Here is a 72,089-nt window from a genome sequence, read left to right on the forward strand (position 1 = left end):
TAGGTAGGCGTTACACTCACTAACTGCCCCTTGCGCCGTGTTATCTCATCAACAGCCAAGACCCAGAGACTATAAAACCCAGCTCCCAAAAGCGAACAACACAGAGTCTCCTGCCCCTGTGCCTGGCTGTCCTCTCCTGGGCCCCTTGGAGGGGGCGGGTTGAGTTTCCCTCCCCATCCCGGGCAGAACCCCGGCAGCCAAAGACCTCCAGAACCAGGCACAGCCATGCTTAAGACCACTCTTCACACATTTGGATGAGCCTCACACATGAAGGAACTGGCAGAGGAACCCAAGCATGCAGGACCAGAGCCTGAGATCTCCAAGCCTGCTCAGATCGGGACTGGGCTTCCTCCACACAGATCCCCCATGTTCCAGTAGGTAGGCGTTACACTCACTAACTGCCCCAGCACTGTGTTATTCCATCAGTGGCCAAGACCCAGAGACTATGAAACACAGCTTCCGGAAGCATGCGGCTGCATTCTTGGCCGCACGACCTCTTCTATTATCTAGTTCTTACTCTTGGAGAACCTGGCAGGCTATGTTACTGGTGCCTGCTTGAGGAAATGTTACTGGTGAAGGAGATGTTACTGGTACCTGCTTGAAGATATCGATGAAAAACAGGATAACAGTGAAACAGTGATACAGTGATTGTTTTTTAATGAAAATCTTAAATATTAATGATATCCAGTTTGAAGAGAAAGGTGTTTTTATATATAATATTTGCCTGGGATGACCCAAGAAATTCAAGCATTATCATTGAGTTAAATTTCATAAACATTTATGAAATGCTAAAACAAAGATACCTACTTTGGATACAGAGATGAAAGGTTAATAAGATATAGTTCCTGTTTTTAAGTGCTGTGTGGAATAACTGGGATGTCTGAGACAGTGCTTTGAATAAGAAATACAGGGAAATTAAATATTTACCTGAGTCAACATTTTTACCTAATTTTAGTCATAGTCCTCTCTGGAGCCTCTTAGGTGTCTATCCAGGCTGAATTTAAGTAGGTCATGGGGCTTCTACGTGACTAATCATCCTTATTTTACTTATTCAAAAAAAGAAAGCACTAGTCCCTTGGGATCTTATGACACTCTTGGGAGAGACAGGATAAGTTAAATTGGCCTAGAGTTTTCAGAATTGAGATATAAAGCATTTCATATCCATGTAGGTTAAATTTTTTGTTTATTTTTGGAGCACACCTAGCTATGCTCAGGCCTTCCTTCCGATGGTGCTCATGTTCACTTCTGGCAGTGCTCCGGGGACCATATGGCGTGCTCAGGATTGAACCTGGTCAAGTGTGTGCCAGGCAAGCGCCTTACCTGCTGTCCTGTCTCTCTGGCCCTAGGCAGATATATTTGCCAAGTGTTTTGTATGTTGGAAGAAAGGGCAGTGCTAACTCCACAGTGGGGAGTTTAGAATAGGGGTAGGTGCAGAATGTGAGCTCTGATAACAGATTTTAATAAGGTTTGAAGTAAATCTTTAGAGCCTTAACATCTTCGTGCTTAAGTTTCATCATGTATAAAACAATAATAGTTCCACCAGCCGTGCCATTCTAGGTCACGCTGAAATGAAGTATGTCAGGATACTTATGTTTGGGACAATGCATGGCATTCACTCATAGTGTGTGGCTTATTATCAGATTTTGCTATGATTAATGATGGTGGCACCACGAGGAACTGCTTTTCTCTGTGTTTGCTTTATCCCTAAAATTCTCTCTTTCATTTTCCCTATTTAGCTACCCTTTTGGTACTCTCTATTCTGTTAAATTAAGTTTTATTTGGAAATATGTTAAAACATTAAGTAACATAAAATAACTCTTCGTAAGAAAAGCACAAAATTAAATTTTCAAAGGTGCTGCCATTTATTTGTTGCTTATAAGGCAGGAACTAATCAATTCTGTTTTATTGGTTTTCATCAAATTATGCATGCATACATGTCACTGTCACTGTCCTCCCAGTGTTCATCGATGTGCTTGAGCGGACCCAGTAACGTCTCCATTGGAGACTTTGTTGTTACTGTGTTTGGCATACCGAATACATCATGGGTAGCTTGCCAGGCTCTGCCGTGCCAGCAAGATACTCTCGGTAGCTTGCCGGGCTCTCCGAGAGGGGTGGAGGAATCGAACTCGGGTCGGCCATGTTGGCTGTGTGCAAGGCAAATGCCCTACCATTGTGCTATTGCTGAGGCCCTATAGCTCAGGGGTTAGAGCACTGGTCTTGTAAACCAGGGGTCGTGAGTTCAAATCTCACTGGGGCCTAAGGCAGACATATATGTAAAAATAAAGAATATTTTTGAGATACAGCGATAGCACAGTGGTAGGACGTTTGCCTTGCATGCAGCTGACCCGGGTTTGAGTCCTCCGCCCCTCTCAGAGAGCCCGGTCAGATACCAACAGTATCCCGCCCACACGACAGAGCCTGGCAAGCTCCCCGTGGCGTATTCGATATGCCAAACACAGTAACAACAAGTCTCGCAATGGAGACGTTACTGGCGCCTGCTCAAGAAAATCGATGAACAATGGGAGGACAGTGTTACAGTGCTACAGTGCTATTGTGTTTGCATCTATGAAGTTTCCGAGCTGTATGCATGAATTCATGTATTTTTTTTAAAATGTGAATGAGAGTCTACTGGGTAAAGTATTCTTGGTGTTTGATTATTTAACTGTATCCTACCATAGTCCTAGAACCCAGGGGACTCATTTGGTAGGTCTGCTGCAAATCGCAGGACCCTGGGTTTATACCCACACTCAGCTGTTACCCCTCAGAACAGGGAGCCAGATGGGGATCGGCGGGATGAGTCTCCACACAAGGCCCAGGACACGCTGTGGCCGCACAGCAATCAAGAGGCTTCAGCACTCCAACACTGTTCACTGCACACCACACCCCTCTTTTTGTCTGAAGTGTGAGTGCACATTCTGCTGGGCCCATACATCTGGTGAGAGGCCAGTAGTCTGAGGATGATAGAAAGCAGGGCAGGGAGAGAGAAGGAGAGAAAGGGGAGGGAGAGAGAGAGGGAAGGAGAGGGAGGGAGAGAGGGAGATAGAGTCAGAGAGAGAGGGAGAGAGAAGCAGAGAGAGGGAGGGAGAGAGAAGAAGAGAGAGGGAGAGGGATGGATAGAGGGGGAGAGAGGGAGAGGGATGGAGAGAGGGGGAGAGAGGGAGAGAGAGGGAGGGAGAGGGAGAAAGAGGGAGAGAGGGAGAGAGAGGGAGAGAGGGAGGGAGAGTGAGAAAGAGAGAGGGAGAGAGAGTGAAAGAGAGGGAGAGAGAGGAAGAGAGGGAGAGAGGTGAAAGAGAGGGAGAGAGAGGAAGAGAGGGAGAGAGAGTGAGAGAGAGGGAGGGAGAGAGGGGGAGAGATGGAGAGAGAGAGAGAGATGTAGGGGGAGAGTGTTGCCTACTGACCAAGTAAAAGAATGCTTGATTTTTCATTCCCCCTTTGTCCTGCTCAAAGCTGGGCAATTTCCCAATACAGGAGGTTTCAGTTTGGGGAAAATGCACCCTCGTAAATGATTTGTAAATGTTGTATGAGGAACAGCACAATCTTTGCAGATATGTCAAAGCTATATCAAAGCAGGTCGTTCTGACCAATAGCATTATGTCGAAAGGGTCACCAGGTGGCTGACCAACGGTGCATGGCTCTGCTCATTGTCCCATCCACTTTCCTTTCTTTTGGGTGGGCTGTGGAAACATACTTAAGTCTGTACCTATGCTCTGAATAAACGCACGCATTCATGCCATCTCCTGAATGACGGAACCCTGTGTGACTCGAGTGCTGATTTCACCCTGACGGTCCTCCCCTGGCTCGGCCCCGCAGCGCCGGATGCGGCAGGAGAGAGTAGAAGGGGGGAGCAGCCGGTACCTGATGCAGGAGCCCTGGAAGGTTCTGGAATCACTGATCCCCGCTGCTGGGCCTGTGGAGCTGATTCTGGTTCAGGGGGCAAAGGTCCCGCAACCCTGCCCTGCCCCTCCCATTCCTACTGACTGATCTGGGCCTGGTGCCCTCAGACAGCCTGAGTCGGGCATGGCCGCTGGATGGGTCAGCCAGAACCGGTGTCCGCTGAGGCCTGTCCCGGGGCTCCCTGTATCCACGCAGGGCCGCGGGGCTGCGTGGGCAGCGCTGCCCATGGCCTCCTCCTGACCGGTCAAACCGGACTTGGACCCGTGTCTGTATCAGGCTGAGATGTGTCCAGTCAAGGGGATGCTGCCCGGTCACTGCTCTACTGACCGCGTCCCCGTCATCAGGGGGGTCTATCCCGTCCCCAAACCGGGTCTGGGCTGAGTCCACACACGCACAGAGACGCCGGCGGAGCGGACTAGGATGCCTCAGAGACCCTCTCAGACGACCAGAGTCCCCTCAGCCCACTGGGCACCTGCTGAGCCTGGGGGTGTTCCCCTGTGCGGGGACACAGGGCGTGGGCATCCCCTGAGAGCCTGGTCCCCTCAGCCAGGACAGGAGACCTTCACCGAGGGCCATTCTCTTGGGAGACAATTATATAGGCCCGTCCAGGTGAGGGTTCGTGTAGGAGGTTTGTGGGGAGGGTCTCTGGGGTAGGTAGGGGGGATGTACTGCTGTAACCTGTTCTCAGGGAACACATTTGTCTGTACTAACTCAGTGTACTTTGGTTGATGCTGATATTCATGAGGAGGAATCAGAGCTGAAGACCTGTCCCAATCTGAGGGAGATCAGGTAGGTGATGCAGGGTCCAGTGCTCACCAAATGAGGAGTGTCCAAGTTCATGACGATGCTTATTTGTGAGCTTGACCTCTGCCCTGTCCCTGAATTCTAGGCAGACAGAGCTCCTCCCCTGAGGGACAGTCCCACCAGGCCACTCCCCTCAGGTGACCAACCTTTGAGTAGCACAGAAACCATAAATCCTGACCTAGGGTTTATATCAGAGTTTGGATACCTCCGTGCCCCGGGTTTGAGAGTTAGACTTCCTCGCATTAGTAATCATTCCTATTAATAAATTAATCGCATCACCAAGCTCTGTAAGCTTGTAGAGCCCCAAGCAGTACTTGAAATTGTCTTTGAATTATTATCATTATCTTGTTTGTAGTTCTTAATTCTCCCAGTAATATCAGGTATTTATGAACAGTTCCTCCTGCCATGCACAAGGTCCTTCCCTGGGATAATTTCTTTTGTTTTAATTGAATCAGGGAAAACCAGGACATGAGGTAACACCCACTCACCCCGCTGTGCCTGCTCCTGGGTTGCAGCCTTTATGGGGACCTGAGCGCCCCCTGCTGCTCAGTCTCCTTCCGTTATTTCAGTGACCAATTGCCTTGGAGCATCTGAATTTATGGTGGCTCCTGAAGGGTTGCCACCAGGTCACTGTCTCCACCTCATTCCTCTATGGGCCCCACAGCGCACCTCTGCTCTGAGCACCTGGAAATCATATCCCTCGCTGCTCCTGGGGCTGAACCTGTTTGTAGTTCTGAGTTGGAACGACCCCTCCTGGGGACTCTCTGGAACCTGTAGGGCTGCACACTCTCCCCACACTGCCTTCATCTGCCTTCAGTGCGCCCTATCAGGGGAACAGGGTCCCACTGTCCATCAACTGTCCGTCAGAGAGCCTAACTCGTCCAAGCCCTGAAACACACTCACCATGACCAGGGAAAATAATCCGGATGCGAATATGATGCACTGCCAGGAACAAGTCCAAGTCAGGCCCGGGCACAGTCTGTCTAAGGCTTGTGCAAGTCAGGCTCCCGGAAAACCGTTTCTTCCCAGTCCTCACTCATGGCCCAGACAAGGACTGTCCCAGAGGAAACTGTTCATCTAACACAGAATTTGCATATCCACAAGAAAGACATCAGAAATCCATGAATAGTGGGTAAAAAGTAAAACCAAATAATTGATCTATGAAAGAATTTCATGTGTTTTTTGATGTTTCTACTGGAACAGTACAATTTTCTCAGTCATCTCCCATATGATTTTGAACCTGTAAAAATCCTGAATGTAGGTATCAAGCAGATATATTAGCTGATTACACACAAAACTATCATAATCTCTGATAATTAAGTTTCTTTGATGTATTATGTATTGGAGGGGAGCGGGTTGAGCTTTCCTCCCCACCCCGACCAGGGCTCCGGCAGCCAAAGACCTCCAGGACCAGCCACCACCATGCTGAGACCACTCTCCGCACACATGAAGGTACTGACTGACGGACAAAGTCACGCGGGTTCCGGGGCCGAGATCTCCAAGCCTACTCCAATTTGGGCCGAGCATCCTCCACCCAGATCCTCCAAATTCCAGTAGGCGGGGGTCACACCCACCAACTGGCCCCCTGGCGCCGTGTAATCCCATCAATGGCCAAGACTCAGAGACTATAAAAACCAGCTCCTGGAACCCGGGACATCCCGGAACTCCCGGACATCTTATTATGACACCTTATTATCTCATTCCTACTTTGGACAAACTGGCAGGCTACCGAATGTAGCCTGCCCACACGGCAGAGTCTGGAAAACTCCCCGTGGCTTACCCAATATGCCAAATACCAGTAACAATGATGGGTCTCATTCTCCTAAAGAGCCTTGAATATAATCTCAGGGCTAGGATGAAGGAGATGTTACTGGGGCCTGCTCGAGGCAATCGACGGATAACAGGATGGTTGTTGTTGTATTGTGACAACAGATCACTGATACAACCTCCCTGAGGGGCAGGGTGGTTGTGGTGTTGTTAACGTAGAACCAAATTGTTTGCAGGAATGAGATATCTCATTCCTACTTTGGACAAACTGGCAGGCTACCGAATGTAGCCTTCCCACACGGCAGAGTCTGGAAAACTCCCCGTGGCTTACCCAATATGCCAAATACCAGTAACAATGATGGGTCTCATTCTCCTAAAGAGCCTTGAATATAATCTCAGGGCTAGGATGAAGGAGACGTTACTGGGGCCTGCTCGAGGCAATAGACGAATAACAGGATGATTTGTGATTGTGATTATGTAGATGAGAATTGTACTTTGATCCATGAATTTGATTACCATTATCAACATTGTCATTTGGGTAATTAAGGTGGGATAGTACATTGTTAGCAACATGAAACCTGTATACTAAGGCAATAATAATCCTGAGATATTTTCCCAATTTTGCAAAGAACTCTCCTAGTTGATGGCATCAGTATGAGAAAGATTCCCTTCATGGTATTCAGCCCTTGGCATTCCTCTCTGCGAACAGCTGGGGGTCCTGTCTCTCTCTTGGCCTTACTGAGGTGGGTTTCCACTATGTCATTATGAAAATTCCCACCCAGCATTGTGTTATTAACATAGTGTCTTCCAGGGAAATGTATTTCATGATTAGGAATAAGTAAGAACTTTAAGATGACTAGGGCAATGGTTGTTGCCTTGAGAACTTGGGAAATTCCAAGTGACATCTCAGATTGGCTCCACGTACAGAGAAAGAAATGAGGGTAGACTGAGATACTGCACCATAGTAAACAGCAGCTTAATATCCAGGGACCCACATAGGTGTCTGTTTGGGGGCACAGACAGGAAAAGTGCATCAGAAACCACCACAGAAGCTTCATTTCTGGACTTGACACCCTGTGAAAGTTCCTCTGCTTGTCATAGATTTGTGTTGGCACACATGTTCTCGAAGCTGACCCTCAGGTAGGGCCTTTGTTTTCTTGATCTTCCTTGGCCCCTGCTGGACCAGCTTTGTGCCCGTATTTGGAATAAAATTCCAACAAGGTTGTCTAAGCATCAGTAGAGCTGTGGGTGGGCAATGTCCCCCTTGGGGAGGGAACAAATGGTGTCATTGTGGGTGCTCGAAGCTCAGTGTCTGATTCATAAATTGCTAATTCACCATACTAATGTAATTTGAGGATATTTTAAAGGGAAATATTGAGATGTTGGGACAACATAATAAGTAAAACTAATAATACATCTTCTGTTTCCCCCAGATGTCCAGGAAGACTGTGGGCAAACACACATGTGGCAGCCCATCCCGTGGCCTCTATCATATCTGCATGGAGTCTCCATGGACTAATGGGAGATGTGCTTATTTCTCCAATTACCGATTCTCTAGTTTTGTTGTTGTTGTTGTTGTTGTTTGTTTTTGCTTTTTGGGTCACACCTCGCTATACACTCCTGCCTCATACACTCAGGAATTACTCCTGGTGGTGATTGGGGAACCATATGGGATATTGGGACTCGAACCCGGGTCGGCTGCATTTAAGGCAAATGCTCTACCCTCTGTGCTATCGCTCCACCCCCTGATTCTCTAGTTTTTATTTCTGGGTTTTGTCAAAAACTTTTCCCTAGCTTCTTAAAACCAGGCTCATTTTTAATGTTAAGTGTCCATGCATTTCTCCCTCGGTGTCTGTCCTCCCTGCCAACCGATACCAAGTGGAATTGTTTGGTTATTCATACTGCATCTCAAAATACTTCCAAATCTGGCTCAATAAATGACATTTATTTCCTAGGAATTTTACAGCAGGTGAATTAAAGTGCCACCTCCCCTCAGCTGGAAGCGCTAAGTACTGGCATTGTCAACAGAGTGCCCTGCACCTTGCTCAGGATCCTCTGCTGCTGTCCCTCGGGGATCAGTCCCTCTGCACACATCCCCCTGGTGTCTCTGCCCTCCCCGAGTGAAGCTTCTCCTCAGCACAGACATGACGCTCCCAAGGTCAGAGGTCACAGGGATAGAGGGAGAGGCACGCAGGTTTAGCGCAACTGCATCATGGTCACAGAGGAAAGTCACAGCGAGGTTGGGAAAGGACACAGACAAGCTCTCATTACACAAAACCATGTGGTCCTTGACTTCTGACCGTGGCCACTATCCTAGTGTCATATTCACCACTCCCAGTGTCCAGTGGCAAAATTCCAGCTCCGGGATACAGAGATGCAAATAGCACACGGGACCTCACCCACAGCCTCTCAGTAAGGACTTCTCAACACTTTGATTCCATCTTAGAGAAAAGGATGGCCCATAGCAGGTGAATATGTGCATATTTAGATCTCGGATTATTTCTATTTTACAAATTAGTCCCAGGAATGCCCCTGTCTTTTCAGGCATAAACCATAGAAAGGTGATCAGGAAATGAGGGGTATACAGTAACAGACGCTGATGCCCCTGCGTCACTCCTCTACACCGCTAGTGTCCTGTTTCCCATGTCCCACCGAGTGCCACGTGTGTGATGCTGAGATGTGGAAGTGAAGTTCAGCACCAAATTCTATTTACGATTTCTAAAGAACAACTTTCTTTATCCCTAAAATGTAGAATGATCAAAGATTTTCCTGGAGCTGGAGCTATGCTTCCAAATCTGCAATGGTCCTAGCACACACTGACATCTGTTAGCTCCTGTGACAAGTGTGAAACACAAGGAGCTCAGCCACACATGAAATAGGAGTGGAGTGAAGGACTGTTCTTGAGGAAACAGTTCAAGAACCTGCCAAGCCCCCAGCACATACTTAAAAGTGATTCTTCCACTAGCGTCGGGGAAGGACCAGTGTACAATCCAACAAGAATATAGGAGTAACTGCAGGTGTTCTAGAGAGAAGCCATCTTCCTCTTGGCAGTTGCTGAAGAACAGAGAGAGATCCTGAGCCTTTCCCTCAGATGAAGCCTGGCCCTTTGAGCCCCATTATGTATCTCAGACCCTGACTCTCTGGGGAGAAAGTCAGGAGGATCAGCATCCCTGTTATCTCCTCACTCAGCACAGCTGCCTCCCCCACAGTTTTCTGACATGTTCAGGATGTGTTTGTCACACTGTGTCTCGCACAGTAATACACGGCCGTGTCTTCAGTGCTCAGCCTGCTCAGTTCCATGTAGGTTGTGTCCTTGGACGCGTCTATAGTGAGTTTGAGTCTGCCCTGGAACTTTGGTGCATAGCTTGTACCACCATTGTCAGTTCGTATCCATCCCATCCACTCAAGACCTTGTTCAGGGACCTGCCGCACCCAGTACATTGCGTAGCTGGTGAAGGTGTATCCAGACGCCTTGCAGGAAATCTTCACTGATGTCCCAGGTTTTCCAACCTCAGCCCCCGACTGCACCAGCTGCACCTGGGAGTTCACACCTGTGGACAGCAGACAGGAGTGGTTGGACTCCACTTGACTGACCCCATACTCTCAGCCCAAGGCATGAGGACGCTTACCTGCAGCCACTGCCACCAGAAAGAGAATTCTCCAGGTCCAGTCCATGGTGAGGACTGTGCACTCAGGGGCTTCTGAAGGTGTGGGTGTGTCTGCTGTGTGATGTTGTCAGGACACAGACACATCTGTATTTAACTTAGTGTCCCTCGTGTAATTTGCATATTCATGGTAAAGGTAAAGGTAAAGGCCCTCCCGTTGATCGTCGATTTGCTTGAGCGGGCCCAGTAATGTCTCCATTGGAGACTTTGTTGTTACTGTGTCTGGCATATCGAATACTCTCGGAAGCTTACCGGGCTCTGCGAGAGGGGTGGAGGAATCGAACTCGGGTCGGCCATGTTGGCTGCTTGTAAGGCGAACGCCCTACCCGCTGTTACTTACTCGAGCATATTCATGAGGATGGAGAATTCATAGATGAAGACCTGGTCCAACCTTAAAAGGGGCTGTTGGAAGTCACCGGGTCCATTCTCAAGGGAAGTGGAGAGGTCCACCTTCTGATCCTTGCTTGAGGAGATGAGACTCTGCCCTGTCCCAGGACTCTGTGCACACAGAGCTCCCCCTCCGGAGGACGAAGCCCTTTCAGGACCTTTCCTTCAGGGTCCCCCACATCTGTATGGCCTGGACCCATCTGGACACACCTAGGCTTTGAAATTATTTCTGGGATCCTGTAACTCTTCAAGGGATGCCACAATGAGACTACAAAATCATCCTAATGCCCCCGTGGTTTCAATTGGAGATATTAAGAAGTCCAAAAACACCCCCTCCAGGGGCTGGAGAGATAGCACAGCGGGTAGGGCATTTGCCTTGCACGCGCCCAACCCAGGTTCGATTCCCAGCATTCCATATGGTCCCCTGACCACCGCCAGGAGTAACTTCTGAGTGCAGAGCCAGGAGTAACCCCTGTGCATCGCCGGGTGTGACCCAAAAAGCAAAAAAAAAAAAAAAAAAAACCCTGCATACAATTTTTTACTGCCTTGTCAATATGATAATTGTTCTTCCAAAATGATACGTGGGCACAATTTTATCTTCTCTGTCGTACATGTATTTTAATTTTCGTTTTCTTGAGAAAAAAATTTAGTTTTAGTGAAGAAGGAAATCCATACTGAGGAGATTTTTGCCTCTCTGCACCTATTTCCCCCATCTCTGCACCCTTTTTAGCCTGCAACTCTGTGCTCTTGAGACTTGGCGCCCCCTGCAGCCCGGTCCCCACCCTGCAGGGAGAGCCTCTGGGCTCTCGGGGCTTCAACCTCTTGACATCTCTAATAAGGCAGGGTTGAATCTTGGGACTTCTCTTCAGAAGCCTTGTTCAGGAGTCATATTATTTTATGGGCTTTTTGATTTGGTTCTGAGCCACACCAAGCAATTCTGAGGTCTTGTTCCTGGCTCTGTTTTCAAGAATTGCTCAGGTAGATGCATCCCAGGAAAATATTGACAAATCAAGTAGTTGTATATATAAAAGTTAAAAGGTGACTCTGAACATTCTTAGCTGAGAGTATCTGGAAGTAATAAAATAAATAATTAATTCGCTGAAATAAAAATAGTAAAAACCATCAAACTAAAAGAGGATTTAAGTCTTTAAGTAAAGACTTTAATAGCATTGTCCTCCCGTTGTTCATCGATTTTCTCCAGGTGGCCCAGTAACGTCTCCATTGTAAGACTTGTTGTTACTGTGTTTGGCATATCAAATATGTCACTGGGAGCTTTCCAGGCTTTTCTGTGTGGGTAGAATGCTCTCGGTAGCTTGCCAGGCCCTCCAAGAGGGGCAGAGGAAATGAGCCCAGGTCGGCCGCGCGCAAGGCCAACACCCTACCCGCTATGCTATCGCTCTGGCCCAAAGAATTTAATAGAAACAAAAATATATTAAATTTGTTACATTAATAGTTTTTCAAAAATCAGATGTGAGTCTACCACAGCTGCTAACAAGTTTATTCTATAACTGTATTAGTAGGGCAACTATAAGTAAAAAAAGTAATGAATTTGATCAAATTAATGAAGTTTTATGGAACATATGGATTGAACTCTAACTTTTTCAGTGATGCAGAATAGCATTATTTAAAGAAATTTTCTTAGAGAAATGCAAATTCTCTTAGAGAAAGAGAGATCCGTGTTCAAGAGAGCACATGGGCTTCTCCAAATGGGAAAAATCCTTGAGTTCTAATTTCTGGTCAGACATGTTAGAAGTCTGGAAAACATCTTTCCACCCAGCAGGAGGGAAAACCTGACCAAGTGTAACTCATAGACTCACTACTTTCAGTTTCTCTGTGAATAGTAAGAAAGGGGAGATGGACAGAGCAGTAAATTAGGATTATCTAAAGAAATTTACTTAGAGATATGCAAGGAGAGAGAGAGAGTGGAGGGGAGGCACAGGATTATGACAGGAAGGACAAAGACAGCCCAACTACAGAATCTGGTCATCATCACGTGAAACATCCTTCTCCTTTATTGATCCCTAGGAGCCTGTATGGGTTCTGTGTCTCTCTCTGTCTCTCTGTCTGTCTCCCTCTCAGGTGTATTGATTTCAATACAGACATTGAAATGTTATTGTGTATATTCCTTTTCCACCTGTCTATATTTAGTTCTTATCCAGTGATCAGATCTAACTATTCCTGTCAAATTGATCCTTCTCTGTCCTCCACAAACCACACACTTGTAGCAAGCTTTCAACCATTGATCCGTCCCACTGTCCCCTGTTAACTGACACTGAATATTAATCTCGTACCAATGTTTATATCCCACAGAAGAGTGCATTTATTCTATATCTGTCCCTTTCCTTCTGACTCATTTCACTCAGCCTGATACTCTCTATTTCCCTCCTTTTTTTGGGTCACCCCTGGAAATGCACAGGGGTTACCCCTGCCTCATGCACTCAGGAATTACACCTGGTGGTGCTCGGGAGACCATTATGGGATGCTGGGAATCGAACCCGGGTTGGCTGCGTGCAAGGAAATCGTCCTACCCGCTGTGCTATTGCTCCAGTCCTCCACTTCCCTCCTTTTATAAGCAAATTTCATGATTTCATTTTTTTCTGGTGACTGTATAGCATTTCATTGTGTAGATGTATTGTATTTCATCCAGTCATCTGTTCTCAGATACTTGGGTTGTTTCAGAATAAGCTATTGTAAATATAATCTTGTGATGCAATAAACATAGACATGTCCATTTAGACAATTTGGAAATATATTTCCAATTAGTGTTTTGGGTTCTTTGGGTCAATGACAAGAGTGGAATTTCTGGGTCGCATAGAAGCTAAATTTTTAGCATACTGTGCAGTATCCAAATTTTTCCAAAGAGTTTGATCCCGTTGAAATTTTTACCAGCAGAGAATGAGGATTGGATTTCCCCCACATCTATGCCAACACAGAATGTTTTGGTTCTTTGGTTCTCTGGTGTGAGGTGATATCTCAATAGTGTTTTAATTTGCATTTTTCTGATAAGTGATGTAGACAATTTGTTTATACCATTCTCTGCCTCAAATTCTAATTTAAGGACATATCCATTTAAAACCTCATTTTTAGATAGGGTTTGTTTTTCTCTTAGATTTTTCAAGTGCTTTATATAAGTTTTAATAATCCTACATAAGATAAGTATCTGGGTCTTGCACAGGGACTATAAAACCCAGCTCCAGGAAGAGAACAGCGCAGAGTTTCCTGCCCCTGCGCCTGGCTGTCCTCAGTGGAGACCCTTGGAGGAGGGCGGGTTGGGTCTCCCTCCCCTCCACAAGCAGAGCTCCGGCAGCCAAAGACCTCCAGAACCAGCCACAACCATGCTGAGACCACTCTCCACAACATGAAGGTACCGGCAGAGGAACAAAGGCATGCACATCCCGGGGCTGAGATCTCCAAGCCTGTTCGGATCGGGGATGAGCACCCTCCACCAGATTCTCCATCCTACAGTAGGCAGCGGTCATACCCACCAACTGGCCCCCTGGAGCCATGTAATCCCATCAATGGCCAAGACCCGGAGACTATAAAACCCAGCTCCCAGAAGCGTGTGCCGCGACATCTTATTATCTCATTCTTGCTTTGGACAACTTGGCAGACTTCAAATGTAACCTTCCCACATGGCAGAGTCTGGCAAACTCCCTGTGGCGTACCCTATATGCCAAAACCCATTAACAATGATGGGTCTCATTCTCCTAACCCTGAAAGATCCTTGAATATGGCACTTTTTAAAATCTCAGGGCTAGGACGAAGGAGACGTTACTGGGGCCTGCTCAAGGCAATCGACGAACAACAGGATGATCGTGATTGTGATCGTGACATAAGATAAGTAAAGTAAGTAAAGTAAAGGCCCTCCCGTTGATCATCGATTTGCTCGAGCGGGCCCAGTAACGTCTCCATTGGAGACTTTGTTGTTACTGTGTCTGGCATATCGAATACTCTCGGTAGCTTGCCGGGCTCTCCGAGAGGGGCGGAGGAATCGAACTCGGGTCGGCCATGTTGGCTGCGTGCAAGGCAAACGCCCTACCCGCTGTGCTATCGCTCCATCCCTTATAAGATAAGTAGTGAGTTACATAAGATGAGTAGTGAGCAGATATTTTTCCCCAGTTTGGGGGTTGTCTTTTGATTATGGTCATCATTTCATTTACTATAATTGGGCCATATTAAAAACGTAGCTGACAACTCAAAGTATGAAATGAGTGAAAACTTTGGCTCCACATTGATCCAAAATAGTTTATGTGAGGGAAATTGAAAGAAGAAGACAGTGACCATGTGTTTGTACTCAGGTGAAACACAAAACGTTTGTCATGGGCTGATCACAATCACAAAACCAAATCACCTTCAATGTTGGGTGCAGAAAGAGACTAGTGAGTCATTGACCCCTCAGGTGGAATTGTGACCAATGTGGATGGGTCATTGCAGGTTCAGAGTCAGGACACAACTCACATGTCTTTAGAGCAAAGGGACTCACTCAGCCTCTGTGCACACAACAAGGTCCTAGGATGTGGTTCCTCCTTCCACAAACACAAGGTGAAACAAAATCAACTCTGGACTCACTCCCCACTGCCTTCTCAGAGAGTTACTGGGGCTCAGCACTTCCTCCTCAGACTAAGATGACCTCGGTTACTTTCTTTGTTTCCTGGAACCCCAAATCATTAACTAGTGGAGGTGATCATAGTCGTGTTCACATAGTAACAAATACAGTAGCCATAATGCACACACAACACACAACCGCAATGTTCAGTTCATTTTATTTCCTCATTCAGCCATGGAGTCCATTATTTCTCTCCTTCAAATCTGTTTGAAGGGCAATGAACATTGTTTTCTTCCTTTTCTGAGACTCCTAAGTCTCCTTGTCAGTGTTTTCTTCAGGTCAGAGAGCACTGAGTGGATTGTTTCTCTCCACACACCCACAGAGCATCAGTTGTTCTGGTGTTCTTACCTGGATTCAGTCCACATCCATTAAATAATAGAATTATAGTTTCAATATTCCTGGCATTCATCGACACTACCTCCACTGCCCAGCCGTCACCACACTCCAGGACACTTCCTGGACCCGTGCGGCCGCAAAACATCTGCGCGACACATCATAAGACAATAAATACCCATCTTCCGGAATTGTCGTACCATATTTGATAGGGTTCAAATATGGTAACACCTACAAGGGTGATTAGAGGTCGCCCCAAAAGCCTCTATCCCTCTCGGAGAGACTGGCAAGCTACCGAGAGTACTCCGCCCACACGGAAGAGCCTGGCAAGCTATCCGTTGTGTATTCGGTATGCCAAAACCACAACTGTTATATGCCATAACTACAACTGGTCTCATTCACCTGACCCTGAAGACTTCACGGACATGGCAGCAACGACATGGCAGCACTGAGAAGGATGAGAAAGGAGAGGCCGACAAAATCTCAAGGCCGAACTAGGCTGCCACAACGAAGGAAGACAAAAATGATCGTCTGTACTTTCAATGCACGTACGCTAGCATCAGATGTATCCATCGAGGACCTGATGGTAAAAGCGCGAATGATCAAGTACGACATCATTGGTCTGACCGAGACAAGAAGACACGAATCTCACCATGCCATTTTCGACACTGGAGAAGAATTGTTCCTCGGAACATGCGATAAAAGAGGTGGCGGAGGCGTGGGTGTTCTTGTCAACACAAACTTGGCCATGAGCATTGATTCATTCGAATGCCTAACAACCTGAAACGGATGTTTACATTTGAATAGATGTGGCTCACTGCCTGCAGTTTCTACCTTCGTTGTCTATGCAAAAACATCTCATTATGAGGAAAGAGAAATCGAGAAGTTCTACATGGAGCTGGACAAGTTCTATAAAGAAGACCACACGTTCTACAAGATCATTGTGGGTGATTTTAATGCCAAGATAGGGCCGAGAAGACCAGCTGAAGAACTTCACATCGAGACCCATGGCCTAGAATGGAATGAACAGGGTGAGAGACTGTCTGAGTTCATCATGTCAACCAGGACCATCCATGGTAACTCACAGTTCCAGAAGGCAGAATCTAAAAGTTGGACATGGGAGTCTCCCAGTGGACGATTCCATAACAAAATAGACCACATCATATTCAATTGACGGTTTTGCCTGACCGATGTCGCTGTTGTCCCAAAATTTCGAATGGGATTGGACCACCGTCTCCTTCGTGCAAAATTCTACTTCACAGAGCGGGGAGAAAGGGCTGCAAAGTTCAAAAAGAGAACTCCCAGAAAGACCACCAACTGGGAACTCTTTGGCATTATTGCGGCAACATGGGAAGATGCCATTGTTCACAACATTGACGAGGAATACGATCGACTGGTTCAGCATCTCCATGAATGTGCGAGGAACGCCAAGAGAGAGATAGCCACAAAAAAACACCTGTCTTCGAAAACTCTTGAGCTAATTCGCCAGCGTGGTTTGGCGCATGCCTCAGGCAACCCCAAGCTAACGTCTGAGCTCGCAAAGCAGTGCAGAGATGCGATCAAGGAAGACCTCAAAGAGAGAAGATCAGAAGTACTGGTAGATGCGGCAGAAGCTGGGAAAAGTATTCGTAACGCCCGCCTGTCCTTCGCCAACTACAAGACCAAGATGACTACCCTCCGACGTCCTGATGTATCCATCACATCCTCCAGAATGGAAATGGAGAAGATTATTCATGACTTCTACTCAAATCTCTTCGATAGCCATGTCCACTTGCCGACATACCAAATTCCACAAGATGGATATGTCGTTCCCAAAGTTCTCCCTCCCGAAATCCGACATGCCATTTCATTGGTAAAGAAACAAACAGCACCTGGCCCAGAGAAGGTCAGACCTGAACACCTGAAGAACCTGCCGTCAGTACTCATCAATACACTGGCTCGGCTCTTCACTCACTACCTGTCTGAATGCAAGGATACATCCCAGTGGAAAACCAGCAGGACCGTAGTATTGTTCAAGAAGGAAGACATCCATGATATTGGCAACTATTGCCCGATCTGCCTATTGTATGTCATCTACAAGTTGTTCACTCGAGTCATCCTAAATAGAACTGGCAGAACACTAGATGAAGGACAACCATGCGAGCAAGCCGGGTTCTGCAAAAGATTCAGCACCATTGACCATATCCACACGATAACCAAGCTCATTGAGGTTTCTCGGGAGTTCAAGATGCCGATCTGTTTAACATTCATTGATTTCAAGAAGGTTTTTGATTCTGTTGAGACGGAAGCGGTCATTGAAGCCCTAGCCAATCAGGGCATTCAAGCCCAATACATCAAGATCTTCCATGAGCTGTATTGCGGATTCCCTACCAGGATCTCACCATTCTATAAAGAAGTGATTGTTGATGTCAAGAGGGGGTGCGGCAGGGTGATACCATTTCACCGAAACTCTTCAGTGCCACCCTCAAGAACATCATGCGACGACTGGAATGGGAAGGAATGGGAGTGAAGATAGATGGTCGGCAACTACACCACCTCCGCTTTGCTGATGACATTGTTTTAATAACACCAAACATCAGCTAAGCGGCACAAATGCTGGCTGACTTTGACAGTGAGTGTGGAAAGGTAGGACTACAGCTGAATCTTACGAAGAAAATGTTTATGAGAAACAGCCTCGTTCCTGACGCCCCATTCACTCTCAATGGAACGACCATCTCCGAATGCAACAGCTATGTGTACCTAGGTCGAGAGGTCAACATGACAAATGACCTGGCACCCGAGCTGCGCAGGAGGAAGAGCTGAGCGGCTTGGAACGCCTTCAAGAACGTCGAAGAAATAGCTAAGAGGATGAAGAACCTCCAGCTCTGGGCACATCTCTTTGATTCTACTGTTCTTCCTGCATTAACATATGCCTCAGAGACCTGGGCCCTACGCAAACAGGATGCGAACGCTATTCTGGTCTCCCAAAGAAGAATAGAAAGAGCTATGCTTGGAATATCATGTTTCACTCAAATAAGAGAAAGAATCCGGAGTTTCAACATCCATCGACGATCAAGAATCAAGGACGCTGTCTCATTTGCCTAGGTGTCAAAAATCAGATGGGCTTGTCAAGTAACGAGATTTAAAGATGACCACTGGACTAGAGCTGTTACTGACTGGATTCCACGGGATGTCAAAAGACCGCGTGGCTGCCCAACTACCAGATGGTCAGACTTCTTCGTCAAGATCATGAATGATCTGTTTGAGGCTCTTCACGTTCCCAGAGCGAACAGATGCCAATGGGCTACACTAGCATGCGACAGGGACAAATGGAGACTTTACTGGCGCCTGCTCGAGCAAATCGAGGACTAACGGGAAGTTAAGTGATTAAGTGATTAAGTTCCTGGTGCTCTCTGGAAGCAGAGCATGTAAATGCCTGATGGTCTGGGCATGGATTGGGTGAAGTTCCTCCCAAATAAACAATCTATTTAGTTAGGGCTGTGACTCTAGTGACTTCTGGCAGCCCAATAGTGTGTTGTGTTTTCGCAGTGGAACTGGGAGTACTAGAGGTCAGTTGTCAGGAATAACAGTAGGTTCTGGTGCTGATGGGCTATCACTGAGGCTTGTGACATCCCTGGGGAGACAGGCTTTAAAGAATATCGTGAACTTATAGAAATTATTCCATGAGTCTCAGGAATATAAATTCTCAGTCGAATTGTATAGAATTCAGAGCCCAGAACAAATCCTTGCATCTTTTATGGTGAATCTTTGGGAAAGGATTCCATCTCCTGGAGTGGAGCAAGGAAAATCTCTCCTGTATAATTTCCGAGTGGCTAGGGAAGATCCAGGGTCTCTCCTCTTCACTGGCCAAGTTGGAAGCAGCTTGGGTCTCTCCCCCTCCCCTGGCGGTCCATGTCCTGGGTTGATGGAGGAGGAAATGAGGGCCAACCCGGTTGATTGATCAGATGTCGTTTATTCCATTCTCCCAACGCGCCTGTTCCACTCTCTCTGAGCCCCCCATTCTAGTCTCACACTGGCCCTCATTCCTGTTTCTTCCACTCTTCTCTCCACTCTCCATCTAGCAGCCTGGTCTCTCTTTCTCCAGGAGCCTGCTCCTGTATTCTTCTACATTCTTCTCCCTCTGTCTCCCTTGCTAGTCTCTCTGCCCTCCATCTTGCTGTCCTGCTCTCTGTCTCTCCAACTCTCTCACTTCTCCAGTTTCCCAGCAATGGGGGTAGCCACCACACTCTTTCAGTAGCAAGAGCAACATAAGGAAACCCTTCCTGACCATCCATCAAGCTCAAGGGCTGAAACACCATTTAGGAGTGTTCCTCTTCTCCTTAGTCCAGTAACTTAATTAACACCTTAATTAACATCATAATCCTACTTCTTAATATTAGTTATTTTGTATGGACAGGTTTTCTGGTCTACAATGGCTGAGGGGTGAAGAAGGAATGGGGAACCTTGAATGCCCTTTTAGTGAGTGGACAAGGGACTAGAGGTCAGCCCATCCCTGAGAGCAGGACTCCCAGGGGTGGGGTGACCAGGTAGAGGCTACCTGGGTGCACGTCAGAGGGTAGAGGTAAGTGGGCACAGAGTGTGTGCCTGAGAGCCAAAGGAAGGGTCCAGCACACAGTTGAGTGGACACCAGGATTTCTCTTTCTGATGAAGTGACTCCTGAGCATTGCCAGGTGTGAGCCAAAAATTTAAAAAAAAAATGACCTGGGGGTGGAGCAAGGAAAGTGGATAGAGCCTTGCAGCAAACACCCTCCCCGCTGTGCTATCACTCCAGCCCCAGTCATTCATTCTCGAGTCCCTCTTTGTGCCCCAGACAGGTCGCGGTGGTCCTTCCCCTCTTGCCTTTGCTCTGTCTCAGCGAAGAAAGTGCCGGGAGGGCAAGTTTTGTTTCTCTGTGGGGTTGATGAAGATTGAGCATTTCAGTAAAGCCAGATGCAGTGCGGAGAGGAGGCGGGAGGACCTCACTCTCTGGGCGGCTCCTCTGTGGGGGATGGTGCCTCACTCCTCTACCCAGACCTGGGCCTCAATGACCCTCTAATTCCTATCATCTCTGCAGTCTGCCTCAGCCCCCACATTTTCAGAGGGGCCATGGGTCACGGCACCCAGGCCTGCTTACCTGAAGGTCCATCTGCCCCTTGGGTGCTGGGGCGTCTGCTGATAAAGCCTCTTTCCCTTTCTCAGCCCGTCTTTGGGTGCGCTCCTTTTCTGTTTCTCCGGGAGCCAGTTCAGGCTTTCTCGGGGGATACTCCAGGCCGTGTGTCAGAGTCAGACCCCGGCCTCCTGGCCTACCAGCCTGTGTTCCTGCTGTGGAGCTCTGTGGCCTCTTTGGTTTGCGGAAGCTGTTCTCGAGCAATCGCTGACCAAGCCTTGCTAGGAGGAGCAGTTGGCACCGGAAAACGGGTGGAGGCAAGTGGCGGGTGCTTGCACGATGCGTCTGGCATTTCCCTCGGAGTCCTGAGGGATGACTGTCTTGCTCCTCACTCCCAGAGACCCTGGCAGCGTCCCAGACCCCCTACGCAGGACTCTGGGGTCTGTGGGTGTGTGTTCCGGCTCTCCTGGGTCCTGGGCCAGGCCCCTTTCTCTGGAATCTGGGCTCCTGATGCAGTGGGAAAAAAAGAAAAATCTTGGGACGTTGTTCTTGTTCTGTTCAGTTGCTTGATTTGTGTTTGGGAGCCACACTCTGGGTCCTCAGGGGCTACTTCCAGCTTGGTTATGTGGAGTCGCTCTCTGCAGTGATGGGGAGGTCATGGCATGTGCTGGAAACCGGCGCTGGGCTTCCTGTGTGCGAAGCCTGTGCGATGGTCCTTTGAGCTGTCTCCCTGGCAGTGCGACCCTTGTTCTTCTGGCTACAACCAGCTGTGTGCAGGACTGATTCCTGGCTCTACCCTCTTTGTTGTTGTTTTTTGGGGGAGGGGGACACAACTGGGAGTAGCACTGTCCTCCTGTTGTTTATCGATTTGCTCAAGCGGGCCCAATAATGTCTCCATTTTGAGACTTGTTGTTACTGTATTTGGCATATTGAATATGCCACGGGTAGCTTGCCAGGCTTTGCTGTGCGGGCGAGATACTCTCAGTAGCTTTCCGGGCTCTCTGAGAGGGGAGGAGGAATCGAACCCAGCTCAAGCGGGCTGGCCGCATGCAAGGCAAATGCCCTACCGCTGTGCTATCGCTCCAGCCAGGAGTTATTCCTGGCTCTGCACCTAGAAATTAATCCTGGTGATGTTCAGGGGAAGCCAGGGATTAAACCCCAGGTCAGCCGCATGCAAGGCAAATGTCCTACCCAGTATAATATCTCGATGGCACCTTGGGTCACTCTTGGAGATGCTGGGGGACTGGAGGTGGTGACGGGGATCCAACCTGGGCCAGCTGCATGCAAGGCAAGTGCCTTTCCCACTGTACACTCTCCCTGATCCTAGACCCATTTTATTATTATTATTAATCATTAATTATTATTATTGCTACTACTATTATTATTATTACTACTACTTGATTCCTCTGCCCCTCTCGGAGAGCCTGGCAAGCTACCGAGAATATCTCACCTGCACAGCAAAGCCTGGCAAACTCCCCGGGACGTATTCGGTATGCTAAACAACAGTAACAATAAGTCTCACAATGGAGACTTTACTGGTGCCCACTTGAGAAAATCGATGAACAACAGGAGGACAGTGCTACAGTGTTACAGATGAAGTGACTCCTACCAGGAGACCATGATAATCTCTACAGGGTAATTTTAATTTCTACAAGAGAATAATGTGCCCCTTAAGCCCCAGGGAAGTCATGGTACCATTAGTAAAAACTACAATCATGAGGCAAAGAGTGAGACAAACTCCTTCATACCCACAGTGGGGATGGAGGACTCAGAGCCACAACCCACAGGACAAGGAACCCATGGGCCATCTGAGAGCTGAGAGACAGGCCAGTCTTGATCTCCACAGAAAGATGATTCATCTGGTCATTAGCAAATTTCCTCAGGAGAGAGTCCTCAGAGCACCCTGGAGGTCTGCACCCCTGAAGCTCACCCTGCTTCCTATTGCAGATGGGTTGTGTCTGGGCCCAGAGGGCCTTCCCCTCACTGTGTCTCTTGCACAGTAGTACAGGGCCATGTCCTCCTCCCTCAGTTGGTTCATTTGCAGAGAGAGCGTGTTCTTACTGTTGTCTCTGGAGATGGTGAATTGGCCCTTGACAGAGTCGGCATAGCTTATATAACCACCACTATCACTAATGTATGAAATCCACTCTAGTCCCTTCCCTGGAGACTGGCGAACCCAGTCCATATAATAGCTTCCAAAATTGAATCCAGAGGCTGTACAGGAGAGTGTCAGAGACCCCCTGGGCTTCACCAAGTCTCCCCCAGACTCCACCAGCTGCACCTCACACTGGACCCCTGCAAACACAAAGACATCCTGGTCAGGAAACTCTCCTCACACAGAAGATCTTGCTCTACAATCTTTCCCGTGCTCCGTGTCTCTGTCGCCCTTGAGTTACCTCCTAACACAGCCACCAGGAGAAGCCAGCTGAGCCCACAAGCCATGTTGGTTCTGTGTGAGTCAGGATGGAGCCCCTGGGAACACCTGAACTGACTCCTCTCCTGGAGCTGAGGCTGGGCTGGGCCGTTTTCATCATAGTAGGGAGAGGCTTATTTGCATATCCTCCTCCAATATATAAAACAGTGTATTGGAACCTAAAGAGTAAGTGTAGGTTCTGGGGGTGACTTGTGACCCAGAAAATATTCTGACATAGAATTATTATATGAGAACAAATTTAATTTGTGATATTTTGTCCTTGGGCTGGAGTGATAGCACAGCAGGTAGGGTGTTTGCCTTGCAAGCAGCCGACATGGCCAACCCGAATTTGATTCCTCCACCCCTCTCAGAGAGCCCGGCAAGCTACCGAAAGCATCTCCCCCTCATGGCAAAGCCTGGCAAGCTACCCGTGATGTATTCGATATGCCAAACACAGTAACAAGTTTCACAATGTTACTGGGCTTGCTCAAGCAAACCGATGAACAACGGGAATACAGTGACAGTGACAGTGATATTTTATCCTTATTTTTGATGTCTGTCATGTAATATCTACAGTCATACTTCTGTTTCGTGAACCATTTGTCACATAAAAGCTTAAATACTTTATACAATATTCTCATAACACATTGTAACAGTTGAACCCATTATTAAGACAAAAGTAATCCACTGAATGACACTGAGTTATGAATGAGTTGGAAACAAAGAACTAAAACGGAATCAGGAGTAAGGCAGAATGGCCGACAGCACCTGATATCTGGGAAATCTGAGGCAGGATCCTGTGTCTGCTCTGGTCTCTGCCGTTTCTCTCAGAGGGAAACACAAACAACGAGTATCACCTCACATCTGTGTGAATGACATGTATCTCCCAAAACTGAAATCAACACATGTTAGTGTGAGTATGTCATATAGTTATACTCAGTGGATTTCTATGCAACCAAATGGAAAATAAAGTCATTCTGTTCGTTACACTTTGGATGGGGATGAAGGGCATGATGATGAGCTAAATAAGTCTGTGGACAAAAGGACAAATAGAGGATTATTTCAAATGTTTATGTAAAGAAACAAATAAGCAGGGCAGAAGAGGGTTGGGCATTTGCCTTGCTCTTGGCTGATACGTGTTGGATTCCCAGCACCACAAATGGTTCCCGGAGTCTATTCGGAGTGATCTCTCAGCCTAGAGAGCAAGTGGAAGCCTTGAGCACTGTTGTGTATGGACCTGAAACCAAAACACAAATATGTAAATAAATAATGAAAGAAACAAATCAAGTGAATGAACACTATCAATTGTTAATGCAGCTTCATAAGGAGATACAGTACTGAGAGTGCAGGTTTGGGGTGAGAGGAGGAAAGATGTTAAAGTGACCCAGGAATGATGACAGATGGTCTGGAGCACAGGGGTGGTGCTAAGGGAGGTGATAGTGTGCACTGAAACTGCAGCTGCTAATCAGGGTCGAATAAGGGGATAGAGGGAGGGAAGAGAGTGCAGGTCGCAGGTTCGGCTTGCGGGTTATGGGAACTTGAAAACCATCGTGTGCAGTAACTGTATACTAATACCATAAATTGACATTTAAAAAAATTCTATCACTTATGTTACAATTCACAAATTTTTTTTTAGAATTGCCATAAAGTCTGCACAGCGATCTTGTTTGCAGCACTGGCACTGTGCACCCATTGCCACAGAGCAGGAGTGATCGACTGTATCAGCATATTGAGCTTGTTTCTCCACGCATGGATGTGCATCTGGAATTTGCTCACTGCTTTACTGTTATAAGGATACTCAGTCTCACTCTGTAGATTTATAAGAAGACAAGTTGATAGCATTATGAAAAAAATAACATAATAATGTTAGGAAACATCTAAGAAACAAGAATATTCTCATAGAACTGAAGTGCCAAACTCAAAATAAAGGTGTGAAAATTCAGATGCTCTTTGAAATTACTACTAGAGAGCCAAAGACTATTGTGCATTTGTCCCCTCTCCTTCAGGGTGAATCTCGAAAGGTAAGACAGACTGTGTGGCATGTCCTGGTTGCAAGTTATTCTCAAAAGTCTTGACCAAGGAAACAGCCTGAAAGTTTTTTAATTCATTTTTTAAAAATATGTGGTGGTGAGAGGGGCAGAAGTGGTGGGCCACAACTGATGGTGCTCAGGTTTTTTTCCTGACTCTGCCCAGAGAATCACTCTTTTGGGGCACAGGGTTTGTGTGTTGCAGGAGACAGAAATCATCTCCAGGTTCATAGGTCCAAATGTATTGGTAGGCCCTGCCCACTGTAACATGTCTCTTGCCCCAGTTTGGCCATTATTGAACACAAAATCTGCTCCACTAACCAAGTACCTTACTCCAGACACATTAACCATCACACGAATCACGAATCACGACCATCCTGTTATTCATCGATTGCCTCGAGCAGGCCCCAGTAACGTCTCCTTCATCCTAGCCCTGCAATTTTTAAGAAAGTGCTATATTCAAGGCGCTTTAGGAGAATGAGACCCCTCATTGTTGCTGGTATTTGGCATATTGGGTACGCCACAGGGAGTTTACCAGAATCTCCTGTGTGGGCAGGTTACATTCGGTAGCCTGCCAGTTTGTCCAAAGTAGGAATGAGATAATAAGATGTCATAATAAGATGTCGCACGGCCGGCCGTACAGTTCCGGGAGCTGGTTTTTATAGTCTCTGAGTCTTGGCCATTGATGGGATTACACGGCGAAGGGGGCCAGTTGGTGGGTGTGACCCCCGCCTACTGGAATTCAGAGGATCTGGGTGGAAGATGCTCAGCCCCGATCCTATTAGGCTTGGAGATCTCAGCCCAGGGACCCGCTTGCCTTTGTTCCTCTGATGGTACCTTCAGGTGTGTGGAGAGTGGTCTCAGCATGGTGGTGGCTGGTCCTGGAGGTCTTCGGCTTTAACCATTAGCATTAACCATCATTTGCCTTAATATGTGGAAGCGTTAGATAACTTAAAAGCAGGACTGGGATATTCACACAGCTGTGGCCATAGGGTGATCAGACAACCAGCAATTACACTTAAAACATGACACAGTGATGGTAATTTTCTACTTATTCTTGCCTGGAGCACAGCCCTGAGAGTTTTCTAATCTTGCCTGCTTTAGAAACCCTTTAGATAGTCTCAGAACACTCAATGGATCACCCTGACTTCGGGCTTATTATTAAGGGGACAGTATCACACTGGATGCCTGGAGGTGTGGAATTCTCCCTGGCACAGCCCCTTGGCCACTAGAAGACATTGGACCTGTAGAGAGTTCCCCAAGCCCCATCGTCTCAGACACTTCTAAGAATGATGTAGGTGAATTGGCCATGATTTGCTGGTGCCCAAAGGCTCCAGACTTGGGAGAGAGATATATCTGGTGTCAGCAATACTTCAACATTGCCTCTGCCACAGAGCATCAAAACCAGTGCTCCAGCAGCTTCTTCCAGTCATAACAATCCCCTGCTTCTCTCTGCCACCTGATACTTAGTGCACACAGGCATCCTCCCTCAGACTCTATGGACCACTGCTCTCCTAATAAACTGCCATATGACGAAGGGTCTATGGCCTGTATGGGCGGCTGTGTCTCATCCATGCTGCACTCATAAACCTTTGAGTACCTACTTCCCAAGACAGATGGACCATCTCCTTGTTCTCAGAGTCCCTGTGGTTACGAGATAACTACATGCAGGGACACGGGAGTCCAGGCATTTGATCAATGGCTTCTGCAGGGGGGACGTTTCCCCAGTCCCACGGAGAAGCTCCTCACTTCATGATGAAACCTCATCAGGGAAGACAGGGCATGGATCCAAGTAACTGGGAATTTTAACTCAAAACCTTTGAGAGGAGAGGATTTTCCTGAGACTCTAGAAAGGGCAGAAACATGTCCCCAGTGTCAGCCAAACTATTTCCTTTCTTCCTGTCATTTCGAATGTGAGCTCAGGGTCCACTGCCTAGATGTTGAAGACAGGAGCCTGTGTGCCTTGGTCCTCCCCAAAACAGGAAACTGAAAGTATCCTCCAGGGACTGAGTGAGTGGAACTGAAGTTCCTGTTTGTCCCAGGGCACAGAAACATGGTTAGATATTGGTCAGGCTAGGAGACTCCCCCACACTTCTGCTCACAAGGGAGCAATTCCTGTCCCAGTGCCCTGTCTGTGTGCATCTGGGACAACCATTCTGAGATCCTGGAACTTGATGCAGGGCCTGAGATATTGAAACAGGTTTAAGTCTTGGAGTTCACGGAATTGGATGTTGTGAGGATTTAGAGATTGAAATCAGGGTTAAAGCCCCTTCCCCCAAAACTCAACTGTGTGGATCAGTTCTCCTATTGCGCTGCTCTTAGTCTTTGTTGTTACTTTGTTGTGTATACTTTAAGCCCCATATTATGAGACAGATCATCTGTATCTCTCCCTTTTTTGCAGACTGGTTCACTCAGCGTGATATCCTCTAGTTTTTACTATGTTTCAGAAAGTTGAGTGATTTTCAACTTAGTAGGTATGGTAAGGCTCACAGAGAGTATACAGGATTAGGACTCTTTCCAGGTCTTCCTCATGTATGTAAAACTCATGAGTAAAATGTCTTCAGAGCAATGCCCCAGAGTTTCTGGATTCAGTTGGAAGTGTGTAGTGCTAGGAGAGTTGTAAAAAAATCTCCGAGGGCGGCCAGGGGGTTGCCCCGACGGCTCTTCCCCTGGCTGCCCAGGATTCTGGGGGGCCCAGGCCACTCTCCCAGCCAGGGCGGCCTGGGCCATGGAGCAGATGGTGGATGAAGCGAGAGCCAAGCCGGTTGATTGATCAGATGCTTTTTATTCCATTCTCATCCCCGTTCACTCCTGTCTCTCTTTCTCCTTCTCTCCCAGGCCCCAATCTGAAATCCCTGGTTCTTCTCGCTCTGGCTCTGGCTCTGATCCCCAGCCCACTCTTACAGTCTAGTTAAATCCCAAAACCATGTGGGGCTGGACTTATACATAGGTGTAATCACACTCGATTGGGTTAAAGTTCTCTCCCTAAGGGGATGCTGCTCCTAGGACAGATTCTCTTTCAGCAGGAATCCCATGGGTATGTTTCTCCTCTCCTTGCCCAACAAACATGTTAGCAATCATAATATTAATAATTTGTACAGACTCAGTAAGATATACATTAAGCTTATAGAATTGCTCTCCTGGGGTCATCCTGATCTAAGACTACAGTGCTCAGGCCAGATTAGTCTTTCTATTTCTAGCAGTGTCCTAGTCTCGTCATTACTTTTGAATCATTACATCATTTTTCCATAATCAAACTCTTAACTTATAGTTAAGAATTGTGTTACTTTCCCCCCTTTCCCAAGGGTGGCAGAGATTAGAACCAGGAATTTTGCTCCATGGCTTGGAGGCCAGCCACACATGCTAGGGGAAAAGGGAGATCAGATAGAGAAGGGAGCACCAAATAATGGGTGTTGAGAGGATACTCCCAGGATGGGGGAAGCATGCTGAAAGTAGACTATAGACCAAACCTAATTGCCACTCAATGCCTCTTTTGCAAACCACAACACCCCAAAGGAGAGAGAGAACAAAAGGGAATGCCCTGCCACAGAGGCAGGGTGGCATGGGGGGGATGAGGGGGTGGGAGGGATACTGGGACGCGTGGTGATAGAAAATGGGCACTAGTGGAGGGATGGGTACTTGATCATTGTATAACTGAAACCCAAGCACAGAAATTTGTAAGTCTACAACTGTACCACATGGTGTCTCACTAATAAAAATTAAAAATATAAAGTTACATAAAAATTCAAAAAAATTGTGGTACTTTGTCCAGGCTCATTTTGATGCCAGGATAGCACATAGATTACCGCTTGCCCTGGTTCCATCCAGTCCCTCACTGGGACCCTGGTGCTAGGAAGTGAGGATAACTGAGGCTTAAATTGGGAAAGCAGATACCCGGGAATAAGTAATATTCAGAGCCAATTAAATTCCATGTTACAAAATCATAATATTAATTGTCTTCTTGTGTCTATGCAAAAGTACATTTCTTTAAAGTAAATTATTCAAAAGACATAAGGAGAGGAGAAAGGCAATATTAACTTACAAGTTCAGTGTCCTAGAAAGATCTGACCTTACAAATTAACAGAAACTGGTTAGTGGAATAAGCTGATTAACTGGTTGAGGAAGAGAGCATAGAGAAGTGGTTGCAGATAAACAAAAGAATGGGAGTGACTCGGGAGCACTGTAATGGTTATGGCCCGATAAACCCAAGTGCCTTGTGGCAAGGGAAATCACTTAATCACTTAACTTCCTGTTAGTCGTCGATTTGCTCGAGCGGGCGCCAGTAACATCTCCATTTGTCCCTGTCACGTGCTAGTGTAGCCCAATGGCATCTGTTCGCTCCGGGAACATGAAGGGCCTCAAACCGATCGTTCATGATCTTGACGAAGAAGTCAGACCATCTGGTAGGTGGGCGGCCACGCGGTCTTTTGACATCCTGTGGAATCCAGTCAGTAACAGCTCTAGTCCAGCGGTCGTCTTTAAATCTCATTACGTGACCAGCCCATCTGATTTTAGACACCTTGGCAAATGAGACAGCGTCCCTGATTCATGATCGTCGACGGATGTCAGAACTCCGGATTCTTTCTCTCATTTGAGTGAAACGTGATATTCCAAGCATAGCTCTTTCTATTCTTCTTTGGGACACCTGAATAGCGTTCTCATCTTGTTTGCGTAGGGCCCAGGTCTCTGAGGCATATGTTAATGCAGGAAGAACAGTGGAATCAAAGAGATGTGCCCAGAGCCAGAGGTTCTTCGTCCTCTTAGCTATTTCTTCGACGTTCTTGAAGGCGTTCCAAACCATTCTCTTCCTCCTGCGCAGCTCGGGTGCCAGGTCATTTGTCATGTTGACCTCTCGACCGAGGTACACATAGCTGTTGCATTCGGAGATGGTTGTTCCATTGAGAGTGAATGGGGCGTCAGGAACGAGGCTGTTTCTCATAAACATTGTCTTCGTAAGATTCAGCTGTAGTCCTGCCTTTCCACACTCACGGTCAAAGTCGGCCAGCATTTGTGCCGCTTGGCTGATGTTTGGTGTTATTAAAACAATGTCATCAGCAAAGCAGAGGTGGAGTAGTTGCCGACCATCTATCTTCACTCCCATTCCTTCCCATTCCAGTCGTCGCATGATGTTCTCAAGGGTGGCACTGAAGAGTTTCGGTGAAATGGTATCACCCTGCCACACCCCTCTCTTGACATCAACAATCACTTCTTTATAGAATGGTGAGATCCTGGTAGGGAATCCGCAATACAGCTCACGAAGGATCCTGATGTATTGGGCTTGAATGCCCTGATTGGCTATGGCTTCAATGACCGCTTCTGTCTCAACAGAATCAAAGGCCTTCTTTAAATCAATGAACGTTAAACAGAGCGGCATCTTGAACTCCTGAGAAACCGGAATGAGCTTGGTTATCGTGTGGATATGGTCGATGGTGCTGAATCCTTTGCGGAACCCGGCTTGCTCGCATGGTTGTCCTTCATCTAGTGTTCTGCCAATCCTATTTAGGATGACTCGAGTGAACAACTTGTAGATGACAGACAATAGGCAGATCGGGCAATATTTGCCAACGCATCTCAATAGTCAAAGCAAACACAGACTCAGAGTCAAAGGCTGGAAAACAATCCTACAGGCAAACAGCTCCCATAAAAAAGCTGGGGTAGCCATCCTTATATCAGACCACATCGATTTCAGAGTGAGGAAGGTCATAAGAGACAGTGAAGGCCATTTCTTATTGATCAGAGGATCTGTACAACAGGAAGAACTTACAATAATAAATGTATATGCACCTAATGAGAGACCAGCAAAGTACTTAAAACAACTACTCATAGATTTGGAAAAAGACATCAATAGCAACACAATACTAGTGGGAGACTTCAACACTGCTTTGTCACCTCTTGATAGATCAACCAGACTCAAGCTTAGCAAGGACATACTTCATTTGAGGGAAACAATGGAAGAAAGGGACTTAGTAGATATATACAGGACACTTCATCCACAAAAAGCTGAATACACATTCTTCTCAAGCGTACATGGAACATTCTCCAAGATAGACCACATGCTGAGCCACAAAACATGCCTCCATAAAATTAAGAAGGTAGAGATTGTATCAACAATCTTCTCAGACCATAATGTGCTGAAATTAGAAGTAAATCACACACAAGAACAGAAAACTAAATCAAACACCTGGAAATTAAACAGTGCACTATTGAACAACGAGTGGATTAGACAGGAAATCAAAGAGGAAATCAAAAGATTCCTAGAAACGAATGAAAATGAGAACACGAGTTACCAAAACTTATGGGACACAGCAAAGTCTGTGTTAAGAGGAAAGTTTATAGCTCTACAAGCATTCCTCAGGAAGGAGGAGCGAGCACACATAAGTAACCTAACCTCACAGCTTAAGAGCTTGGAGAAGGACCAAAAAAAGGAGCACAACCCGAACAGGAGAAAGGAAATAATAAAACTCAGAGCAGAGATTAACGAGATGGAAACCCAAAAAACAATCCGAAAGATCAATGAAACCAAAAGCTATTTCTTCGAGAAAATTAACAAGATCGATAAGCCTCTAGCAAAACTCACAAAGAAAGGGAGAGAGAAAACCCTAATAAACCGAATCAGAAATGAAAAGGGGGTCATTACAACAGAAACCACAGAAATTCAGAGGATCCTCAGGGAGTACTTTGAGAAGCTTTATGCCACGGAACATCAAAACCTCGAGGAACTGGATAAATTCCTAGACTCCTACAGACTCCCAAGGCTGAACCAAGAAGACCTGGAATACCTGAACAGACCTATCACCATCAAGGAAATTGAAATGGTAATAAAAAGTCTCCCCAAGCACAAAAGTCCTGGCCCGGATGGATTCACTAGTGAATTCTTCCAAATCTTTAAAGAGGACTTACTCCCGATGCTCTTTAAGCTTTTCCACGAAATTGAAATATCAAAAACACTTCCGAACAGTTTCTACGAAGCAAATGTCACACTGATACCAAAAGCAGACAGAGATACCACAAAGAAAGAGAATTACAGGCCGATATCCCTGATGAACACAGATGCAAAGATCCTCAACAAACTACTAGCAAATAGAATCCAACTACTCATCCAAAAGATCATACACCATGACCAAGTAGGATTCATCCCAGGGATGCAAGGATGGTTTAACATTCGGAAATCAATCAACATAATCCACCATATCAACAAAAGGAAAGATAAAAAGCATATGATCATATCAATAGATGCAGAGAAAGCATTTGATAAGATCCAGCACCCCTTTATGATGAAAACCCTAGCCAAAATGGGTATAGAGGGGACCTTCCTCAACATAATTAAAGCCATCTACCACAAGCCTACAGCAAGCATCATCCTCAATGGGGAAAAACTGAGAGCCTTCCCTCTAAGATCAGGGACGAGACAGGGATGCCCACTCTCTCCACTGCTGTTCAATATAGTACTGGAAGTACTTGCAATAGCGATTAGGAAGGAAAAAGATATTAAGGGCATTCAGGTAGGAAAGGAAGAAATCAAGCTCTCACTATTCGCAGATGATATGATACTCTACTTAGAGAACCCAATAACTTCCACCAAAAATCTCCTAGAAACAATAGACTCGTATAGTAAAGTTGCAGGTTATAAAATCAATACCCAAAAGTCCATGGCTTTCCTATACGCAAACAGTGAGAGAGAAGAAAGCAACATGAAAAAAACAATCCCATTCACAATTGTGCCCCAGAAAATCAAGTACCTAGGAATCAGCTTAACTAAGGAAGTAAAGGACCTGTACAAAGAAAACTACAAAACGCTACTCCAGGAAATAAAAGAGGACATGAGGAAATGGAAAGATATCCCCTGCTCATGGGTCGGGAGACTTAACATTGACAAAATGGCAATACTACCGAAAGCATTGTATAAATTCAATGCAATCCCTATAAGGATACCCATGACATTCTTCAAAGAAATGGAGCAAACACTCTTGAAATTTATATGGAACAATAAGCCCCCACGAATAGCTAAAGCAATTCTTGGGAAAAAGAAAATGGGAGGAATCAACCTCCCGAACTTCAAACTGTACTACAAAGCAGTAATAATTAAAACAGCATGGTACTGGAACAAAGGCAGAACTGCAGACCAATGGAACAGGGTTGAATACACTGACATCTCTCCTCAATCATATGCTCATCTAATCTTTGATAAAGGTGCAAGTAATGTGAAGTGGAGTAAGGAAAGCCTCTTTAATAAATTGTGTTGGCATCACTGGACGGCTACATGCAAAAAAATAGGCTCAGAACTCTGCCTAACACCATGTACAAAAGTAAGATCAAAATGGATTAAAGACCTCAACATCAGACCAGAAACCATAAGGTACATTGAAGATAAAGTTGGCAAAACCCTCCATGACATTGAAGCTAATGGTATCTTCAAAGATGCCACGCCACTGGCTGAGCAAGTGAAAACAGAGATAGATAAATGGGACTATCTTAAGCTAAGAAGCTTCTGCACCTCCAAAGAAACAGTGACCAAAATACAAAGACAGTCTACAGAATGGGAAAGGATATTCACCGAATACACATCTGACAAGGGGTTGATATCCAGGATATACAGAATACTGGTTAAACTCCACAAGAAGAAAACATCCAACCCCATCCAAAAATAGGGCAATGAAATGAACAGAAACTTTCTCAAAGAAGAAATCCGAATGGCAAAAAAGCACATGAGAAAATGCTCTACATCATTAATCATCAGGGAGATGCAGATCAAAACCACAATGAGATACCATCTCACACCTCAGAGACTGGCCCACATTCAAAAGAACAAAAGCAACCGATGCTGGCGTGGATGTGGCGAGAAAGGGACACTCCTTCACTGTTGGTGGGAATGTCCACTGGTTCAGCCCTTCTGGAAAACAGTATGGACGATTCTCAAAAAATTAGAAATTGAGCTCCCATTTGACCCAGCAATACCACTCCTGGGAATATATCCCAGAGAGGCAAAAATGTATAGTCGAAGTGACATCTGCACTTGTTTGTTCATTGCAGCACTCTTTACAATAGCCAGAAACTGGAAGAAACCTGAATGCCCAAGAACAGATGACTGGTTAAAGAAACTTTGGTACATCTACACAATGGAGTACTATGTAGCTCTTAGAAAAGATGAAGTCATGAACTTTACATACAAGTGGTACAATATGGAAAGTATCATGCTAAGCGAAATGAGTCAGAAAGAGAGGGATAGACATAGAAAGATTGCATTCATCTGGGGGATATAAAGTAACAAAGTATGAGATTAATACCCAAGAATAGCTGAGATCAGCACCAGGAGGATTACTCCATAACTTAGAGGCCAGCCGGGTATCCTAGAGGAAAGGGCAGTTCAGATAGAGAAGGGAGCACCAAATAAAGGATGTTTGGAGGATCCTCCCAGGAGGGGAGATGCATGTTGAAAGTAGACTATGGACTGAACATGTTTGCCACTCAATGCCTCTTTTGCAGACCACAACACCCAAAAGGAGAGAGAGAACACAGGGGATTGCCCTGCCACAGAGACAGGGGGGATGGGGGGATGGGGGTGGGAGGGATATTATCCATGGTGGTGGAAAATGGGCACTGGTGGAGGGATGGGTATCTGATCATTGTATAATTGAAACCAAAGCACAAAAAATTGTAAATCTACAACTTTAAAAAAAATAAAATAAAATAAAGGGAAAAAAAAAAGAAAACGGCATGGTGAGATTCGTGACTTCTTGTCTCAGTCAGACCAATGATGTCGTACTTGATCATTCGCGCTTGTACCATCAGGTCCTCGATGGATGCATCTGATGCTAGCATACCTGCCTTGAAAGTACAGACGATCCTTTTTGTCTTCCTTCATTGTGGCAGCCTAGGTCGGCCTTAAGATTTTGTCGGCCTCTCCTTTCTCATCCTTCTCAGTGCTGTCATGTTGGTGAAGCCTTCAGGGTCAGGTGAATGAGACCAGTTGTAGTTACTGGTTTTGGCATATCGAATACACAACGGATAGCTTGCCAGGCTCTTCCATGCGGGCGGAATACTCTTGGTAGCTTGCCAGTCTTTCCTAGAGGGATAGAGGCTTTGGGGGCGACCTCTAATCACCCTTGTAGTTGTTACCATATTTGAACCCTATCAAATACGGTATGACAATTCCAGAAGATGGATATTTAGTGTGTTATGATGTGTCGCACGGTCGCTTTGCGTTCGCATGGGTCCGGAAAGCGTCCTGGAGTGTGTCGACGGCTGGGTTATAGACACTACTTCTACTACCCAGCCATCGGCAAGGGAAAAAGGACAAAGAAATGCTATCTTACAGAGAGTGGTTGGTCATTTGAGAACGTGGCAATTCCAGGTGCCACTTGGACTTGTCACTACTCAGAGAGAACAGTGGGAGACTGAGAGCTGTCTGACACTCCAGAACGTAGGTAGCAGTTCAGTCACCAAGGAGCCCCATCTAGGTGCCTTTTCTGTGCAGAGGCTGGAAGGGTACATTGAGAACAATCCTCGAGGTCTGATATCTGGACTGCTCTGTCTCTGTGCTTTTCATTCTTCCACATTGACAATGCAGGCTGGCCTTCAGGTCGGACCCCTGCCTCTGTGCTCTGAATTGACCTCAGTTGGAACTTGCCCCAATATTGTGCTATTGTGCCTTCAGGAATTGAAGGGTTGTCTTTATCACGTATGTTCGATGTTCTCCTAGAGGAGGAAATGAAAATACTTTCACATCCAATATGGGCATTTTCCCTGTCATTGGGAAGAGTACAAAAAAAGTACAAAAGCTCACTTTTTGTAAATTGACAATTTTGATAAATTTGGTAATATAATTGAAAGTTCACATATGAGTCTTGGATTCTGCATAAGAAATAAAGGTCATAATCCAACTACCGAAGTACATATATTCCCAGTAATACTGTGGTCTGCATGACTGATAGCCAATCACAGAGTCATGCTGTCTGAGGCTTCCCAGTGGACATGAATAGGCGACATATATATGTATATGTATATACATAATATATACATATATGTCTATATATGTATAAGTTGCTCTTTTCCACTCATCGAGTCTATGGATTTGTGCATAGATATACATCCATGGATATGTCCTGGATATCAATTGAAAGAAAGTGATTCATTTTGATTATTTATTCCCATATTGAATGACTGCAGAAAACTAATGTCTCACTCCATACCATATATTTCCCAAAATTATCTGTCAGTTGGTGACATCAGACCTGACGTAAACTCAGCTCAGGTGCATGAGTCCTGGGGCAGAGGGGGCTGCAACTGAGGCCTCGCTCTAGATCCTGTCTGCTGGTCCATGCTACTGCCAGCCCTCCTGGGCACATCCCAGACTGTGTGTCTGTTCTGAGCTGGGCTGAGATGCCCCCAACATAAGGGTTTCACAGACAACTGACCCCAACCATTTCCTTATCAGCATGTGATTATAGAAATGTGACCATTATCCCTTCCATGTAGAGTCATATCCTCCACTGTCTTTTGTCCAGTGTCAGGATTCCAGGTCAGAAATACAGAAATATGAAGATGTAAAAAGGGGCACGTTTCCAGAGAAACTCAGGAAGGGAGTCTGGCCAACACCAGGATTTCTTCTCAAAGAAAAGGGTTTCTTGCAGAGACAGAATTTCAAAGAAAATGTATAACATTGGGAGTCTGCCATGGGTAGACCTGTAGTTCAGGATCCTGCAATGACACCAGCCCAAACTTCCCTGCCGTTCTTCCAGTACCATCCGGGGTGCTCCACTACACAATCCTAGAAGAAAATATGAGTAACACCAGGTGTACTAGAGAGAAGCCAATTTCCTCTTGGCTGATTATGGCAGACAAAGAAAGATCCTAAGCCGTTTCCTCAAATGAAGCCTGGCCCTGTGAGCCCCACGCTGTGTCTCAGACCCTGACTCTCTGAGGAGGAAGTCAGGAGGATCAGTGTCCCTGTCATCTCCTCACCCGCCACAGGTGCCTCACCCTCAGGTTTCTGACAGACTCACGTTGTGGTTGTCACACTGTGTCTCTCGCACAGTAATACACAGCCGTGTCCTCAGTGCTCAGCCTGCTCAGTTCCATGTAGGCTGTGTTCTTGGACTTGTCTGCAGTGAGTGTGAGTCTGCCCTGGAACTTCAGTGCGTAGTTTGTGTTATCATAGTAAGGATTTATCCATCACATCCACTCGAGTCCTTGTCCCGGGGCCTGCCGCACCCAGCTCATCACATATTCGGTGAAGGTGTATCTGGATGCCTTGCAGGATATCTTTACTGATGTCCCAGGTTTTCCCACCTCAGCCCCCGACTGCACCAGCTATACCTGGGAGTTCACACCTGTGGAATGCAGACAGGAGTGGGTGAACTCCGCTTGACTGGTCCCGTTCCCTCAGCCCAGGGCATGGGTACACTTACCTGCAGCCACTGCCACCAGGAAGACAATTCTCCAGGTCCAGTCCATGGTGGGTAACGTACACTCAGGAGCTTCTGAAGGTGTGATTGTTTTTGCTGTGTGAGGTTGTTCAGTTACAGACACATCTGTATTTGATTTAGTGTCTCTCATGTAATTTGCATATTCATGAGGAGGTAAAATTCATAGCTGAAGGCCTAGTTCAACCTGAGAAGGGGCTGGTGGAAGCCACTGGGTCCATCTTCAGGGGGAGTGAAGAGGTCCACGTTCTGAGCCTTGTTTGAGGAGATGAGACCCTGCCCTGTCCCAGGACTCTGTGCACACAGAGTCTCCCCTCCTGAGGGCCAAGCTCTTTCAGGATCTCCCCCTCAGGGTCCCCCCCCCCCACATATGTATGTCATGGACACGTCTCGACACACCAGGGCTCTCCGATTATTTCTGGGATCCTGTAACTCCCCAATGCATACTACAGTGAGACTACAAAACCATCCTAATGCCCCAGAGGTTTCCATTGGGGATATTAAGAAGTTCAGAAACACCCCTTGCATACAGGTTTTACTGCCTTATCAGTATGATAAATGTTCCTCTCAAAACAGTTAAGTATGCACAATTTAACATTCTGTGCCCTATACTTATTTTTGTTTTGGTTTTCTCAACAAAGCAAAATTTAGTTTTCTGGGGTTTTTTAAATGCTTTTTTATTATTAAATCTCTGTGAGATAGACCCTTACAAAGCTGTTTGTGATTTGACTTCAGTTACATGGTATTCCTGTTTTTGAAGAGAAACCCTTTTCATCTCTGCACCTCTTCTTGCCTGCAACTCGGTCCTTTTGGGACTTGGCACTCCCTGCAGTCCAGTCCCCACCCTGCAGAGAGAGTCTCTGCGCTCTCAGGGGCTTTAACGTCTTGGTGTCTCTAACACAGGATTGAATCCTGGGACTTCAATTCAAAAGACTTGTTCACGAGTCATTTTCTTTTGTGGGCATTTTGTTTTGGATCTGAGCCACACCTGGCAGTTCTGAGGGCATACTTTTGGCTCTGTGCTCTGGAATTATTCAGGTAGATGCATCCTAGGAAAATATTGGCAAATCAAGTAGTTATATATCTAACAATTGAAAGGTGACACTGAGTGTTCTTTGCTGAGATTATGTAAAAGTAATACAATAATCACTTAATTCACTCAAATAAAAATAGTAAAAACTATCAAAATTAAAGAAGATTTAAGTAAAGACTTTAATATAAACAAAGGTATATTAAACTGGTTAAATTTATGAAGACTTTTTCAAAACCCAGGCTTAAGTTGAACACAGCTGCCAACAAGTTTATTTTATAACTGCATTAATAGGAAAAATATAAGTAAATAAATAAATAGCACTGTGGCACTGTCTTCCCGTTGTTCATCGATTTGCTCGAGCAGGCCCAGTAATGTCCCATTGTGAGACTTGTCACTGTTTTTGTCATATCAAATATGACACGGGGAGCTTGCCAGGCTTTGCCATGCGGGTGAGATACTCTAGGTAGCTTGCCGGCCTCTCTGAGAGGGAAGGAAGAATCGAACCAGGGTCAGCCAGTGGGCCACATGCAAGGCAAATGCCCTACTGATGTGCTATCTCTCCAGCCAACTCTCGCCCCAACAACCACGCAGTTTTATCCAGTAAAGTGCATGGTCCGAGGTCTTGGGGCGAAACGATGTCAACCTATTAGCCCAAGTAAGAATGAAACTCATTGTCAATGTATATTGGGTGAATAGCCAAGATAAGTACCAGGAGGTTTACTCCATGGCTTGGAGGCCAACCGCACATGCTAGGGGAAAAGGCAGCTCAGATAGAGAAGGGAGCACAAAATAAGGGGTGTTGGGAGGATCCTCCTAGGATGGGAGATATGTGCTGAGAGTAGACTATAGACCAAACATAATTGCCACTCAATGCCTCTTTTTCAAACCACAGGACTCAAAAAGAGAGAGAGAACAAAGGGGAATGCCCTGCCACAGAGGCAGGGTGGGATGGGGATGGGGGGATGGGAGGGATACTGGGATTGGTGGGGGTGGAGAATGGGCACTGGTGGAGGGATGGGTACTCTATCATTGTATAACTGAAACCTAAGCACAAATAAGTCTACAACTATACCTCATGGTGTTTCACTAATAAAATTTAAACAAACAAACAAACAAACAACAACAACAACAAAAGAACAAAACTCATCGCAAAGCCACACTTACGACCTGAAATCTTAGGGTGGGGTCATCATGGCCGCAGCTTCCCCCTCACTGGTGGGAGTGTGGTATTTGCTCACTGGCAGGAGTGAGGTAGTGCCCAGGGCTGATGCCCACCAGGCTCAGGCGGTATCTGCTGGGTGCTGGCGAGCGTTCTCCGGGCTGATCTCTGGCCCTGGGCACCGGATTCCGGGGTCGAGTCCTCTGGCTGTGGCAGGGCGGCTGCACAGGCAGCGAGGCCCCGCAGGTGGTTCCCCATGCAACTGTAAACTGGGGGCTCCCTCGGGCTGTGTGCAGAGGGGAGACTGGCCTGGAGTGGGCCACTGCCCTCGCCTCTGCGGTGGTCATGGTTGCTCTGACTCCCCAGGGACAGCGGGTCCTGCACAAGCACCAAGCCTGGCCCCCACGCGCTCCTGGTGAGCCGAGTGCGGAAGGGCGCAGGCAGGACACGTGGTGCCCCATGTGCCCCACGCAGCCCATGGTCCCATGGCCTGGCCACGGCCTGCTAACGGCCAGCGCTGTGGCCGCACTGCGGGTCCTGCCAATGTGACCCCATGGGCAGGAGGCCCAGGCCCAGCTGCCAGCCCCTCCCCGCCCCCCCCTTCCCATGCCTGGCCAAGGCTCGTTTCCCTGCCTGGTGGTGGTTCCAGCCCTGCTCAATCCAGATGTACCGTTAGCCCATCCAGCCCAGTGGATCCTTCCAACTCGCCTGCACCAACCGCCTTGGCCTGGGGCATAGGAATGAATATGATAAAATAGTGAAGTTTTATTGAACACATAACTTAAACTCTGACTTTTTCAGTGACGCACAAGAATATTCTTTGAAGAGATTTACTTAGAGAAATGCAAGGAGAGAGAGGGAGACAGAGAGAGACAGAGACAGAGAGAGGGAGAGAGGGAGAGAGACAGAGGGAGAGGGACAGACATTGAGAAAAAGAGAGAAAGATGGAGAGATAAAGAGAGGGAGAGAGAGAGAGGGAGAGATAGACGGAGAGGAGGGCACAGTATTGACAAAGACAAACCACATGCAGAATGTTGCCATCGTCACATGAGTCATCCTTCTCCTTTATTGATCCCTTGGATCTTATACAGGTTCTCTCTCTCTCTCTCTCTCTCTCTCTCTCTCTCTCTCTCCCTTTCTCTCTTTTCTCTCTCTCCTCTATGTCTTTCACACTCTCTGGTGTCTATGGATTGCAATGCAGACACTGAAAGGTTATCATGTATATTTCTTCCTACTTTCAACACTCAGTTCTTGTCCAAACTGCCCATATCTAACTATGACTGTCATACTGGTTCTTCTCTGTCCTTTGCCTCCCACACACTTGGAGCAAGCTTCCAACCAGTGACCAGTCCTTCTGGACCCTGGGTTTCCTGGCATAGAATATTAATCTCATGCAAAAGTTTAAATCCCACAGAACAATGCAATTATTCTATATCTGTGCCACTCCTTCTGACTCATTGCACTCAACCTGATACTCTCCATGTCCATTCATTTATAAGTGAATTTCTTGATTTAACTTTTTCCGGTAGCTGCATAGTACTCCATTGTGTAGATGTACTATATTTCATCGTTTAACTATTCAGACATTCGGGTTGTTTCAGATTTGGCTATTGTGAATACAATATTGTGATGCAGTAAACATAGACCTGCAAATATATTTCCAAATTACTGTTTTGTGGCCTTTGGGGTCAATGTCAAGAAGGAATTTCTAGGTCAAATGGAAGCTCAATTCTTAGTCTATTGGGCAGTATCCAAGTTTTCTCCAGCAAGATCAATTTCATTGTTATTCCCACCAGCAGAGTATGATGATTGCATTTTCCACATAGCTATGCTAACACAGAATGTTTTGATTCTTTGATATTTGTGCCCTTTTCCCTTGGTATGAGGTGATAACTCATAATTATTTTAATTTACATTTCTCTGAATAGTGTAAGAAAGAATTTATTTATTCAGTTCTCTGCATCAAAGTCTACATTAAGGATGTATTTGTTTTAAATCCCCATTTTAGATGGGGTTTATTTTTGGTGTAAGATCTACAAGTGCTTGATATATGTTTTATTTATCCTACATCAGATGAGGTAAGCAGATATTTTCCTCAGTTTTTTTTTAATTGATTTATTTTTGCTTTTGGGCTCACACCCAGCGATACTCAGGGGCTATTCCTGGCTCTTCACTCAGGAATTACTCCTGGCAGTGCTTGAGGAACCGTATAGTTTTCCGGGGATTGAACCTCGATCGGCTGTGTGCAAGGCAAACGCCCTATCCGCTGTACTATTGCTCGGCCCCAGTTTTTTTTTTTTTTTTGTCTTTTGATTCTGGCCATATTTTTATTCCCAATGATTGAGCCATTAAAAACATGTAGACTAAAAACTAAAAGCATGAAATGGGTGAAAACTTTGGCTTCACACTGATCTCAAAATAATTAGTTTACAGGAGGGAAATTGAATCGAAGAGACAAAGACCATGTGTTTGAACTCAGTCAAGAGTAACTGCGTGTCTACATAAAACATGTGTCACAGGCTGATGACAATCACAAACACAAAGTCACCTTCAATTTTGGGTACATAAACAGCCGAGAGAGTCGGTGAGTCCTCAGGTAGAATTGTGATCAATGTGGGTGGGTCATTGCAGGTTCAGAGTAGGGACATAACTAATGTATCTTCACAGCGCAGGGCCTCTCTCAGCCTCTGTGCACACAGCAAGGTCCTAGAATGTGGTTTCTCCTTCCACAAGCACAAGATAAAACAAAATCGACTCTGGACTCACTCCCCACTGCCTTCTCTGAGAGTCACCAGGGCTCAGCACTTCCTCCTCAAACTAAAATGAGCTTCGGGTACTTTTTGTGTGTCCTGGAAACCCAAAAGCATCAACTAGTGGAGATGATCATAGTGGTGTTCATGACAGCACCAAGTACAGTTACCAAGATGCACACACAACACATAACCGCAACGTTCATTTCTGTCTGTTTCCTCATTCAGCTGTGGAGTCTGTTCTTTCTCTCCTTCAGCTCTGTTTGAAGGACAGTGATCATTGTTTTCTCACTTCTCTCCCTGAGACCCCTGAGTGTCCCTGTCAGTGTTTTCTTCAAGTCAGAGAGCACTGAGAGGATTGTTTCTCTCCGCACATCCACAGAGCATCGGGTGTTCTGATGTTCTTACCTGGATTCAGTCCACATCCATTAAAAAATAGAATCATATTTTCATTGTTCATGGTGCTCTGTGGGAGCTAAGGGTGTAATTGTCCAGTGGTCTGGGCATGAATTTGGTGAAGTTCCTCACTCTATTCAGCTAGAGCTGTGACTCTATATTAACTTCTGGCAGCCACAAAGCCTGTGGTGTTTTCTCAGTGGTACTGGGAGGGCCAGAGACCAGTTGGCAGGAATAACTGTGGGTTCTGATGCTGACAGGGCCTCACTGACACCTGTGACATTCCCTGGGGAACAAGCTTTCAATATTATCATGAAGCAAGAGAAATTAACCCGCGAGTTTCAGGAGTATAAACTCTGAGTCCAATAGTATTGAATTGAGAGCCCAGAATAAATACTTAGATTTTTACAGTGAATCTTTGGGAAAGGATTCCATCCTATGAGTGATGCAAGGAAAATCTCTTCAACAAATGGTGTTAGGAAAACAGCACCACATACAAAAACAACAAAAGAAGATAGATTTGAATCCATATCTCACATCAGATACAAAATTTAATAAAAATATGGGCTTATGGTCCAGCTTTGACAGCAGAATCCTTAAAACACACAGAGGAAAAATTTTGGCCAACCTCTCCATGGTACTAATCTTAGAGGGCTTATCTATAGTTTCACTCCATTGGCAAAGAGATGGCAAACTAGGCAGAGACTCCTGCCTCTGCGCCTGGCTGTCCTCACTGGGGCCCCTTGGAGGAGGGTGAGTTGAGTTTCCCTCCCCACCCCAAGCAGAGCCCCGGCAGCTGAAGACCTCCGGTTCCAGCCACAGTCATGCTTAAAACCACTCTCCACATGTTTCGATGAGTCTCACACATGAAGGAACCAGCTGAGGAAGACAGGTGTGTGGGACCTGGGGCATAGATCTCCAAGCTTGCTAGGATTGTGACTCGGTGCTCCTCCACGCAGATCCCCCACCTTCAAGTATGTAGGCGTTACACCCACCAACTGCCCCTGGTGCCCTGTAATCCCATTGATGGCCCTGGTGCCGTGTAGTCCCATCAATGGGATTACAAAACCCAGAGACTATAAAACCCTGCTCCCGGAAACGCGGCCAAAAATGCGGCCTCACAACATCTTATTATCTAGGTCTTACTCTGGAGAACCTGGCAGACTACCTGGAGTGTCCTACCCTCATGGCAGAGTCTGGCAAACTCCCTGTGGTGTATTCAATATGCCAAAAACCAATTACAGTGATGGGTCTCATTCTCCTGACCCTGAAAGAACCTCGAATGTGGCACTTATAAAATCTCAGGGCTGGGACAATGGAGATGTTACTGGGGCCTGCTCGAGGCAATCGATGACGAACAGGATGACAGTGATGACAAAATAAAATCAATATATTGGACTAAATCAATTAAAAGATTTTTACTGGCAATGTAATTTGACATTTAAATTAAGTTACCCTATTGAATGAGAGAAAACATGTACCCACCGAATATCATATCTAACCTAATATCTAAGAAATTCATAACACTCACAAAGTTCAACATCAGAACCAATCACCCATCAGAAAATGGTGTGGAAAACAAACAGATTCTTTCCTAAAGCAACATTCCTATGGGTTGTAGGAATATTAAATGTTGTTTATCAACACTAACTATGTGAGATATGTTGATATAAAGTACACTGAAGACTGTATCTCCCCCATGGGTATAGCTTATATGAAAAATACTGGAAACAACCAGTATTGGAAGTTTGCCAAAGGGAACAATGTTTCTATTTCTGTGGGAACATACCTATGGGAAACACTATGATATTTCTCTAAAGATTGAAAACAGAATTTCCAACTTACAAGGATTCTATATTTGGTACCTTCATCCAAGCATGAAAAAAGTCATTAGAGAAAACACATGAACATGTAAACATGTAGTTTTTGAACAAACTGGCAGGCTACCGAATGTAGCCTGCCCACACGGCAGAGTCTGGCAAACTCCCCGTGGCGTACCCAATATACCAAATACCAGTAACAATGATGGGTCTCATTCCCCTAAAGAGCCTTGAATATAATCTCAGGGCTAGGATGAAGGAGACGTTACTGGGGCCTGCTCGAGGCAATCAACAAATAACATGTAAACATATGTCAGTTGTAGAATTTAGAATAGTTGTCAGGGCTTGGAAAGAATCCGAATGCTTAATGAGTTTCATGGATAAGAAGTTGTGAAGTATACATATAACAGGATACTGTGAAGGTATAAGAAACGATAAAATACCAGTGTTTTCTGAACCATGAATGGAACTAGACAATATCAGACTAATTGAAGTTTGTCAGAGGCAGAAGGACAAATTCAGACAATCTTACTCATCAGTGGTACACAGAAAACAGAGCATCAGCATGGACATGATCCAATGATAAAGGCCCCTGCATGCTAACCACATTCTGGGGTTCCCGAGAGGAGTCGGGTGGGGGAAGAAGAGGCCGAGCATGGGGCCACAGCAGAGTGTGAGGGTCTGCGGGGATTTGGTGCTGGGAGAGGCGCAGAGAGTTTGTCAGCCACAAGCATCAACTCTCAGACTGTTGTCAACCTAATTCCTCAATGACAATAAAGACAATTATGACATCTTATTATCTCATTCCTACTTTGGACAAATTTGCAGGCTATCGAATGTAGCCTGCCCACAGGGCAGAGTCTGGCAAACTCCCCGTGGCGTACCAAATATGCCAAATACCAGTAACAATGATGGGTCTCATTCTCCTAAAGAGCTGTGAATATAATCTCAGGGCTAGGATGAAAGAGATGTTACTGGGGCCTGATCGAGGCAATCGACGAATAACAGGATGATGAAATGAAAAAAAATGACAATAAAATAGGCAATTGTGAAAATCCTTCTTCTGTGAAGCAAATGATAGTTATAGGAAGGAAAATTAACCACACCTTACCTAACTGGAAATAAATCTCTAGTGAAGCATATAGTATGAAGAGGAATAAACAAATTTGTACTAGAATAAAATGTACTAATAAAATGTGTATACTTGGTTTATGAAATTTGTCTTTTATATTTCACTAAAGGAGAAAATAAAGCAACTCCCTGACAGCCCCTCACCTCCTTGCTCCTGGAGCGAAGCCCTGAAGTCCTGGGAACAGGACTGGTGGTTACACGCACCCCTGCAACTCTCTGGTCTCCCTTAGCAGGTTTGTGTCTGGGCTCTCAGAGACTTGCCCTCACTGTGTCTTGCACAATAATATACGGCTGTGTCCTCAGTTACTGAGTTGCTCAGTTTCAGGTAAACTTGGTTCTTGGAGGTGTCCCTGGCGATGCTGACTCGGGACTGAAGAATTTGTTTGTTTGTTTATTTCCCCACCAGTGTACATAACACCAATCCAATGAAGCCCCTTTCCAGGTGCCTGGCGGACCCAGTGCCCATCATAGTCGGTTAGAGAGAATCCAGAGAGGGATCAGTTAAGGGTCAGCATTTATGAGGGCGTTTTCTGACCTGGTCCTGACTCCCTCAGCTGTACCTGCAACAGGACACCTGGGGACAGAGACCCACAGTGAGTCACAGGAGCATCTGTCCAGGGGATATGCACATCTGGGAGCTGCCACAAGAAAGAGGAGGAACCAGCGCTGATGCACATTCCTGCCCACGAGGTTCATGATCTCAGACACCGTGTCAGGGGGTGAGGGAGCCCGAGTTGGGGTGAGTGTGAATGTGGTTTTAATCCTGGGTCCCAAGTGCAGATTTGCATGGGGGGCCTCTGCAGAGAAAGGAGGGGACCCGAGGGAGGCTGTTTTGTGAGCTCCCTTGGGAGGAGGTGCTGACTGTGGCTCAGAGCACTCAGGCCTGTTCCTGGGGCCCTGTGAGAGCCAGGACTCTTCCTCCAGCACAGGAGCTCTCGGGAAATAGGAATTGCTAAGGGGCAAACGGCAGCTGGGGAAGAGAGTCCCTGTGTCTCAGGTTCCTGATGACCAAACCCAGACCCCCTTGGGCCTCTACCCTGTAGACAGACCCCTTCCCAATTTTGTCCCTGGGTGTTGCCTCCTGTTCTCCCACTGTGAATGAAAATTCTTCAGCGTAACAGAGAGTGCCATTGTCCCAGTGAATTCTTACTTGTCCTGGTCCAATCCATGTCAATCAAATTTCACACTATTTATTCACTCACTTACCTTGGATGAAAATCCTTTTTGTTGAGCAGCTTTGTTTCTTTATATTCAATGTACTTACTAGGCTGGATTTGTTCTATCTCACTGATGATGAGTCTATTTAGGGACAAGGAAGATGCCTCACCTAGTGACCTTCCTGATGTGGTTGGCCTGGCCAGGAGCACCTCAACTCGCTCGGTCCTATATGTAACTCAGCACCCAGAAGATGACTGTGAACCTCAGGACCCTGTTATTGCGGTCATCACTAAGGAATCCCAGTCCCAACAGATGCTTGAAAAGAGCTCCTGCAGAGTCCTCGGCCAAAAATATTGGGCCTTCATCATGTCTGTCCGGAGGGGAAAGGGTGTTGCCCCAGTCGCCTTCTCCTCTCTGGAAAGAAAGATGGCGGCCGCATGGGAGCCTTGTGGACAGCAGGTATGAACCGGGGGAGTGGGGGCGACTAAAACCTCATGGGAAGGGGGGCGTTCCGGTCCGTCCTTCACGCCCTACCGAGGTCACCAGTTGCCCCCCACGAGCGGCTCTCCAGCACGGCCACAGCCCCAGAAGCACAAGGATTTAATGCAGAACCCAGCAGCTTGGAGCTGAAAAGTGAAAGGACTATGCGTTAATCCAGGCCATCATGTCTGCCCGGAGGGGAAAGGGTGTTGGTCCCTTCCGCCCTCCTCCCTCTGGAAAGAAAGGTGGAGGCCACAGGGGAGCCTTGTGGACAGCAGGTATGAGCTGGGGGTGTGGGGGCGACTAAAACCTCATGGGAAGGGGGACGTTCCGGTCCGTCCTTCACGCCCTACCGAGGTCACCAGTTGCCCCCCACGAGCGGCTCTCCGGCACGGCCACAGCCCCAGAAGCACAAGGACTTAATGCAGAACCCAGCAGCTTGGAGCAGAAAAGTGAAAGGACTATGCGTTAATCCAGGCCATCAAGTCTGCCAGAGGGGAAAGGGTGTTGCCCCATTCGCCCTCTCTTCTCTGGAAAGAAGGATGGCGGCCGCATGGGAGCCTTGTGGACAGCAGGTATGAGCCGGGGGTGTGGGGGCGACTAAAACCTCATGGGAAGGGGAGCGTTCCGGTCCGTCCTTCACGCCGTACCGAGGTCACCAGTTGCCCCCCACGAGCGGCTCTCCAGCACGGCCACAGCCCCAGAAGCACAAGGACTTAATGCAGAACCCAGCAGCTTGGAGCAGAAAAGTGAACGGACTATGCGTTAATCCAGGCCATCATGTCTTCCCGGAGGGGAAAGGGTGTTGGTCCCTTCCGCCCTCCTCCCTCTGGAAAGAAAGGTGGTGGCCACATGGGAGCCTTGTGGACAGCAGGTATGAGCCGGGGGTGTGGGGGAGACTAAAACCTCATGGGAAGGGGGGCGTTCCGGTCCGTCCTTCACGCCCTACCGAGGTCACCAGTTGCCCCCCGCGAGCGGCTCTCCAGCACGGCCACAGCCCCAGAAGCACAGGGACTTAATGCAGAACCTGGCAGCTTGGAGCAGAAAAGTGAAAGGACTATGCATTAATCCAGGCCATCATGTCTGTCTGGAGGGGAAAGGGTGTTGCCCCAGTCGCCTTCTCCTCTCTGGAAAGAAAGATGGCGGCCGCATGGGAGCCTTGTGGACAGCAGGTATGAACCGGGGGAGTGGGGGCGACTAAAACCTCATGGGAAGGGGGGCGTTCCGGTCCGTCCTTCACGCCCTACCGAGGTCACCAGTTGCCCCCCACGAGCGGCTCTCCAGCACGGCCACGGCCCCAGAAGCACAAGGATTTAATGCAGAACCCAGCAGCTTGGAGCAGAAAAGTGAAAGGACTATGCGTTAATCCAGGCCATCATGTCTGCCCGGAGGGGAAAGGGTGTTGGTCCCTTCCGCCCTCCTCCCTCTGGAAAGAAAGGTGACGGCCACATGGAAGCCTTGTGGACAGCAGGTATGAGCCGGGGGAGTGGGGGCGACTAAAACCTCATGGGAAGGGGGGCGTTTCGGTCCGCCCTTCACGCCCTACCGAGGCCACCAGTTGCCCCCCACTAGCGGCTCTCCAGCACGGCCACGACTCCAGAGCACAGAAACCAATTTCTTAACTATCTGACTTTCAGTAGAAATACTTCCAGGGTCAATAAGTAAAATAGCAGAAATCCAAAACCAACATTTAATTCTTGATCCCAGCTGTAGAAAGCAAATCACGTCACAATGCTTTTACAGCATGTCTGATTTGGGGGGGGGGGTAAACTCTAAATAATAGTGGTGAATCTTTTATTGAAACAATGAATCTAATCAAAGCAGATAGAGTGTTAACTAGAATTCATCTGCCCCACAGGGACTGGGAGGGGTAGGGATGGGGTTTTATTGGGGTTCTTCATGGTAAAAAAAAAGTATTGGTAAAGGGAAATGTGTTTGATATTTGCATGACTGAGACCTAAACCTGAAAGCTTTGTAACCTTTCCCACGGTGATTCAATAAATAAATAAAAAAAAATTTAAAAAAAATTAAAAAAATAAAATAAAAAATAAAATAAAATAAAAATAATGGTGCTAGAAGATACAAAAAAAATATTGGGCCTGGAATCTGGTCTTAGTGCTGAGACTCACACATTTCACAAAGGCACAAGTGTGCTGGCCCTGAACAGCACCAGGCATGACCCTCCACCCCACTACCACATGCAGTAAACATTGACACAGGCTGTGTCACATACGTGTACCCTCTAATTCCTTGAAGCACCCAAAGGTTGAGTTCAGTCTAAGGGGAGAGAAAATATGCTCTAAAATTTGATGTTTAAAAAGTCAACATTAAGGATCAAAAGTAATCTTACAAACTCAACAGGGGCTACAAGATTCTTCTAGTTTAGACACAGAAACACACAGATACCAACTCAGGCAACTTGAGGATTGAGATGGAGGATGTAAAACCTCACGTACCAGTGGTTATGGGATTCATAACCACTCTCGTGTTTAAGCATGTGACTCACTGTGTCTGTCCTCAGGTGTCCTGTCCCAGAGCTCCTGCAGGGCCAGGACAGTGAATCCTCACAGACCTGACCCACCTGCGCTGTCTCTGTATCTCCACAGTCAGCAGTTTCCAGGGGAGCTGGGCCCCCAGACCTCAGCAAGGACGCTGGAGTGCCTGGGGAATGTTGGGGATATTTCCTAAAGCTGCTGCACCAAGTCCAATAGACATTTTTTTAAACTTATGAAATCTTGTTTTCACACACCAATATTCATTGTAGATTAATAATTTGTGTTTTACTTTAATCTTATTCAATGAGATATATTTCTTTTCCCTAACATTCTTGACTCAACTTGTGGCTACTTCACTTCGTCAGGTGTAGAATAATTAAAATATTCTGGTTTATATTTAGCAATGTATTAGAAACAGTGAAAGAACCATTTTAGAAAGGAAAGAAAAGCTAGAACATTCATTTCATATATTATCGTTGTTAGACAATCCTGGCATGATAAAAAGTTTTTCTTTTTCACAAGAACTTGGTTAGGATCAATGGAATTGCAGCATCTTTGCACAAGTTCATTTTCCTGCACCACTAGCCTGATCCCTGAGCACTACAAGGGAGCCAGTATACCGACAGGAAGTAAATGCAGGGTGCTCCCAGGTGTGGCCCCAAACCTAAAGGAAACACAGTCTGTCTATATTTGAATAGTACAGTTCTTTATAATGATTATGTATCTATCAGTTTTATTCTAAATAAGCCATTTGCAATCATGACTGATAGTGTAATTTCTAATAAGAAATATACCTTCATCATTACTCTTTATTATTGATATTGAGAGCACCGAATCCTAACCACTAGACTGAGTTTTTTCTTCTTTTCTTCTGTATTAATCAAATTTCATGCATTTAGTTTGGATCAAACACCCATCCCTCCACCAGTGTCCATTTTCCACCACCACGGGACCCAGTATCCCTCCCACCCCCCATCCCACCCTGCCTCTGTGGCAGGATATTCCCTTTTGTTCTCTCTCTCCTTTTGGGTGTTGTGGTCTGCAAAAGACGCATTGAGTGGCAATCATGTTTGGTCTATAGTCTACTTTCAGCATGCTTCTCCCATCCTGGGAGGACCCTCCCAACACCCTTTATTTGGTGCTCCCTTCTCTATCTGAGCTGCCTTTTCCCCTAGTATGTGTGGTTGGCCTCCAAGCCATGGAGTAAAATTCCTGGTACTAATCTCGCCATTATTGGGTGTTAATCTCCTATTTTGTTACTTTATGTTCCCCAGATGAATGCAATCTTTACCACTAATGTATGTAATCCACTCTAGTCCCTTCCCTGGAGACTGGCGAACCCAGTCCATATAATAGCTGCCAAAATTGAATCCAGAGGCTGCACAGGAGAGTGTCAGAGACCCCCCCGGGTTTCACCAAGTCTCCCCCAGACTCCACCAGCTGCACCTCACACTGAACCCCTGCAAACACAAAGACATCCTGGTCAGGAAACTCTCCTCACACTGAGTATCTGCCTCTCCCATCTCGCCCATGCTCCATGTCTCTGTCGCCCATGAGTTACCTTCTAACACAGTCACCAGGAGAAGCCAGCTGAGCCCACAAGCCATGTTGGTTCTGTGTGAGTCAGGATGGAGCCCCTGGAACCCCTGAACTGACTCCTCTCTTGGAGCTGAGGCTGGGCTGGGCTGTTTTCTTCACTGTGGAGAGTCTTATTTGCATATCCTCTTCTCTATAAAAAGATCTCTTTGAACTGGTAGAGAAAAGGGAGGACTCCAGAGCAGTTGAATCGTTCTGGGGGTGCCTGTGACCAGATTTAGAAACTCTGCTACTCCAGTATGCAATTATTACATAACAACCGATTTAATTGATATACTTTAATGTTTATTTTAATATAAATCCTATGATGTTTAAAATATTACTTCTATTTATTGATATAATAGGACACATAAAAGTTTAAATGATTTTTACAATGTCAAAATACACGACTCCCTGGTGCGTGACATTTTACTGGGACTGGAGCAATATCACAGCGGATAAGGCATTTGCCTTGCATGCAACTCACCCGGGTTTGATTCCTCCGTCCCTCTCAGAAAGCCTAGTAAGCTATCGAAAGTATCCTGCCTGCATTGCAGAACCTGGCAAGCTACTCGTGGCATATTCAATTTGCCAAAAACAATTACAAATCTCACAATGGAGGAGACACTGGTGCCAGCTCAAGCACAATCGATGAACAACAGGAAGACAGTGCTACTACTACTCAAAATACGTTTTAAAAGTTGGTCCCACTATCTAGACAAAAGGAATCCACTGAGTCACTCACAGCTGACAATGTTTTGGGAACCAAGTGTTAAGACAGAATCAGGAGTAAGGCAGAATGGCTGGATAACAGGACACTCATGTCTTGAATTCCACTGTGCTCCAGCAAGCCCATGTGTTGGCTATTTTTGTACTTTATCTCAGAGGAAACACTTCTGGGCTTAAAGGTATTTGTCCCAATTACTTATGATCCTCAGATGTGTAAGAGCTAAGCCCAGACAGACTAAGCTCAAAAATTGACCTAAGAATGTCATTCTCCTGATAATTCCTGGCTCTAAGCAATAATCCTCAATGTTTGGGGCACTTGGAGCTCTCAGTCCTCTAAGGAGTTAGTCCCCTGAGCAACACCCTTTCTCTCTTGTCTGTCTATTGATACTCACAGCATCCCAGGGTTGGTCTCTGTTCATGAGGATCGGTCCCCAGTAACTAGAGTAGAGATACAGAGGTAGCAGAGGGGTAAGTTTCCTCCCCTGCATGTGGTTAATCAGGTTCATTCCCTGCACTTCATGTGGCTTCCCATGTGTCTAGCAGGTGCGCCCCTGAGTACAGAGCCTGGAGTATACCCAAAGTGGCACAAATAATAAAACTAAACCAACAAGGACTTAGACATAGTGTGGTGGTAGGGCACTTGCCTTGAACACGGCTGACCCAGGTTCAATCCCTTATATTCCATGTGGTCCCCCAAGCACGTTCAAGAGTAGTTCCTGAGTACAGATCCAGGAAGAACCCTGAGCATCACCGAGTCTAACCCTAAAACCAAAACCAAATGAAGAGAAAAACAAAAACAACAATAAAAACAAAATATAGACTATAGAACTCTCAGAACTTTTTCCGTGTATTGAGAAAAAATTGTCTTTATTCTAAATTTGTTTTCACCTTGAGTATGTTGGAACCGGGGTGCACTGAGGTGCATGGAGTGTGACTCTTCACATCAATTTTGGCTCTGTCTCTCCTTCGTCCCCTGTAAGCATTTGAGTCTGCACCCTACACAGAATACTGACTTATATGACATTGATGTTTCAGAGCACTGACGTATATAGGCAAACCTGTGCAGTGAAAATCACATTCAAAACAGTGGATGAACCCCTCACCCCAGTGATTTCCCTTGACCCGTGGTATTCCTCCCCCCGGGCCTCACCCCTGCCTCATGCTCTTTACAGGGTTCCCTGTTTGGGTGAGTGTATTACGGGTGTGATGATGGAGATACACTATCAATAGCTTTCTACTCTTGCGATATATTAGGGGTTGTTACTCAGGTCAAAAAGCGTCTTGGATTACTCAGTCCTGGATCTTTAAAATAGGTCACATGAGCTTTCTAGAAGGACGGATAAAAATGAGGAAAAGCTGTTCTATATATTACATGGGTATCACAGAGAAAGCTATAAAAATAATAACAAACGGAAAAGTACCAATTAATATTTACCCTGCTAGGCGTTGGAGTCCTGGGGGCCTGGTGGGGTGAGTGTGGGGGACAGGGAGGACAGATCTCAGGGAGGGGATTGGGAGTGTGAGGGTGTCACTGAGAGTGGAGCTGCTCTGGGAGCGACAGGGAAGGTCCTAGGAAAGTTGCTGGAACTGGGCATGGAGGGGAGTGGATGGGGGTGAGGGGGGTGAGCATCTATGTGTTGTGACAGAATATTGGCCCCTGTGGGCTTCTAGCACATGGTGATCCTCTTTGTCCCCTGGTGGGACTGAGGCCTTTTCCCAGGTGGCTCCCTATTGCCCTCTAGTGGTGTGCAGCGCCCCTGAAGCCGCTCCGTGTCCCCTCAGGACTTGGTGTCTGGGCTCCTTTGACTGACCCACAGTCCCCTGCACAGTCACACCCCGGGTTTACCTTATCTCAGGCTGCTCCCCTGCAGGTGGTCACAAGTCTTCTTGGTCTCAGGAGATGGTGCATCAGCCCCTCCCAGAGAGTCAGGGGGTGATTGTTCTAACAAAGGCCTGCCCTTTCCCTGGGCCTGGTGACCTGGTCATCCAGGAGCTGCTGACCAGAATTTGCACAGGAGAGACTCCATCTCTGTCTATGTTTCTGTCTCTCTCTTCCTCCCCCCCTCCAGGTTAAGTCTTCAGTGATTATATCTTTTAATTGAGATTGGAGCCGGAACTCCACATTACATTCCACCCTATCTCCAATCTGCTGTGCTACTCCTGTTTGATCGAGTTGTAGTGTTTGAGGTGTCGCTCCAGGAAATCCAGAGTTTTTAAAGAGGTAAAATAGCTGAAGTTAAATCTTTAACTGGGGGAGGCTTTGGGGCATGTGTGTGACTTCCTGGGCTTCCAGAACTACAGAAAGATGGCGGGAATGTAAAGGAAATATCAGAGGGACAATGAGAGATGTCACGGAGAAAGACCTATATCAGAAAAAGACTCAAAAGAACAAGAGTTGGGATGTTGTCAAAAGCAGATCTGTTTCCTCATTACCTTGGAATGTCTGATTTGATGTCTATGAAAAACAGCAGGATATTTCTCTAAAAGGTTGAAATTAGAGTTTCCATATAACGCACTGATTCTAGCTAGATACATTCACCCGAAGGTGAAAATATCAAATTAAGTTATAAGAAAACATACATTGAAGCATTTGATATACTGGCTAGGACACAGAAATGACCCTAATACTTAATGACAGTTTCATGAGTAAGAAGTTGTGGTATATATACAAAAAGGGATACTGTGCAGTTGTTAAGGAAAAAAAAGACAAAATATCAGTATTTTCTGCCCCATGGATGGAACTAGAGAATATCAGATTAAGTGAAGTTTGTCAGAGGGAGAAGGACAAATTCTAACAATCTCATTCAACTGTGGCACACAGAGAACAGAGCATCAGGATGGACAGGATCCATTGATTAAAAACCCCTGCATCCTAACCACACGCTCAGGTTCGCAAGAGGAGTTGGGTGAGGGCTTAGATCACTGGGAAGAATAGGCCAAGCACAAGGGCCACGGGATTGTTTGGGGGTCTGTGAGGTTTTGGTGCTGAGAGAAGCGCAGGGAGTTTGGGACCCACAAGCATCAACACTCAGACTATTGTCATCATGTTCCCTCAGTGACAATCAAGAAGGGAAGGGAAGAAATCTCTCATTACTGTGAAGAGGAGTGATCTCTACTGGAAGAAAAATCAATCACACCTGACCTAGCAGGAAATAACAGTCTCTGGTGGACTCTGAGACAGGAAGAGGAAAACTAATTTGTACTAGAAGAGGAAGTAGCACTGTAGCACTGTCCTCCCGTTGTTCATCGATTTGCTCGAGCGTGCCCAGTAACGTCTCCATTGCATGACTTGTTGATACTGTGTTTTGCCTATCGAATAGGTCACGGGAAGCTTTCCAGGCTTTGCTGTGCGGGCGAGATACTCTCGGTAGCTTGCCAGGCTCTCCAAAAAGGGCGGAGGAATCGAACCCGGGTTGCCGGGTCTGCCGTGCAGGCTGAGTGTAAGGGAAACTCCCTACCCACTTTGCTATCGCTGCAGCCACAAAACTTTAAAAGAAAAAAACAAATTGTAGGGCTAGAAAGATAGTACAGCGGCAGGGCGCTTGCCTTGCACATGGCTGATCTGGGTTCATCCCTGGCATTTCATATGGTGCCCTGAGCCATGCCAGGAGTAATCCCTAAGCACAGACAAAATCAGGAGTATGCCCTGAGCACCACAATGTGGGGAGGGGGGAAGGGGGAACAAACAAAAAGAAAAGCGAAAACAAGAACAGAACAGACACTTCAATTTCATTTCAGGGGTTGAGAGAGTCGTTATTTGTAATACATCTCAAGGCAATGATGCAGGATTGCTGGAGGAAAATAAATTAGCTGAAAATTTGAAAGAAGATATTGGGAGAATTCTGAAAATCAGACAAATTACTTTCATATATATATATATATATATATATATAGTTGCCAGGTGTACCCAAATTAGGTTCTTTTTAAAAAGAAAAATAGAAACCAGACATAAACATTTTCTAGCAAATTAAAATTATTGTGTGGGAGCATAGGGGGAGTGTCTGCTACTGAAACACAAAAGTGACCAGAAACAATTCCCGATGAATGCAATCCTATGAAACTTAACCTATAAATGCAGGGGAAATAGTTCAACCCCCGGGGGGTATGTGGGGGGGGGGAGAGAAAGGGGAAAGGATGTGTGGAGCAACAGAACTGTGGGAAGGGTGTTTGCCTTGAATGCGGCTGACCTGGGTTCAATTCCGGGTATCTCATAGGGTCCCCTGAGCACCACCAGGAGTAATTCCTGAGTGCAGAGTCAGGAGTAACCCCTGAGCATCCCTGGGTGTGACCCAAAAAGCAAAAATAATAATAACAATAATCACTGTCACTGTCCTCCCGCTGTTCATCGATTTGCTCGAGCAGGCCAGTAACATTGTGAGACTTGTTACTGTGTTTGACATATTGAATATGTCACAGGTAGCTTGCCAGGCTCTGCCGTGAAGGCGAGATACTCTCGGTAGCTTGCCAGGCTCTCTGAGAAGGGCAGAGGAATCAAACTCGGGCCGGCCAAGTCGGCTGCATACAAGACAAAAGCCTTACCCGCTGTGCTATCGCTCTAGCCCCAATAAATAATAATAGTAATAATAATAAATAATTCAATGGGCTGGAGTGTATCCTTTGCAGGCTGGAGGCCCAGGTTCAATTCCTGGTACCACATAGTGCCCTGAGCCCTGCAAGAGGTAGGAACGGATCACTGAGATGCTCACAAGCACCGCTGGGTTAGGCCCAACCCCACAACACAAAGAGTTCTTAAAGCCCATCTACAAATAATCCAATTTTTAAAATGGATTAAAGATCTGAACTCACACCTGTGGAGAGAAGCAGATAGCAATAGGCTCATGCAAATGATGCTCAATGTTATGTGCTGCTGGGAAACTGCAATGAAAACAACAAGCTACTTGGGGGCCAGAGAGGTAGTATAGTGGGCAGGGCACTTGAGTCACACAAAGCAATCCTGGGTTCAATCCCAGTACCAGATAGAGTCCCCCTGAGCTCTTCCAGGAGTGAGGCCAGAGCACTGCTAGGTGTAACTCCTCCCTCAAAAACAACAATAACAACAACAACAAACAACAACAACAAAGAAAGCTTCAACCTTGGGGCTGGAGTGATAGTACAGCAGGTAGGGCGTTTGCCTTGCACACGGCCGACCCAGGATCGATTCCCAGCATCCCATCTGGTCTCCCAAGAACCACCAGGAGTAATTCCTGAGTGCAGAGCAAGCAGAAACCCCTGAGCTCTGCAGGGTGTGACCCAAAAAGAAAAACAAAAAGAGCTGCAACCTTTCAGAAGGGTTAAAATTCAGAGAACCAGCACCACCAAATGCTGGTAAAGATACATAGTAACAGAAGATCTCATTCATTGCTGGTGGGAACACAGAATTGTGCAGTTGTTGACTTATTCCCACCAGAAGCAGGAGAGTCCCCATGGAGAGGAAGTGGTGACTGAAGTGTATATGCTTGTTTTTTTTTAAGTTGGTATAAATATTATAATACAGAGGAAAATGATCCCCCCACCCAGAAGAAGAAAAAAAAAAAGAAAGTGACTTACTGGCCCTTCTCCCCCTGCCCCTGGCACAGCCTGGGATCACTTGGAGCAGAGCGCCCCCTGGTGGCCACAGTCACCCCTGCAGTTGCCCTGTGTCCCTCAGCAGGTTTGTGTCTGGGCTCACAGGGACTTGCCCTCACTGTGTCTCTTGCACAATAATACAGGGCTGTGTCCTCAGTTACCGAGTTGCTCAGTTTTAGGTAAACTTGATTCTTGGAGGTGTCCCTGGAGATGCTGAGTCGGGACTGAAGACTTGGATTATACTTTGTGGTTCCACTAGCCCATATAGCACCAATCCAATCCAGCCCCTTTCCAGGGGCCTGGCGGACCCAGTGCACATGATAATTGGTTAGAGAGAATCCAGAGACCGAGCAGGTGAGGGACAGCGTCTGCGAGGGCGTCACCAGGCTTGGTCCCGACTCCTGCAGCTGTATCTGGGACAGGACGCCTGGGAACAGAGACTCACAGTGAGTCATGGGCTCAGAGGCCCCATGCCCACCTTGGAGCCTCTGTCCAGGGGATACTCACATCCAGGAGCTGCCACCAGAAAGAGGAGGAACCAGCGCTGATGCACGTTCCTGCCCACGAGGTCCATGATCTCAGACACTGTGTCAGGGGGAGAGGGAGCCTGAGTTGGGGTGAGTGTGAACGAGGTTTTAATCCTGGGTCCCGAGTGCAGATTTGCATGGGGGAGCCTCTGGAGAGAAAGGAGGGAACCCGGGGGAGGCTGGCGTGTGGGCTCCCTGGGAGGAGGTGCTGACTGTGGCTCAGAGCACTCAGGCCTGTCCCTGGGGCCCTTTCAGAGCTGGGCCTCTTCCTGCAGCACAGGAAACGTGCTGAGGAGCTCTCAGGAAACAGAAATTGCTGAGGGGGAAACGGCAGCTGGGAGGAGAGTTCCTGTGTCTCAGGTCCCTGATGACAAATCCCAGCACCCTCAGGGCCTCTACCCTGCAGACAGACCCCTGCCCCTCCATGTCACTCTGTGGTGGCTCCTTTTCTACTGTATATACAAAATCAGAGACCAAACACACAATGTAATTGTCACAGTGAATTCTGACTTGGTTTGGTCGAATCCCAGGTCAATCAAATTTCACAGACTTTATTCAGACACTTAGCAAGGATGAACATTCCTTCACCTGTAGCAGCATTATTCGTAAGTATACAGGTATTTATAGATATACATTCTGTCTGATGATTCATTTGTATCAGGATAAGGAAGATACTTCTGCCTAGATGAACTTTGTGGCATGGTTGACCTGATCAGCAGTACCAAAACCTGCTCAGTCCTGTGTATAGCTCAGTGTCCAAAAGATGACTGTGTTCTTGTGGTCATCACTGAGAAATCACAACCTTTTGAGTGCTTAGAAAGACCCAGTAAACAGTCCTCAGCACATAATCTATTGGGCCAGAGTTTTGGTCTTTGTGCAAAGATCAAATGTACAGTGTGAAAGCCCTGAGTAGTGACATGTGAGGCTCTACCCTGCCTCCAAATACATGGAACCTAGACTCAGCCTGTGTCACCTAAGTGTACCCCTGATTCTATGGAGCATCAGGAGTTTGAGTTCAATATAAGGGACAAGAAAATATGCTCTTAATTTTCATGTTCTAAATGTCAGCATTAAGGGTCAAAGTAATTGAAACAACTAGCACGTTCAACATAATTCTATTAAAATAAACACAGAAAGATATATAAAGAACTCAGACAAGATGCAGATTGAACAGATCAATATTACACCTCACATACAGACAGCGCTAATAGGATTAATAAACCTTCTCTTATGTAAAGCATGTGAGTCGCTATGGCTCTCTGTGCCCAGGTGTCCTGTGCCTGAACTGCAGGTCCAGAACGGTGAATCCTCCGAGTTCTGACCCACCTGCACTGTCTCTGTGAGCTCCACCATTAACAGCAGTTTTCAGGGTAACTTGACCCCTGTACCTCAGATATATTCGGATGGATGGGGAGATGCACAATGATGGGACCATTTCCTAATGCTACTTCACCAGAGCAAAGGGCAATTTCTTAAATCTTAAATCCAACCACCAACTTTAATTGATAATTTTATAAACTTTTATAAAATTCTATAAACTTTTAAAAAATTTGTTTTAAGGATATTAAATAAGATGGATTTCTTTGTTAAAAGGTTCTTGACTCATTTGTGGCTGTTTCATTCATACAGATGTTGACTAATAAAATATCCTGGGCTATCACTACGAGTTTATTAGAAAAAACCAATCAGAGATAAAAGAAACCAATCAGAGATTACTTGAAAGCCTCAATCATTCATTTTGTGTTTTCTCATTGTGAAACACTCCTGGCACCATCTCTCTGTTCTCCCGGGAACCTGGCAGTCACGCACAGGAACTGCCTCTGTGACATGAAAACTCATTAATGATCACGATTTGGAGATTACAAATAAATCTTGGAGAGTAACAACAAACTGCAGAGATACATCTGGACCACAAAGTCACCATCAGTTAAAAATTTAACTCCAGTTATATCACTGTCACTGTCACTGTCCTCCCGTTGTGCATCGATTTGCTTGAGCGGGCCCAGTAACCTCTCTATTGTGACAATTGTTACTGTGTTTAATCACTTAATCACATAACTTCCTGTTAGTCCTCGATTTGCTCAAGCGGGCGCCAGGAACGTCTCCATTTGTCCCTGTCACGTGCTAGTGTAGCCCAATGGCATCTGTTCGCTCCGGGAACATGAAGGGCCTCAAATCGATCCTTCATGATCGTGACGAAGAAGTCTGACCATCTGGTAGGTGGGCGGCCACGCGGTCTTTTGACATCCCGTGGAATCCAGTCAGTAACAGCTCTAGTCCAGCGGTCATCTTTAAATCTCATTACGTGACCAGCCCATCTGATTTTCGACACCTTGGCAAATGAGACAGCGTCCCTGATTCTTGATCGTCAATGGATGTCAGAACTCCGGATTCTTTCTCTCATTTGAGTGAAACGTGATATTCCAAGCATAGCTCTTTCTATTCTTCTTTGGGAGACCTGAATAGCATTCTCATCTTGTTTGCGTAGGGCCCGGGTCTCTGAGGCATATGTTAATGCAGGAAGAACAGTGGAATCAAAGAGATGTGCCCGGAGCCGGAGGTTCTTCATCCTCTTAGCTATTTCTTCGACGTTCTTGAAGGCGTTCCAAGCCGCTCTCTTCCTCCTGCGCAGCTTGGGTGCCAGGTCATTTGTCATATTGACCTCTCGACCTAGGTACACATAGCTGTTGCATTGGGAGATGGTCATTCCATTGAGAGTGAATGGGGCGTCAGGAACGAGGCTGTTTCTCATAAACATTGTCTTCGTAAGATTCAGCTGTAGTCCTACCTTTCCACACTCACGGTCAAAGTCGGCCAGCATTTGTGCCGCTTGGCTGATGTTTGGTGTTATTAAAACAATGTCATCAGCAAAGCGGAGGTGGTGGAGTTGCTGGCCATCTATCTTCACTCCCATTCCTTCCCATTCCAGTCGTCGCATGATGTTCTCAAGGGTGGCACTGAAGAGTTTCGGTGACATGGTATCACCCTGCCGCACCCCTCTCTTGACATCAACGATCACATCTTGGTAGAATGGTGAGATCCTGGTAGTGAATCCGCAATACAGCTCACGGAGGATCCTGATGTATTGGGCTTGAATGCCCTGATTGGCTAGGGCTTCAATGACCGCTTCCATATCAACAGAATCAAAGGCCTTCTTTAAATCAATGAACGTTAAACAGAGCGGCATCTTGAACTCCCGAGAAACCTCAATGAGCTTGGTTATCGTGTGAATATGGTCGATGGTTCTGAATCCTTTGCGGAACCTGGCTTGCTCGCTTGGTTGTCCTTCATCTAGTGTTCTGCCAATCCTATTTAGGATGACTCGAGTGAACAACTTGTAGATGGCAGACAATTGGCAGATCGGGCAATAGTTGCCGATGTCATCAATGTCTCCCTTCTTGAACAGTAGTACGGTCCTGCTTGTTTTCCATTGGGATGGAACCTTGCATTCAGACAGGTAGCGAGTGAAGAGCCGAACCAGTGTATTGATGAGTACTGACGGCAGGTTCTTCAGGTGTTCAGGTCTGACCTTGTCTGGGCCGGGTGCTGTTTGTTTCTTTACCAACGAAATGACGTGTCAGATTTTGGAAGGGAGAACGTTGGGAACGACATATCCATCCTGTGGAATTTGGTATGTCGGCAAGTGGACATGGCTATCGAAGAGATTTGAGTAGAAGTCATGGATAATCTTCTCCATTGCCGTTCTGGAGGATGTGATGGAGCCATCAGGACATCGGAGGGCAGTCATCTTACTCTTGTAGTTGGCGAAGGACAGGTGGGCGTTACGAATACTTTTCCCGGCTTCTGCCGCATCTACCAGTACTTCTGCTCTTCTCTCTTTGAGGTCTTTCTTGATCGCATCTCTGCACTGCTTTGCGAGCTCGGACATTAGCTTGCGGTTGCCTGAGGCATGCGCCACACCACGCTGGCGAATTAGCTCAGGAGTTTTCGAAGATAGGCGATTTTTTGTGGCTATCTCTCTCTTGGCGTTCCTCGCACATTCATGGATGTGCTGAACCAGTCGATCGTATTCCTCATCAATGTTGTCAACAATGGAATCTTCCCATGTTGCCGCAATAGTACCAAAGAGTTCCCAGTTGGTGGTCATTCTGGGAGTTCTCTTTTTGAACTTTGCAGCCCTTTCTCCCCGCTCTGTGAAGTAGAATTTTGCACGAAGGAGAAGGTGGTCCGATCCTGTTTGAAATTTTGGGACAACAGCGACATCAGTCAGCAAAACCGATGATTGAATATTATGTGATCTATTTCGTTGTGGAATCGTCCACCGGGAGACTCCCATGTCCATCGTTTAGATTCTGCCTTCTGGAACTGTGAGTTACCATGAATGGTCTTGGTTGACATGATGAACTCAGACAGTTTCTCACCCTGTTCGTTCCATTCTACACTACTCCCACTATCCAGCCGTCGCCACACTCCAGGACACTTTCCGGACCCGCGCGGCCACTTTGTGGCCGCGTGACACATCATAAGACATTAAATGCCCATCTTCCGGAATTGTCATACCGTATTTGAGAGGGTCCAAATATGGTAACACCTACAAGGGTAATTAGAGGTCGCCCCAAAAGCCTCTATCCATCTCGGAAAAACTGGCAAGCTACCGAGAGTATTCCGCCCGCACGGAAGAGCCTGGCAAGCTATCCGTTGTGTATTTGTATGCCAAAACCAGTAACTACAACTGGTCTCATTCACCTGACCCTGAAGGCTTCACCGACATGGCAGCACTGAGATGGATGAGAAAGGAGAGGCCGACAAAATCTCAAGGCCGACCTAGACTGCCACAACGAAGGAAGACAAAAATGATCATCTGTACTTTCAATGCATGTACGCTAGCATCAGATGCATCCATTGAGGACCTGATGGTACAAGCGTGAATGATCAAGTACGACATCATTGGTCTGACCGAGACAAGAAGGCACGAATCTCACCATGCCGTTTTCGACACTGGAGAAGAATTGTTCCTCAGAACATGCGATAAAAGAGGTGTTGGAGGCGTCGGTGTCCTTGTCAACACAATCTTGGCCAAGAACATTGATTCATTTGAATGCCTAACAACCCGAATTGGACGTTACTGTGTTTGGCATATAGAAAAATGCCACGGGTAGCTTACCAGGCTTTGCCGTGCGGGCGAGATGCTCTCAGTAACTTGCTGGGTTCTCTAAGAGGGGCAAAGGCATCCATCTCAGCTCTGCCGGTCTGGCCGCATGCAAGGCAAATGCCCTACCACTGTGCTATCTCTCCTGCCCAACCTGTAACAATATGTTAGTAATCTCTTATACAAACGCACAAAGGCTCCAGGTTGAGATACAACAATCTTCACACTTTCCTCTAAGGGAATATTTTGGGATCATTTTTTTTTGCGAATTATTTCATAGGAAGCAATATAAAATAAATAATTTAGGACCTGCTTTGGGGGTAGGTTTGGGTGCTGGTGGAAAAATTCAAAATAATGGTAGTGGAAATGTGTAATGATGATGGAATTGGTGTTGGAACAGTTAATGCAATACATTATTGTGAACAACTTAAAAATTAAATTAAGACTATAAAAAATTTTTAATTGGTCCTTAATAGCGGTTTCTTCAGGGTCAATGGAATGCTTTGTATGTGAGTGTCCCAAGTCTATTTTGCAGGACCAGTAATTGATACCTGAGCAGTACAATTGAACCAGTACATCAATAGGAAGTGAACGGATTACCTCCAGCTGTGTTCCCCAAATCAAACAAAACCACATATCGTCCATATTTGAATAATGTCATTTTAACGTAAAGATTAGATATCCATCCACATTTTAATTTTTTAAATTTTATAAAATAGTTCACAATATTTGATTACATGTAATATTCAAACACCAAAGCCACCATCATTACACGTTCCCACGACCATATTTCAGATGTTTTCATCCTGAGCCGAAATTCCTGCCCCAAAGCAGAACTGAGGTAATATATTTTGTATTGTTTGTTATGAGAAACCACTGAAAATGCTACAAAAAAGTAGCCTTAGTGATATTCATTCATTTTATTCTAATTTATTCATTTTCTTTCTTGGTTGATGTGTGATTTCTAATAAGAAACACATTTCTATCTTTGTGTTTTATTGATATTGAACTTTTAAAGTCTTTCAGTTTCCTAAGTGAAAACAACTTGGTGATTTCCCATGTTTAACATGTGGCTTCTAGCAGCCAGAAGCCAGAAGCCAGAAGCCTTGGGCTGGAGCGATAGCACAGCGGGTAGGGCGTTCGCCTTACAAGCGGTCAACATGGCCGACCCAAGTTCAATTCCTTCGCCCCTCTCAGAGAGCCAGGCAAGCTACCGAGAGTATTCGATATGCCAGACACAGTAACAACAAAGTCTCCAATGGAGACGTTACTGGGCCCGCTCGAGCAAATCGACGATCAACGGGAGGGCCTTTACCTTACCTTACCTTAACATGTGGCTTGGGAAGGTCACCCAAAGAGGAGTGCTGCTTCAGTGCGGTCACCATATGCCAGGAGGGAGTTATTCAGACTCTAATCCCTGAATTTCAGTGTCTCAGGAGGGGAGACTGGAGAATGAGTTTGATCCACAGACAAATATAGTAAGAGTCGTACCTGCAACTGGCTCTGAGAATTCAGGATATGAGGTTCGGTGGGCTCTGGTTTGTGATTTTCAGGAGATCTGGGAGGGATGAAAGCTGATATCTGGCCCCTCTGAAGCAGAAATGGAGGTGTGTCTGTGTGTGTGCATTAGAGAGTGTGTGTGTGTGTTTGTGTGTGTGTATTCGTGTGTGTCTGAGTGTGTGTGACTGTATGTATGTGACTATGTGTGCTTGAGTGTATGTGTTTGTATGTGAGTATGTGTATGTATGTATGTGTGTGTATATGTGTGTGTAGGTTGTGGGCCCTGGCAAAAGTTCTTGAGGAATCATAAAGCCACGATGGGACTTTCAGAAGTGACTCTGTCACTAGCACTCAAGCGTCTCCAAGCATTTGCGTCAAACCCACTTTCTGGACACAGGACCTGAAGCCTGATGAGACTCTGAGGCCACAGGGGTCTGAGGGAAGCCTGGAGCCCCGCAGGAGAAGAGAAACTCCAACAGAAGCAAAAGGATGTGGGGAGGACGTGAAAACCCATAAACAGCCAAAGCTCTTCCCTGTGACTACACCCTGTCCAACCCTTGGGTTCCCAGAATCTCCAGTTCGAGGCTCTCTGGGAATGAAGCACATTTAAATCAGACTGAAAAGTCGCTCAAGGCTGCTGCCAACCTCTGTAGATGCTCATGGTCTCCTTTGAGCGTGTTACCCATCTTCTCTCTTTCCTTCCCTCTTTCATAACCTCTGATCAAACCACTTCACTCACCCTTTCTCCCCTCCTGCAGGTCTTTGCTGTGAGGGAGGGTGACAGATCTAGAGCCTGAGTCGGACCTGGAATGACTTTCCTCTCCTGCCAAGGGTGATTCCTCGCTGCAGCCAAACTCCACGGCACCCCCAGCAATCGGGGTTCGGGGATCATCTCCCATGCAGCACAGAGCAATAGGCACCAGGTCAGCTTCCTGCTGCCCCTGGGGCTGGGAAGAGCAAGGTCTGTAACTGCAGGGGCTCTGGACCACTTTCCCAGAGGGGGATTTCCTCGGGCACATCTCAGTGACCCAGGATGGGAGGGAGGGAGCGATCCAGGCTTCAGCCCTCCCTGTCCCCACTGGGGTCCCTGAAGCACTCCCACTTCCCTTCCCTGAGCCTCTCATTCATTCAGCTCTTCCCTCCTTCTGCACTTGGAAAATGTTAGGATTTATGAATGAAAAAAACTGCTTTGAATAAAATTTATTGCAATTCTGGGGATCACAGTACACTCATGAACATAATTTTAATACCAAATCCATCACAGGTGTACCCATCTCCTTCTTCTAAGAACCAGTGTCCTTCCCACTTATTGTTCTCCCACCAACAACTGAAATGCGTGGATTAGTTCTCTTGCTATGTTACAGAAAAACGTTTTCTAAGATCTGAGAGTGAGTCGATCATAGTAACCTGACTGAGACACCTGCTCAGTGGGTGTTGGTCAGAAGCACAGGGGAATCCTGTGGGAACTTCCCGCACTGAGATGGAACCTGTGGCAGATGGAACCTGATGCTCTCTCCAGGGTGAGGTTCTGAACCAAGGAGAATTGTACGGTACCAGGCGAGTGTCTGAGGATTCCGTGGCAGTGTGGGGATAAGCTCAGGGCTAGAATCGGTGCCCCTAGTGATTATACCCTTGTACGTGGTTTATATGTCAAACCTGTTGGCACAGAGTTCCAGGTGTGATGGAGAAGAAATATCAAGTCAGGCCTGACTTGGGTGAAGCACTTGCCTTGCATGCGGCCAACCTGGGTTTGATCTCTGGCATCCCTTACAGTCCCCAATGCACCACTAGGTGTAATTCCTGAGCACTGAGCCAGGACAACACCCTCTGCAATGCCGTCTGTGGCTCCAAAACAAAAGGGAATATGAAGTCAGGTAATACTCAGACCCAGAAAGTAATATCACTGAGAAATATATTTGCCTTCATGATGGACCGGAAGTGAACTACGAAATAGCTACCTTGTGAGTGTGGATGAAACAGAGATGTCCGGGTTTAAATGCCCACCTCTCCATGCTCAAAAGTCGTCATGCGTGACCCCAGCTACTCCTGAGGAAGTGATAATCCCTCCTGAGAAACCCTTTCTCCAGGCTGTGGTGTAGACAAGAGTCAATGTGTGGCGGGGAGGACAGCACAGGACCACAAACAATTCCATGGTCAAGTTTCACCTGTGAAGCGTGGGGTTGAGGTGTGAAGGCTTGGGGTGCAGAGAAGGTCTTGTAAGTCTTTGACCTCAGTCAGAACTTTCCCCAATATTGTACTCTTTGTGCCTTCAAAAGTTGAAGGATCGTCCTGATTCATATATATTCAATATTCTTCTAGGGGCGGGAATGAAAATACTCTCACATCAGATATGAGCAATTTTTCTGTCATTGGGAAGGGTTTTGTTTCCTTTTTTTTAATTGACCATTTTGATAAATATGGTAACAGTTTTCAAAGTGCAGGGATGGATCTGGTTTTAGCCTAAGAAGTAAGTCTCATAGTCCAACTACAGAAGCACGAATATTCCCAGTAATACTGTGGTCTGCATGACTGATAGTCCATCATGTAGTCACACTGTCTGAGGCTTCCCAGTGGACACTAATAGGATATGTATATTATATATACACATATATACATATATTTCTGTTTTCCACTCATCTAGTGTATACATTTGTGCATGGATATATATCCATAAATACATGTCCTCCATATCAATTGAAAGAAAGTTATGAATTGTAAATAATTATTCCCAGGTTTCAAGGTATGCATAAAATTAATGTCTCACTCAATACCATTTATTTCCCAGGAATATTGGTCAGTTGGTGCGGTCAGGCCCAGGTAAACTCATCTGGGATGCATGACACTGGAGTGGAGGGAGCAGCCCCTGAGGCCTTGCTCTAGATCCTGTCTGCTGGTCCATGCTACTGCCAGCCCCCCTGGGCACACCCCAGATCATGTGTCTGTTCTTGGGTCATGACTTTCCCCAGAGCTGGGCTGAGATGCCCCCAACATCAGGATTTCACAGAATCTGACCCTGACCATTTCCTTAACACTACGTGATAGGAGAAATGTGACCTTGGTCCCTTTCATATAGGTTCATATCCTCCACTGTCACTTGTCCAATGGCAGGATTCCAGCTCAGGAATATAGAGATATGAAGATGTACAAAGGGACAGGTCTGCACAGAAACTCCAGAATGGGGTCTGGCTACCACAAGGAATTCATCTCAGAGAAAAGGATTTCTTGCAGAGACAGAATTTCAACCTTAATGTGTAACATTGAGAGTCTGCAATGGGTAGACCTACATACAGTTCAGGAAACTGCAATGACACCAGCCCAAACTTCCATGTGGTTCTTCCTGTACCATCTGGTCACTTCACACAAAATCCTTGAACAAAATATGAGGGACACCAGGTGTTCTCCAGAGAAGCCATCTTTCTCTGGGATGTTGCTGAAGGACAGAGAGAGAGATTCTGAACCTTTTTCTCAAATGAAGCCTGACCCTGTGAGCCCCAATCTGTGTGTCAGACCCTGACTCTCTGAAGAGGAAGTCAGGAGGATCAGGCCTGTCTCTGTCAGAGATGGGACTCTTTCTCCAGCACAAAAAACATGCTTAGGAGCTCTCTGGAAACAGGAATTGCTCAGGGGGCAACAGCAGCTGTGGAGGAGAGTCCCCGTGTCTCAGGTCCCTGATGACCAAACACAGCCCTTCAGGGTCTCTACCTGTAGACAGGCCCCTCCCCCTCCGTGTCCCTCTGTTTGCTCCTGTTCTACCACTATATTTCCAACTTTTGGTTTCAAACAGTCAGATTCATTATTACCGTGAATTCTGACAAAGTTTGTTTCAACCCAAAGTCAATCAAAGTTTGCATTAGTTTCTTCACACACTTAGATGAAAATACCCTCGCCTGAAGTAGAGCCAAGGTGGTGTTAGAATGATCATTGTCACTGTTGCCGGGTTTATATATGGACAGTGAAGAGCCTCTGTTCGGTGACCTGACTGGTCTGGTTGTCCTCGTAACAGTGCCTGACCCCACTCTGTCCTGTCTACAATTCAGTGTCCATAGACCAGCTTGAACTTAAGGACCCTGTGCTGGGGTCATCACTGTGGAAGCCTGACCCTGTCAGAAGCATAGAAACAGCTTATGGAGATCCTCAGCGCACAATCTATTGGGCAGGAAGCCTGGTCTTAGTACTCGAACTTACACAGCAACAAGGGTACAAGAACACAAGCCCTGATCACTGCCTGGTATGACCCACCTCAATCCCCAGGTGAATAGATCTTAGACACAGGCTTTGTCACATATTGTACCTTCTATTCCTATGCAGTGAAGGGGTTGAGATAAATCCAAGAAGCCAGAAAATATGATTTAAAAAATAATTCATCATGAAGAGTCAAAAGTAAAAAATGTACCCCACTAATTTAACCAAATTGAACTGAAATAAATACAAATGCACAAACAAGTCAGGCAGTGTGAGGATTGGGGTTGGGTGAGTCTCCCTGTCACATTCACAGTAGCTCTAATGTGGCCCCTGAGATCTCCTGAACCCTCGGAGCCAAATCGGAGACATGGACAAGAAATGTTACTTGTCTTCCCATCACTGCACCTTGGAGCAGGGCCTCTTACCTCCACCAAGGACCCCAAGACTCCTATTGGATTTATACTTCAAAATTATATCCCAGCATGTATTTAAGAGCAGACTAGATAAACTCGTATGTTTTTTTTTAAACAGTAAAAGAGACAACTGCCTCACATCCTGACTAGATGTGTGGGGTCCAAGATACGTTTACATTCACTTGAACAAATGGGAGAAAACAATTTTTTTTACACAACTTGTCGGGGGGGATGCAACTTCCTCGGACCTTACCAGGGAGACCTGTCAGGTGGTTGATCGAGAAGTCCAGAGACTAGTCAGGACTTAGAGACAAACCTAGATAAAGAGTGGGCACACGTGGGGCCCTTGTATCTTGGTGACAAAATTCCATCTTTGTTTGACCCAGCAGTGCCCAGTATGGCTGAAGTTCTCTTTCCAATTCGTTACTATCGCCGTCTCTTCAAAACAGGATATAACACTGAGACGATTGACCAACTCTCTGGTGTGCAAAGCACACGACTTGCTGTAGCTTTGTCCTAGGGGTCCTGTCCCAGCACAGCTGCAGGCTCTGGACCCAGAATCCTCACAACCCTGCCCTCACCTGTGCTGTCTCCCTATGCTCACCCAAATCAGCAGTTTCCAGGGAGGCTGGACCCCAGAGCTCAGGAAGAAATGAAGTGAACAGGAGATGCACAATGATGGGAACATTTCGTAAATCACTTCGCGTTAAAACCCACTGGTAACATTATCCTCCTACCCCCTTTTATTATTGATTCACCGTGAGGCACAGTAACAGAGTTTTCATGTTTGGGCTTCAATCACACAATCATCAGACACCCATCTCTTCACCAGTACATGCTTTCCACCACCCAAATCCCCAGTATCACCCCCCCACACACACACACACCACCATTCCACACCTCCCCCTGCCTGTGTGGCAGACAATTTGCACAGTACTCTTTTTCTACTGTGGTTACCTTCGATATTTCAGACCAGCACAGCGGGTAAGGCGTCTGCCTTGCATGCAGCCAACATGGCCGACCCGAGTTCGATTCCTCTGCCCCTCTCGGAGAGCCCAGCAAGCTACCGAGAGTATTCGATATGCCAGACACAGTAACAACAAAGTCTCCAATGGAGACGTTACTGGGCCCGCTCGAGCAAATCGATGATCAACGGGAGGGCCTTTACTTACTTACTTTACTCCCACCATCCACCACTCCTCCCTTCGAAAAAGGCAATGCTAATGTATTTTGTATTACTTCATGTGCTCTAGAAATTTTAAAATTTTAATAATTAGGGTCTGGAGAGATCGCTGTAGCAAATTACTGGGGTCTGAGATTCATTTGTGTGTTTCTGGATCATGGCCGTTTGGGAGCTTAAGTACACAGTGGCTATATGTGGGCATCATCTGAGTCCCATCGGGGTGGGGGTAAAGAGAAGGGCCGACATCTCCCCTGTTCTGTGAGGCCTGGTGTTTCCTGCCACTTCCACCTTGTTCCTGGAGCTTTTTGATGAGTTCTTGAAGATGGAGGAAATCTGTATTCCTAGGGAGCACGGGGAGGAATGACACCTGCCCCTGTCTGGAGTGGCCCAATGAAAGTGGCCTCTGGCAAAATCAAGAGACATCTCTGCAGCAACTTCTTCAGGTCAGAGATTCATGTGTATGTATCTGGATGATGGCCATGTGGGACTTTAAGTAGACAGTGGCTGTATGTGGGAGTCACCTCAGAGTCCCATTGGGGTGGGGGAAGGCGATGAAAACGTTCTTAAACTGATAAAAGCTCACTTTAGCTAAAGATTTTGTTAACATGATTTACTCTATATTCAGTACATTAATGAAGATAAGTCTCTTTTATCAGTCCTCCCATACTCATTTTATATGTTTTTTTTTTATTCTTTACACATGTAAAGTAAGTCATCCTGGATCATAATTAGTAAGGCCCTCCCGTTGATCGTCGATTTGCTCGAGCGGGCCCAGTAACGTCTCCATTGGAGACTTTGTTGTTACTGTGTCTGGCATATCGAATACTCTCGGTAGCTTGCCGGGCTCTCCGAGAGGGGCGGAGGAATCGAACTCGGGTCGGCCATGTTGGCTGCGTGCAAGGCGAACGCCCTACCCGCTGTGCTATCGCTCCCCCATAATTAATAATTTACTAAAAAAAGAAAGAAAGAAATAAAACCATAAATCATTCATTTTGCATTTCTCATTATCAGACAATCCCGGCATGACAGAAATACTTTCATGATTTTGTTCTTGACAGCAATTTGGGCAGGTACAATAGAATATGCACTTGATAGCTTATGAGTGTCTCAAGACTTTATCCATTACCACTAGCTGATACCCTGAGCATTACAGGGGGGACCAGGACACAGACAGCAAGCAAACATAGAGAATGCCAGGTTTGTCCCCAAAACCAAATAAAATTCATATTGTCTGCATTTGGATAATAACAGGTTTTCATAATGATTAGATACCCGTCCATTTCATCCCAATTTAGTCGTGTTGTATATGGGCTGATAATGTGATTCTAATAAGAAATGTACCTTCACAATTTAACTTTATTATAGACATTGAATCTATAAACCTGTTTCTAATTTCAAAGTGAAGAGGATTTCATTGTACTTTTGTGATGTTTAAAATGTGACAGTGGAAGGTCAGCAAAACAGAAGAGCTGCCTCAGT

The 72,089-nt window shown here is 46.3% G+C and overlaps 1 non-coding gene and 1 gene segment (V, D, J or C); one reads left to right on the forward strand and one right to left on the reverse strand.

The window, feature by feature from the left end:
• The first annotated feature begins 2,185 nt into the window (after positions 1 to 2,185).
• On the forward strand, positions 2,186 to 2,258 carry TRNAT-UGU (transfer RNA threonine (anticodon UGU)). Its single transcript has one exon. It is a non-coding gene; the product is annotated as a tRNA-Thr (tRNA).
• A 7,429-nt stretch (positions 2,259 to 9,687) lies between these two features.
• On the reverse strand, positions 9,688 to 10,181 carry LOC130023151 (immunoglobulin heavy variable 1-3-like). The segment is given in 2 exon segments: positions 9,688 to 10,016; positions 10,095 to 10,181. Coding segments are annotated over 2 exon segments (375 nt in total).
• Between the last annotated feature and the right edge of the window lie 61,908 nt (positions 10,182 to 72,089).

The sequence above is a fragment of the Sorex fumeus genome, unplaced genomic scaffold (assembly GCF_029834395.1).
Source record: "Sorex fumeus unplaced genomic scaffold, SorFum_2.1 ptg000022l, whole genome shotgun sequence".
NCBI classification, from domain to species: domain Eukaryota; kingdom Metazoa; phylum Chordata; class Mammalia; order Eulipotyphla; family Soricidae; genus Sorex; species Sorex fumeus.